We start from the raw sequence: 72,089 nt of genomic DNA, 5'->3' as shown, positions 1-72,089 counted from the left end.
TGACTAAAATACCCTTGATCAAAGTTGTATTTATTTATTTATTCTTTTTTTTTTGTAGAATATTCTTTTATGGGATTTGAGAAAATGATCGATATGGAGTCGAGGGGAAGTGCGTGTCGGATTAAGAAATGTGCGTTCGATCTGCTGTCGATTGGCGATTTGATCGACGACGAGGATTCGTGGGATTTGATGGGAAGAGATCTACGGCTGAAATCAACGTTCCTGTATTGTGATTTCAACCAAGTGATTTCTAATGCTCCTGATGAGCAAAAGAAGCCTCTCACAGACCTTGCCAACAGACTTTTTTACTACATTGAAGAGGTACTTTTTTTTTTTTTTTTAATTCATTTTCTTTTTGGGTTTTGATATCCACACCCTCCTGAGTCCTTATTGATTTTTATTCGTGTCTGGAATTGAAATAGTACATCTTTGTACTATTACAATCCCAAGAAAAAGATAAAAATTGCGTATGCAAGACAAGGTGGGTATAAATTGTAAATAATCTGTCCGCTCTCTTTTCTTTTCCTTTTCATTTTTGTTTTTTTTAAAGAGTTTGGAAATGCTCACATGGTCTCGAGATATTGTGGGGCCCACATGATATATGATCCGAATCCAACCGTCCAAAAGCGTCTTCCCACCAAATAGATCACCCATCATAAAAATGATCGCAATCCGGTCATCAAGTGGGCCATAACAACCCAAAATACAACGTGGGCCACCTGATGGTTCAATCTGCCTCCACTTTTTTATAGCGTACACGTGGCATGCCTTCGATAATCCCAGCCGTTCAGCGAACAACTTCATGGGTCATAGACCAAAAATCACAATAATCAGGGGATCATGACCATTGAAATGGTCTAAAAGATTGAAAATCTGATCATCATAGACATGCCACGTGTAGGGTGCAAAATTTGGGAGCGTCATGCTTTCGGGAACATTGGATACTATCCGTTGATCCAGGGCATGATGGGGCATCATCATTATTGAGAGAAATGCGCATGGATAATTTCAATTTTGAAAAGAGTCGCGTATTCGTTTCTCCCTGTTTTTAGAAACCAACCTAATTTAGCCATTGCACCTGCGAGAGCTTACCCGTGATAAGGTAGACCTCATAAACCGGGAAAAGGGACAGTCATTTCTCCACAATCCATGTGGGCCACACCATTAAAAAATAACGGCTAATGTAAGTGATGGCGTGGACCAATCAGTATGCAGGAAAATAGGATTTTCTTGCTTGTGTCCAGCAGAAGATCCGGATTAGTTTTGAGTCTACGGTGAGCCTTAGGATGTTTTTAACGGTGGGCGTTCAATCACTACTTTTTCCTGTGGTGTGGTCCACTTGAGATTTCAATCTTCTTTATTTTTGTGCACATGTCCTAAAATTAGCTGGAAAAACGGATGGACGGAGTGGATATAAAACACATACATCACGGTGGGCACGGATACCCTGGGCTTCCCGGATCCACCGAATGACGCACCATCCATCCATTTTCACAGGTGTTATATAATACTCAGGTCGCCAATGACGCTTGATACACAGGCGCTCAGAACTTTAGACGTGGCATGTACTAACTCAAACAAAACCGACTAAATCATGGAACTCACTATCGACAAGTCAGTCCCAAAATCAGATAGGTGGAACCATCCTTGTCGAAGTAGGACTGTTGGATCAATTTTCATTTCTAACGTTCCAATAAAAGCCCACCAAATAAGTGTAATTTGTTGTTGATGGTAAATCCGAGAAACATAATTTGGACGGTTCGATTTAAGTTAATTGCATGCCACGTACGCAATATCCAAGTGATATCACGTTTTTCTCCTGAATTTACTGGGTCCTCAACAGTAATCTATTTATTTATTGCAGTTGGATCGTGCAGTGAAGATTCGTAGCATCTCGCTCACACAAAACCGTTACAACGACACGGCTGTCGTGTTGCAAGAAGTGATGGCTTTCATGCCTTGATAGTTGTTGATATACTGGCGAAAAAAAAATAAAAATAGAGAGAGAAATAAAAAAATCGATTTCACAAAAAACCGTTTGAGGTATTATCTCGTATGAAAAAGTCATTATACCTGTAAATATAGACTCGTGGAAGTGTGAGAAAATGGGAAATGTGTAAAATGGCCCCCATTCGTATTATCATGGAGTTGTTGCTTTTAAGTTTCATTGATGGGATGAGTTTGTTTAATGATTATTTTAGATGTCGTACCACAGCATCTTCCCTCCGACATCAGCACCGTGAGGAAGGTGGGCCCCCACCATGAAGATCGACCTCTTAGGGAACTGATTATCTAGGCTGATCGTCTCGCTAAGTGGGCCACACTTGTATGTTGATTGAGACAACGAGTAGTCCATTGATTTCAATGGCGTGGCTCATCTGATGAGGTGAACGGTCTGGTTTTTGTGCCAGGTTGTCTGGATTGCGGAGGCCCACTGTTTTAATGGCAGTGATTCCTGCGCAAGTGGCATGTTGGCTGGGAAGAGGGACAGTTCTCATGTAAGAATTGCATGATGGGGAAATTCTTGAAATGATTACCATATACGACCTCGTGCCAACGTGGCACGCTAGCTTGGGGTGCGGCTTCGGTGGATCCGAGGTGGGTAGGATACCTGAGCTTAGGGCCCACCGTAATGTATGTGCGTTATATCCACGCGGTTAAGGGCATGCATGATTCTAAAAAATAAGCAAATTCAGGAAGCTGATTGCGTTCTACCCCGCCCGTCTCTAGCCACGAACGGGCAGTTTCTGTGGGCGGGCCACCGTGATGTTTCTGTTTATCTTTTTTCTCTTTTCTTGTATCATTTTTAGGTATGAGTACAAAAATGAGGCACATCCCAGGCTCCAGTCGATTGCATGTCAAAATGACTATTGCATTTAATGCTTTGTGCAATTAGTGCAACCAAGCTTATTATCTGGTGTGGCACACCGGAGCAATGGATCTGTCTCATTTTTACACTCATAACTTAACGTTACGTGAGAAAAGGGGTGGACTGGATAAACAGATACATCCTGGTGCGCCTGTCCAGAAAACTGGCCGTTAGTGGCTAGAGTAAGGCGGAGTCAACGCAATCTGCGTCCGCATATCCAAATCTCAAGTGGACTGTAATACAAGAAATAGTGGTATTCAAGCGTTGAAGACTTCCTATGGGCCACAGTTTTGGACCGGGTTGAAGCTGATATTTGTATGGCCTCTTTACCCAAGTATTTGTGACCTCAATCAACGGGTTGGATGTCAAATAAACATTCCAGTAACCCCACGAGGTTTTTAACAGTGGGGATTCAATCACAAATGTTTCCTATAGTATGGTCCACTTAAGATTTGGATTTACTTCATTTTTGGGATCATGCCGTAAAATGAGATGTGAAAATGAATGGATGGTGTGGATGTAATTCACATCCATCACAACATCAAGGGATCCACTCAAACCGGTCCACTGTGATGTATAGATTTATCAATGCTTTTCATCCATTTTGTCATATGATTTCAGGATATAAGTTAAAAAAAAAAAAAAAAAATTAAAGACTCAAGTGGACCACAGGAAGCAGCCGTGATAATGGCACTCACAATTGAAACCTTCTTCTGAGGTCACAAATACCTGGATAAAGGCAAAACACAAATATCAGCTTGATTCAAAACTTATGCGGATCTCAATAAGTTTTTTATGATAGCTATTTGATTCCAATGTATGGTCCACTTGAGACTCGGATCTGCCTTATTTTTAAGTTTATATTCTAAAATGATATGGAAAAAAAATAGATGGACGCTATTGATAAATCCAAACATAACGGTGGGCCCCTCACGGCGGAGGTTAATACCTAATCCGTATCCTCTGTCATCTGGGACATACGTCAGGTGGGGCTCACATTGTACATTCCATGACCATGACGCTGTCCAGCTGAAAAAGTTGGCAGGGTCCGACCTTTCGGTGGGCTACACATGTTAAAGGAAAAGAGATGTTTTTCTCATACGCGAGTTACGGGACCAGTGTCGTCTCAGCTATCCACCATGACGGGTTCAGCGTTTAATATAGAATATAAAATGATAAAATGCACGCATTTGGGGCATCTGATGAGTAGACAAGCTTGAGTTTTGAAGCAAAAATATGTTGACGAGGTCAAGCCACTTGCTTCTTAATTATGGTTTTACACGTTTAGAGATGGATAGGTGGATGGATGGGATGCAAATCAGGAGTGAGATGATAAATTACTGGAGCCGTTTTAGTCAAGATTCTAGTATTCCTGTAGCCTCATCCAATCTTATTCAACAAATCCCATCGGTCTAGTCCTGGTTTTAAACGGCCTAATAATTAGAATTTTATTTCAGTGTATTCTTAAGGGGTGAAATTATCAAAATGATAAAGTTGGGGCGCGTTTGTTTTTTAAAACACTTTGTCCAAAAAGCAAAGTTGGGTTGTTGAAGAACCCAATCCGGTAATGCCATGATAGTGGGGCCCACCTTAATGTATGTATTATATATATATCTACTCTATTGAACTGTTTTGCCATCTCATTTTAAGTTATTAGCCCAAAAATGAGCTAGATTCAAATCTTAAGTGGACCACAGCTTGGGAAATGATGGTCATTGACTGCTCACTATTAAAAACTTCCTAAGGAAGGCTGTAATGTTTATTTGCCATCCAACTTCTTGGTAAGGTCACATAGATGGGAATGAAGGGAAACACAAATATCAACTTGATTTAAAACTTTTGTGGCCCAAGATGTTTTTAGTGGCAAGCTTTCAATCATCATGGTTTCTATGATGTGGTCCACTTGAGATTTCGATCTCCTTTATAATGAGCTGGCAAAATGGATGGATGGTAGGAATATACAACACATGCATTAAAGTGGGTCTATCATCACCACTTGACTTACCCTAAACTTGTTGGACGTGGATTAGTGGGTGAACCCAACTCCATGATTCCTAACCCCACTGTGATATTTCTTGGAAATACATTCCGTCTATACCTTTTGCCATAGCATGTTAAGGAGGTGGGCCCAAAAATGATACAAATCCAAAACTTAGTTGGACCACGTTGAAGAAAACAATGTAGATTGAACGATCACGGTTGAAATCTTTCCTAGGCCTATTATGATGATTATGTGCCATCCAAACCGGTCATAAGGTCATTCCCACCCCATAAGATCATATGAAGAATTAGGTGAATAGGCGGATATTTCAGAAAAAATAAAATAAAATGTGAGCCTTGTAATTATTTCAATAGTGGAGGCTTAGTACTACTGCTTCAAGTAGTGGGGCAAAATTGTGCGCTGGATCTGCCTTATATTTAGGCCAAAGTATAAAATGAGCCAATAAAAATGGTGAAAAAGGATTTCTCAAAAATAATGGTGAGACACTTCAAATTTTTGAGCTCCTTCATTGCAAGGTGGGGTTTAGTAATATTTTTACAAGCAATGTGACCCACTTGAGTTTTGCATCTTCATTATATTTGGACACACTGATTAAAATGATGATTTCAAAACACCGGTGGACGTGGTTGATTTCTCATAAACATCATGGTGAGCCATACGACAATTAATGAGTGTGGTTTCAACAATAGGTGTTCAATACCACTGTTGTAAGTTGTGTGGCCCACTTAAGTGTTGGATCTACCTCATTTGTAAGCCCCGTCCTTAAAATGATATGAATAAAATGGTTGATGGTGGATTTATCCAAAAAAACATTACATCCATTCATTAGGCTCCAGCTGGTATAAGTTACTTTTTGTAAGTAGAAAAGAAAAAAAGAAAAAAAAAAAAAACAAAAAACAAAAAACAAAACAAAACAAACTTATGAAAATAATTTACTTTATGTTATAAGTTACTTATTTAAATTTAATAACCAAACTAACTTAAGTTGAAAAAGTAACTTATTAACTTAACATAATTAAAAAAGTTACTTAATAGGTGGTATTCAAATGGACCCTAAGAATTGCAGCCTCATGTAAGTATGTGCAGGACATCCAACCCATGCAACATATGTAACAAACCATGATGATCAGGCACATCTAAAGGGCTAGATATGAATTTGGATATTTTTGGTCATCTACATTGTGTTTTTTTATAGTGTGGCCCGCCTTATGATTGAATTGTCCAAATTTATCTTTTGTTAGATTATCATGGCGGGTTGCATTTGGTGGGCTCCTCAAATCTTGGTCATTTCACTCTTTGAAAAGCATCCATTTCGATTAGTGAAGTCATTATTCAGTAAAACCAGAGTTAGTGAACAATTTTCAGTAAATATTCCGAAATGGTCAAAATTAAAATCTGGCCCAGGTCATTCGAAGGAAAAGGAAATGGGTCGGGCCATAGTATCTTGGCCATTAGACAATCTGCTTTCTATCCTTGTACGTTATCTTGCCAAAGCTGAGGCCTTTAGATCTCTAATGCGACAAAAATGTAGGCATTGAAGTGTCTTTTACATACATTATGGGTCCATGGATTGCCTTGGGACCACCTCTAAATATTGCCATGGGTTGGTCTTTGAGGTTTTCATGGATGACCCCATTTGGATATTGATGGGAGCTTTTGAGACGCCCTAATGAAAGAAAACAAAAACAAAAACCAAGATTCACATGGCCTGCATGGCTCAAAAATGCAAACATCCTCAGAAAGGTCATCTTCAACCTCAGTTTTTCCAAGAAAAAAATTGGGTCTGGGTTTTTTTTTTATAATTTACCCATTAACAATGGTGGCTTTGACGTGTTTCAAAAAATGACCCCTTTATTTAACTATTTAGGACCTAGAGATTAAAAAAATCATCCTCATTACCACCAGTGATAAATCAGCAGGGCCATGAAGGCGATGAATAATGGAAATCAACCCCACAATATGCATATATCCAAAGATGGTAGTCCTTCATTAGCTTCACTCATGGTAAAAACTCAACGTGCATAGCCATTGCAAAAACAATAATAATGAATCATCGAAAGACACTACTCACCGGTCGGCCTAATTTTCTAACCCCAGTGTGTGTAAAGAGAGTCGTTTGACATCTCTACTAATAAGAGCTTGCTTGACTGTTATAAAAAAATAAGCTCTTATTTTAAAAATAGATTATTTAGTGAAGTTTTAGATTTAGAGCTTTATTTATTTAGGAATTAGTTAAGAAGTTCTTAAAAAATAAGTGGTGAAAAGATTATTTTTTCTTTAAAAACTTATTTAGCTTAAGTGGATAAATATTATTTTATTAATTTTTAACAAGCTTGTACTTAAAATAATTTTAAAGTAATTTCCATCTTACCCTTTTCTTTTTTCTTTACAATCTAAGGTAGACCGACGTGACGAACAACCTCTATTGTAAATGGGGCTCCACATGATGAATGGTCCACATTCTGGTGTGCCCACAATGCACAATCACATCAAAGGTGGATCCCGCATTATGGATGCCCCACATGAAAGTATGGCTTACATCATGGAGGACCCACATCAAAGGTGGAACCTATACAATGGATGGTGGACATTAAAGGTGGGACCACATGATGGAAGATTGACATCAAAGGCGGGCCCACATGATGAACAACCCATATTGAAGGTTGGGCCCCGCATGATGGACTATCCACATCAAATGAGCCCCACATGATGGATGGTGGACATCAAAGGTGGGCATTCATGATGAATGACCTCTATTGAAGGTGCCCTTCACATGAAGAATGGTCCACATTAAGGTGGGCCCATATAATACACGATTCACATCAAAGGAGGACCCTCCATGATGGATGGCCCACATCAAAGTTTGGCCCAACAGAATGGGCCATCCATGTTAAGTGAGCCTCACTTGATGGATGGTATACATCAAAGGTTGGAACCCACATGATGAATGATGGGCTTTAAAGGTGGGCTCACGTGGTGGACGGTTGACATCAAAGGTCAGCCCACATGATGATGAACATGTATTGAAGTTGGGGCCACACATTACAAATGGTCAACATCAAGGTGACCCACATATATAATGGACAGAGTGGGCCTCATGGAAAGTGTAGCCCCTTATGATTGACCATCCAAATCAAGTCCCTCCCACCTAATAGATGGTCCACATCTAAGGTTTTGCATGATGGACGCATATCTAAAGTGGCCCAACATGATGGATGACCCACATAGAAGGTGTGCCCCACGTGATGGATGGTAGACATCAAAAGTGGGCCCCACATGAGGGACAACCTACTTCAAAGGTGGGGCCCGCACGACGGACACATAAAATGTGGATTCCATGTGATGGGTAGTGGACATTGAGGGGCCCCACATAAAGGATAATTAGCATTGATGGTGGGCCCCATATGATGGATGACCCACATCAAGGTGGGCCCCACATGATGAACGGTCCATGTAAAAAGTCAACCCCTAATGATGAATGGTCCACATCCAAGACAAGCCTTACATGATAAACGACCCACTTTGAAGATTTGGCTCAACTACCCTTAAAATAGAGTTGTCATAATCTTTTAAAATGACCTCAACTACCCTTAAAAAATCTTTTATTTGAACATTTTATCAAACATATTTATTTCATATATATAAAAGCTTTTAAAAAAATAAAGTAAAAAATAAAAAATAAAAAACTTATTTTACCAAACAAACTTATTTAAAACAAGAGTTAGAATATAAAAAAAAAAAAAAATTTATTAAAATAACTCTTACTTAAAAATCTCTTATTAGATTAGAATAGAGATGCCAAAGGAGCCCTAAGTTAATAGTCCACTCAGCCGGTAACTTCTAACTTTTCAAGTGTGAGCCATCTAACCTGTTTAGCACATTGGCCTTATCATGAAGATCACCTGCTGAAAAAATAAATGAAAAATATCTACTTATCAAGTGCACAACATTTCTCTTTCACTAAATGGCTAGTAATTGGGTTTGAAGCCTTACTTCCTTGGTAGACTCTGAGGAGTTTCAACACAAGGTCTTGGGTTTGATACCCATAAGTGGTGAAATCCCACTACGTTGTTGTTGTTGTTGTTGTTTTTTGTTTTTTTCCGGGTTAGACGGTTAGCACCCCCTACTAGGGAATCTACCAAGGTATCTTCGCTCTGTCTACCACTTGAGCTATGGATCAGGATAAGGTACTATGAGCTTGAACTCATGCGAAGCTTTCCATGAGGTCGAGCACTGTGGGCCCTACCTTAATGTATAAGGGGCATCCATCCCATTAATTAGATGCATCCTTTCATGGTGAACTATAGGCCTAAAAATCAAGTAATTCCAGACAACGGTTGAGAGTGCACATTTTGACATCCAATTCATCCATTGTGTCCAACTTGAATGAGGGGTCACACCAGATTTTACACCATTCTAAAACTCAAGTTGGCCCCATCAAGTGCTTTTAGATGTTTTAAGCATGATTTCCCATCATTTTATATGGTATGGCCCACCTAAGTTTTGAACACTGTTGATTTTTGGCAAAACCCTCAACCTAGATGGGACCTACTAAATGCATAGTGTGGATGTCCATCACACATCACGATGGGATCCATACAGCTCAACCTCATGGGACTCATAGTACCATTTCCACACACACACACACACCCCTACACCTGCGTACCTTCTTAGGTGATTACCCATGTGCACCTTTGCACACATGCCATGGGTCCTAAATCCGAATAGTCCACGTGATATGTGGCACCCCATGAAACCCAAAGGCACAACTTTCCGCCTAATACAAAGCTCTGGTGGGCAATAGTAAGGACAGAGGCAAATCAAGGGAGGTAACTATTTTCATTTGCCATGGCCCTCTAGATTTTTGGATCAAGCTGAAAATTGGGTCCGAAGGATTTATGGGGTGCCACATCACATGAACCATTCAAATTTTGGACTCACATCATATATCAAAAAGTGCACATGAGTTCTCGTGAGCATATTATATATATATATATATATATATATATATATATATATATATATATATATATATATATATATAAAAGGCATGTTTTCGCATGGTTTTAGATGTTGTGGCCCGCCTGAGTTTTATATATAATTGATTTTCTGCACATCTCATACCTTAGGGACCTACCAAATGCACGGCATAAATGTCCCTTACACATCACAATGGGGCCCATATAGCTGGACCTCATGAGAAGCTCCCATGAGGTCGACGTGTTACTACCATTTCCCTCTGCGTGTGTGTCATAGTTGCATATCTTATAGCCTTGATGAGACTGTAATTTTCTTCAATTTGACAAAAGATGTGGGAGGCACTATTATTATTACAATAACTTAATTAAAGGGGGTTTATTAGCCACACTTGACACAAATGACTGCATGTGCCAACATCTCCCACCTTGCCATTAATAGGCCGACTTTATTAACATACCATAAGGTTTTCTCCCACTCATCTATGAATTTACCCTTTCATACTTATGGGATTTTCTCATTTTGAGAAATTGATTACTCGTGATTTTTTTTTATTTTTTTATTTTTTAAAATAAGTGTATATGCTTTGAAACATTTTCCCACCCACACCCTTTGTTAATGGAAGGTTTATTAAGTGTACATTATGTTTACTCATAATTCCTATTTCATAATTAACATCCAGTTTAGATTAAGCTACCTAGAGTGTAAGTATGGTGGACATCCAATGATCCATCTGGTGGATAATTCCTTTTAGAGATTTGTCGACCCTTTTCGTTGAGTGGATGCTGTTTAGTAGTTATCCATTTTAAACAATTAAGTTACAACATTGATGCAACTTTATAAAACACAATGTTGGAGATTTTCTTTGAATATCTTTATCCTAAAATCATAGGATGTTTCTCCCACGTCCTTCATTAAAGCTTACAACTAAGCGATAACTAAGTTTTTCAACTATTTTCAAATTATATGGTTAAAAGTATATCACCAAGCTTATAGAGACGGTAGCTAAATTACTCCTGGTAATTAGAGTATACGCATAATGATTTTGTTTGTTTGCCACATAACCTAACTTGATTGCATTAAAATGTTAAATACTACTAATGTGACAACTACCTTTCATATTAGAGCTTTTTCCAAGTATATCGTTTAAAGATGAAGCTTTTAGGTTAAGTAGATGGTTTCCTTAAGGTTCCCATTTATTAATGCAAATTTCATATTCTTTTGGTGAATTTACAAATTAAAAATAAGCAACTTTAATTAGAATGATTTTAATAGATTTAAACCTAGCTTATGAGGATCCTGTATCTACAGTCTCTCTGGTCTTTCTAGGTAAAACTCATTTATCCATTTACAATATATGAAGTGACTCTCCCATTTACTTTAATTTTTTTTAGAACCCATTTACGATTTATGGATTTTTTTTTTAAATAGTTAGGTAGATCCCTAAGTTCCTAAACACCATTATTATCTATAAGAACGATTTCATCATCTGTAACTTTTACTCATTCATTAGATTCTTGGGAATTAAGAGCTTTTGTATAATTAGTCGCTCTCACTAATGGGACACTCGTTGATATGGCTGATGAGGGCAAGATGACAAATTGCTTAATTTCTTCTTTTAGTTGTTTTACACGAGGGTCATACGACTTAGAGCTTTGGTTTGGGCTAACGTCTAGGTTTAACTTGATCTTTGTTTTGAGCCTAAGACTGGATTGTGGTCCAACTTAGAGATGAGGTTTTCTTCCTCAGTTCAGAGGAGATGTGGTACGCATCAGATGCCACAAATCTTGGCATTACCGCGCCACTCGACCAGTCGAGGGCACTACTCAACCAGTCGAGTGAGCTGCTCGACCAATCGAGCGGTGCTCGACTTAAAGTCCAGCGAGTTATTTGTTTTAGAATTCTGTGGTACCCGACCAATCGAAGGTCAGGCTCAATCGATCCAGCACCCGACTCGACTAGTCGATGGTTATGCAGATTCAGTCCGGATTTGTTACGGACTACGTAAATTTGAGGCGGTTTCGCAAGAGGTGCGAAAGGGAGTTGCCTAAACTATAAATAGGGGTCTTAGAGTTATTTTAGGGGAATGCAAGAGAGTTTCCTAAAGCTTTACATGAGTTTGCTAAAGGGTTTGGGGCTATCAAAGGGTTAGAGAGAGAGAGAGAGAGAGAGGAAGCTTGTGGAAGGGAGGTTCTACTCGTAGAGGTGATATACTGTGCAGTCGACGTCTCAGTGCTCCTACGTCCTCCTAATCGGTGAGATTTCTTCGTTTTTCATTATTCTCTTATTGTTTATCCACTCCTACATGAGTGAAGAGGTTTAATCCAAGCGACGTGTGCTTGTGATCGGTTGTAACGTTCCACTTCATAGTGAATTGTTGCTCTGGATGAGGTCCAGTGGTTTTTACCTCTTTAAGGGTTTTCCAGTAAAATCCCTTGTATCATGTGGTTTGTGCTTTGATTTATTTCATTGCTTTATTATCCCATAATTCTAGTGTTTTTGGGAGCCTAGATCTTAAGGTTTTTGTGTAACGGCTCCCAATAAAGTGGTATCAGAGCGTTTAGGTTGGTTGAACGGAGTGGGATCAGTTCTGAATTATGGAAGGTGACTCATCAGGAATGATCAGTCTCAATGGTTCTAACTGGACCATATGAAAAGCTAAGATGGTGGACTTGCTTTATTGCAAGGACTTGTATTCTCCAATTCAAGGCATATCAACAAAATCAAAGAATATGTCAGATGATGCTTGGAAGAAGTTGGACTGGAAGGTAGTGGGTTTTATTAGACAATGCTTGGACGATTCCGTATTCCACCATGTGTCTATGGAAACCTCAACCGCTAGCCTATGGCTAAAACTACAAAGGTTGTATAAGAGGAAGACAGCTGGCAATAAAAATTTTCTGATAAGACAACTTGTGAATCTTAAATTCAAAGATGGTGGCTCTGTGGCTGAGCACATGAATGAAGTCAGTAATATATTGAACTAGCTCTTTGCTATAAAGATGGTCCTGAACGATGAATTACAAGCTTTGTTATCGCTTAGCTCATTGCCTGATAATTGGGAAACATTGGTAGTATCTCTGAGTAACTCCATGCTAGATAAAAAGGTGTCCATGGAACAGGTAACTAGTTGTCTCTTGAATGAGGAGACAAGGAAGAAGTCTGAGGGGTCTACTCAACAAGAGGCCCTTGTGACACAAAATCGGGGGAGAGGAAAGAATAGAAAGGGTGAGAATGCCCGAGACGAGGAAGGATGTTGAATCCTGAAATTGTGGAAAGAAAGGCCACTATAAGCATAAATGTCGTAAGAAGAAGAATGACAAGAAAGGAAAAGGAAAGGAGAAGGAAGATGAATCAGGCTCCACTGTTGTCGCTTCAAATGGCGACGTTATAGTTATTCTTTCAAAAGATCATGATGTTTATCTCACAACTACGAGTCAGGACACCGATTGGGTGATAGACTCGGGAGCCTTATTTCATGCGACTCCACGCAGGAATTTCTTCACAAGCTACAAGTCAGGTGACTTTAGGATCGTGAAAATGGAAAATTCTGGCATATCGAAAATCGTATGAGTCGGTGATATTTGTGTGAAGACTGATATGGGCTGCACATTGGTTCTAAGAGATGTGAGGCACATTCCAGATCTTCACCTCAACTTGATGTCGACAGGAAGGTTAGATGATGATGGCTATGAATGTCGATTTGTTGATGGGCATTGGAAGCTCATTAAGGGTTCATTGATCGCAGTCAGAGGAAAAAAATGTTGCACCCTTTATAAGGCAAGTGTCAGTGTGTGCAATGGTGGATTGAACGTAGCGGAAGATTCAGCTATTGATATGTAACACAAGTGTCTAGGTCACATGAGTGAAAAAGGGCTTCAGCTACTAGCAAAGAAGCAGCTCTGTCCAAACGTGACAAGTATACCTCTCAAAACCTGTATTGACTATTTATCAGAGAAATAGCATAAAGTTTCATTTGTTAAATCTGCTTCTCATGTTAATAAATTGCATGCATTTGATTTAGTTTATTCTGATGTTTGTGGTCCTAAGAGGATAAAAACCTTGAGGTGGGGCATTGTATTTTGTCACTTTTATAGATGATGCATCTAGGAGAGTTTGATTTATGCTTTGAAATCCAAGGACGAGATCTTTGGTGTGTTTAAAATGTTTCATGCTATGGTCGAGAAAGAGACAGGTAAATCATTAAAATGCATCCGCACTAACAATGGTGGTGACTTTCATGAGTATTGTAAATCGTTGGGTATATGGCATGAACAGACGGTTCCAAGACCTCCCAACATAATGGTGTGGCTGAGCGAATGAATCGTACCATTGTAGAGAGAATCAGATGCATGTTATCCTATGCAAAGTTGCTCAAAACGTTCTAGAGAAACAATGCACACGGCAGTGTATTTGATAAACAGGTCTCCATCAGCCCCGTTAAATGGAGAAGTACCTGAGAAGGTGTGGACTGGACAAGATCCATCGTACAGTCATCTCAGGGTGTTTGGATGCATGGCATCTGTTCACGTACCAAAGGACGAGAGGTCCAAGCTCGATACGAAGATCAGATAATGTTTGTTTTGGGGTACAATGATGAAAAGTTCAGCTACAGATTATGAGATCCGACCGAGAAGAAGCTCGTCAGGAGCAGAGATGTGGTTTTCTTTGAAGATCAATGTATAGAAGACATTTGTAAGCTAGAGAAGACTCAGCCTAGTTCAGGTGAGCTAAAGGACATGGATTTGGTTATTCCTCCTGTGGTGTCTGATGACGGGGGAGTACAACACAGTGTAAAGGACGAGGGTGTTCTTATAGAAGATGGACCGGGGGAGCAGCCCCCACTTGATCCACCTGTTGAGCCACAGTGAGGAGGTCATCTAAGACAGACATCCATCCAAGAAGTATTCACCACATGAGTATATTATGTTCACTGATGGGGGAGAGCCAGAAGATTATTCTAAGGCCCTATCCGACGAGCATAAGGGGGAGTGATTGAAAACTATGCAAAAGGAGATGAAATCCTTGCATAAGAACCACACCTATGATATTATGAAATTTTCTAAAGGTAAAAAAGCTCTGAGTAACAAGTGAGTGTTTAAAAAGAAGATTGAGCAGAAGAATTCACAAACGAGGTTCAAAGCCAGACTTGTAGTGAAAGGGTTTTGTCAAAGGAAAGGTATAGACTTCGAGGAGATATTCTCACTGGTGGTGAAGATGACATCCATACGGGTGTTGCTTGAGTTGGTGGCTAGCATGGATCTGGAGATAGAGCAGTTAGATATTAAAAATGTCTTTCTCCATAATGACCTAGAAGAAAAGATCTACATGCACCAAACAGAAAGATTCGAAGTTAAGGGCAAAGAGCATATGGTGTGTAGGCTTAGGAAAAGTTTGTATGAGATGAAACAAGTTTCATGACAATGATACAAGAAGTTCGACTCATTCATGTTAAAACATGAATATGACAGAACAGAGTCGGACTACTGTATGTTCACGCGTAAGTTCTCAGATGGTGATTTCTTAGTTCTACTGTTATATGTTGATGACATGCTCATCATGGGTAAAAACATTAAGAAGATTGACAAGCAAAAATAGGAATTGGGTAAGTCGTTTGTGATAAAAGGCTTGGCCCCGACTAAACAAATCTTAGGAATGGAGATAACCCATGACAGAATCAACAGAAAGCTTTGGTTGCCACAAGAGCGGTATATTGAGAAAATCCTAAAGCGGTTCAACATGAATGCAGCGAAGTCGATCAGTACTCCACTGGATGGTCACTTCAAATTGAGCGACAAGCAGTATCCAAAGATGAAGGCAGAGGTGGATGAGATGAGGAAGATACCCTACGCGTCAGCAGTAGGAAATTTGATGTATGTTATGGTATGTACGCACCCAGACATATCATATACAGTTGGTGTTATTAGCCGGTATCTTTTCAATTCTGGCAAAGAACATTGGGCAGCGATGAAATGGATACTGCAGTATTTAAGAGGCTCATCCAGGTTGAGCTTATGCTATGGTGACGAAAGACCTATGTTAAAAAGCTACACAGATGCAGATATGACAGGTGACATAAATTCTAAGAAGTTTACATCGGTGTTCATGTTTACTTTTGTATGGGGAGCGGTCTCTTGGCAGAGCAAGCTATAGAAGGTCGTAGCATTGTCGACGACAGAGGCCGAGTACATTACAGTCACAGAAGCATATAAAGAGATGCTTTAGATGAAGAGGTTCCTACAAGAACTTAGCCCGAAGCAAGAGTAGTGCGTGGTGTCTTGCGATAATCAAAGTGTTATACACTTAAGCAAGAATCTAAGTCAGCACTCCAAGTCGAAGCACATAGAGATTCAGTTTTACTAGATCAGGGATACTTTGGAACAGAAGGTGTTACAGCTTTAGAAGGTCCATACGGATGATAATGAGTTAGACATGATGACCAAGGCATTGCTCAAGGAAAAGTTCGATGTTTGCAGAAACCTGGCTGGCTTGAAGAAGGCGAATTCCTCCTGAGTTGGAAAGGGAGAGATTTGATGGGATTTTCCCCCTCAATTCAGAGGAGATGTGGTACGGATCGGATGCACAAATCTTGGCATTACCGCGTTGCTCGACCAGTCAAGGCACCGCTCGACCGCTCGAGTGGGCTACTCGACTAGTCGAGCGGTGCTCCACTCAAAGTCCAGCGAGCTATTTATTTTGGAATTCCGTGGTACTCAACCAGTCGAGGGTCAAGCTCGACCGGTCGAGCACTTAGCTCAACCAGTCAAGGGTTACGTAGATTCAGTCTGGATTTGGTATGGTCTTAGGGTTATTGTAGGGGAATGTAAGAGAGTTTCCTAAAGCTTTACAAGGGTTTAAGGCTATCAAAGGGTGAGAGAAAGAAAAAGAGAGAGAAAGAAAGCTTGTGGAAGAGAGGTTCTACTTGTAGAGGCGATATACTGCGCATCGACTTCTTAGCACTTCTACGTCCTCGTAATAGGTGAGATTTCTTCGTTTTTCATTATTCTCTTATTGTTTATCCACTCCTGCGTGAGTGAAGAAAGTTTGATCCAAGCGGTATGTGCTTGTAATCAGTTGTAACGTTGTACTTCATAGTGAATTGTTGCTCTGAACGAGATCCCGTGGTTTTTACCTCTTTGAGGGTTTTCCACATAAAATCCCTTGTGTTGTGTGGTTTGTTGCTCGAAAGGTTTGGCAAACAAGCTAAGCTCCAATGGTAAACTTGAGGAAAGCACAGACGAGTCAAGCCAAGCTTGGCCCACCTCGACTCAACTCGGCTCGATGTACAGCCCTACATACACTCTCACTTCCCTATATCCAATGAAATCCGCATGGTGGTCCAGCACCCTATATCACTGCATACACCCTCACCTCCCTCTTTCCTATAAGTATTATCCATCTCCAAAAATTTCAAAACCCTACCATCCAAAACCCTTTTTCGACCCATCTCTGTATTTAGGCAGGCTTAAAGCGTCGTTAGGTCATTCTTTGTATTCGTTCTACAATAGTGGGGCTTGAAAATCTGAGCACTTCATATTGGGTTTTAAAAATCTGACCAATTTGGATCATGGGAATCGTTTCTGAGATGAACATATAAGCGTTGAAGCTTGTGTGATTGTAATGGTTGATGTGCTATTGAACTTGTCCGTAAAGATTTAAGATGGAGGAGCACTGAAGGCAACATGGTCAATCTCGTTGTGTTTATGGAACGAATCCAAACACTAGATCATTTTGACAGTATGACTTGATGGAAATCACTAAGGGCCTGTTTGCTAACTTTGAATTTTTGCACTTAAAAGGAGAGCATTAAGTGGTTTTTCACTGAATTCTTTCAGTGATAGGAGTCTGACTTAATGGTGAATGCGGAATAAGCTCCGTGAATTTTTCATTAAACAAAATTTTTTGCTTCCAAAATTACTTCTTTTCAAATTACTACGGCAATTTTTTCTCTTTAAATTGTTTGTGCAATACAAAATCAACTTTTAACATGTGAAACTTCTTTGTGCCCCTATCATGATTTATGTGTTTGATCCACGCAGTCCATCAACTTTTTCAAATCATTCTAGAGCATGAACCCAAAAAATGAAGTACATGTAAAACTCAAGTGGACTGCACCATAAAAATCAATGGAAATTGAATAAAATTACCATTGAAACTTTCTTAGAATCCAATGTAATATTTATTTCTCATATAATCTCTTCACATGGACCTTGGTGAAAAAGGAAAAATGCAAATTTCAGCATGATCATGGCCCTCTATGGCCTTGAGAAATTTTCAATGGTAGGCACCCAATTTTCACTATTTCCTGCAATGTGGCCCACTTGATCCTTTATCTACCTCATTTTTTTATTTTATGTGACCAATTGATATGAAAAAACAGATAGACCATGTGGATAAATCATATACATCACCGTAGGCCCTACCAAGCCACTAACACGGCCCACCTAGAACTCATTGGTAGAAAATACATTCGGAAGCCTTCTGTTATCTTTTGGTGTGGCTCACTTGAGATTTTTATCCCTCTCATTTTTGGTGTGAAACTCTAAAATTAACTATAAAAATGGATGATCAGAATACATAAAACACATACATCATGTGGGGCCCACGGAGCATCCGCCAGTCGGGAGCGGATTACATACTAAACGCTTCAGTAGCCAAAAGGCTACTGAAGTGACGTGGTGAAATACAATTGGTTTAATACCAATAGCATGTTCCCTTACAAGTAATGCTCTCCCTAGTGAAGTGACGTCACCACTTTCCATGGGCACCACCATGATATATATATTGTATCCACACCGTCCATCCATTTCGTGGTGATATCATTTTAGGGCATAATCCAAAGAGTGAGAAAGATCCAAATTTCAAGTGCACCCCACCGTAGAAAACAATGGAGATTGAACGCCTATCATTAGAACCTCTTTGGGTCACGGAAGCTTTCTATCAAGCTAATATTTATGATTTACCTTATTCCACGTCTTTTTTAACTTATAAAAAGGTTGGATCTCAAATAAACATAATGGTCGGCCCAGGAAGGTTTCAACGATGGCTGTCACCTCCAACTGTTATATGTGGTGGGGTCCACTTGAACTTTGGATCTGCCTAATTTTTTTGCTCCTCACTAAAATGATCTCTCCAAATGGATGGATGGATTGGATACAACACATACATCATGGTGGAGCCCAAAGAACACAATCGGAAAGATACGTCTAACTAACGGAACTCTTAAGAAAAGAACATTAATTGTAAGAGAACATGCTCTTGGTATTCAACCAATTGTATTTCACCACGTTACTTAACGTTCAGTGTCTAATCCGCTCCCCCGCCAGTTAGTTTCCATTAAGGGTGCACATCGAATTGGTAGAACCGTGGAACTGGATCGGAACCGACCAAACGATCCAATTTGGTTCTGTTCTAGAGTGCACTGGTTCCGGTTCTAAAAATCAAAGAACCGATTACATCGGTTCAGTTCTCGGTTTGGGAGTATGTAGAACCGAATCGTGGATCCGATCCGTAGAACCAAACCGTGGAACCGAACCTGGAACCGAACTTGGAACAGAACCAAGAACCCTTTGATTGTTTCCATATTTGACTCATGATTTATGGTTTATAATGCACCATTTGATTGTTTTTATAAATGTATTTTTATACACCTTATACAATATTAAAACCATTCATCAAATGGATCACAACATGAATGGACATGGGCTCAATAATAAAATAAAACATGCAATTGGGCTGAATTATAAAAAGCCCAAAACCATGGAACCGATCCGAAACCGAACCGGTTTTAACAGTTCGATTCTGGTTCAGTTCTAGAGTTCTAATGGTCTGGTTCCGGTTCCAAATACCCTAGAGCTGTTAGGAACGGTTCGGTTTCGATTTCAGCCCCGGAACCGGACCAAACCAACCCGTGTGCACCCCTAGTTTCCATCAATCCTCGGGAAGTGGATGGGCTGGTGTGCCACACACCAGCTATATATGACGCGGATTGCGTCCTACCCGCCTGGACCATCCGGGCTATGTGGGCCCACCGTGATAGAAGAGTTTTATCCACGCCGTTCATCATTTTCTTCAGTCATTTTAATATATTATCCAAAAAGCCGCTAGGTCTAAGGCTTATGTGAACCACAACGTGGGGATTGATTTTCCACCGTTAAAAACTTCTCTTGAGCCGGAAAAGTTTTGGATCACGCTGATATTTGTGTTTTAACTTCATCCACGTTCTACATGACCTTATAAATAGGTTGTATGGTAAAAAAGCATCACGGTGGCCCTGAGAAAGGTTTCAATGGTGGGTGTCATTATCACTACAGCTTCCTTTGGTGGACCTGCCTAATTTTTAAGATTAAAATTAAAATGATCCAATAAAAATAATAAATGGCATGGATAACACACTTACATCACAGTGGACCCCACAGAGCCCTGCCCGTAAGGATTACCGTCCGGGCGAGGGATCGCGTCCAGCTATATAGCTGATCCAGATACGTGTAGTGCGAAGACGCAGCAAAGGCTTTATCAGGATGTTCTTGCGCTGGGAACCCAGGTGGGGCCACAGTGATGTTTTACAGGAATCTTCTCCGTCCATCCGTTTTGTTAGCTCATTTTAGAAGAGTAGACCAAAATTGAGAAAAGCCAAAGACTCAAGTGGGCCGTACTAAAGGAAAAGGTATTTAGGGAAATTCCTACCGTTGAAACCTCCTGGTTTCGAGAGTGATGTTTACATGCAATCCATACCGTTAATAACGTCATTCCTACTGGGATGAACTGAAAACACAAATATTAGAATGATTCAAAACTTCCGTTGGCCCACGAATATTTCAATTGTGGACGTTCAATTATCCCGTTTTCGGCCCACTTGAGTATTGGATGCGGTTCATTTTTAGCCTCATAACCTAAAATGCACTCAAAAAACGGATGGATGGGTAGGATTTCTCACAAACATCACTGTGGCCCCACCTGGGTTCCCAGCGCAGTTCAAAATCAAAGTTACATTGGCCTACGATGATATATTTATTTCATCCACACCGTTAATCAAATTTTCGAGATTATTTTAGAACAATAGCCAAAAATGGAATCACATCCACTTGATCCGAAACTTCTGTGACCCCCAAAAGTGTTTCAATGGTAGACGTTCAATCCCCGGTGTGGTCCACTTTATCTTTGGATCTCCTTATTTTTCGGCTCGAAACTTAGGACGACCTCAAAAAATTTATGGATGGTTTGAATATAACAAATACCAAATTTATGGATGGTTTGAATATAACAAATACCTTGTGATGGGACCCACATAACTTGCTGACGTCAATGCATCAGCTATAGCTGCTGTGTGGCACAACAGCTACTCCGACTTCCCAATCCCGTCCAGATCCGGACGCGGATTTACTGCTAAAGGCTTCCTGCGCTGGAAATCTATCTGGGGCCGCCCTTACTTTTGTGAGAAATCCAACCTGTCCATCCATTTTGTGAACTCATTTTAGTACATTAGGCCAAAAATGAATTGTATCCAATATTCAAGTTGGCCTAAAAGGTGATGATTGAACGTCCACAGTTAAAATATTCATGGGATTACATAAGTTTTCAGTTCATCCCAACAAGAATGACGTTGTTAATGGTATGGATGGCATGTAAACATCACTGTTAATCCTAGGGAGGTTTCAACAGTAGAAATTTCTATACCCACCTTTTCCTTTAGTGGGGCCCACTTGAGTCCTGGATCCTACTCACTTTTGGTCTAAGATCCTAGAATGTGCTAATAAAACGTATGGGCGGGGTGGATTTCTCACAAACATCACGTTGAGCCTTAGCTAGAGCTGGGCATTTCATACTCGAACCGGTGGATCCGGCCCGATCTGACACGATTCGAACAGAACTGATGATCAAGATCGGTTAGGACCAGGTAGCGTAATCAAGATCCGAATTATTTTCGGGTCGAATTCGAATAGGCCCTATTCTGAATTGACCCGATCCGATTGGATCCGATTCGGACCAACCTGATCCGAACCGTATATATTAGTGTGTGTGTGTGTGTGTGTGTGTGTGTACTTTTACCGCCTAGACTTTACATCCGGCGCCCAAAAATCCCGCCAAATGTACACATGAGCCCGTCAACTCTATCTCTCTGTCTCTCTCTCTATATCTATGATTTTCTTTCTATATCTGTCTCTCTATTTCTATTGAAGAATAAGGCTAGCTAGATGTCCCATAGATCAAATCATTTTCTTTCTGTCGTTGGGTTTTGGAGCTTGGATTTTTCTGTTGGAAGAGAGAAAGAGGGAAAGAGAAAGCGGACTGTGGACAGACATGGAGGCCGTTGGGTTTTGGAGCTTAAATTTCTCTGTTGGAAGAGAGAAAGAGGGAAAGACAAAGCGGACTGCGGACAGACATGGAGACAAAAAATAAACGGCAGAAACTAGTGGGAGATGAGACAGATCACGAGGTATGTTTTATATCCAAACCGTCCATTCATTTGGCGATTTCATTTTAAGGCTTGAGACAAAAAAAAAAAAAAAAAAAAGATAGATCTAACCATCAACTAGACCACACTGCAAAAACTAGTGGGAGATTGAACGTTTACCATTGAAACCCTTTTCAAGGTCATAAAAGTTTTGGATAATATGAAATTGGTTTTTCCTCTTCATTCAGGTACGTGTGACCTTAATGAAATTTATTTTTCCTTTTCAATCAGGTACTTGTGACCTTATGAACAGATTGGATGTAAAATAAACGTTATGGTGGGCCTACAAATTTTTTAACGCTGAAAATCATTATCTCTGCCACTACTTATGGTGTGGTCCAGATAATCTTTAGATATGATTCATTTTTTGGATAATGCTCTAAAATGATCTCTAAAAATAGATGAACAGTGTAGATATAATAAATACATCACTATGGGGGCCCATGTAACTTTGATCTCCTTTGAACCGTTCTCACAACTCAGAGCTCAAGGAGCATCCGTGCTGTCTTCGCACGACATGTAATATAGTAGCTATAATACAGCTGTGCTGGCTACAGGCTAGCTACAGCCTATACTTTTATAAAGGGTAGCCGATTGCATGCTGAGTAACTCAATACGCGAGTTATATTTTTTCTCTCTGAGTAAACCATGTGGGGCCCATCTTGAACTTTTTAGTTGATCCACACCGTCCATCAGTTTTTTCATATCATTTTAGGGGTTGATGCTAAATTTTAAGTATATTCAATAATCAAGTAAATCGCACCAAAGAAGACTGACAATAATGATTTTCACACCGTTCAAAGAAATGAACGAACCGAATCTTACCAAATCTGATCCGACTCAGTTTTCCTGACCAAGTCGGACTCGGATCGATTTAGGCCAGTAGGAGTTCAGATCGATTTGGGTTAGATGGCCCGAACTCGGTCTCGGATCGGATTGGGTTCGGGTCAGGCCATACAAATTTCGAATCGAGTCGAGTTGGACCCAATCCGATCCGACTCGGTCCGATGCCCAGCTCTAGCCTCAGCTGTTTCGCAAGAACTTCACGGGAAATGCCTCGAAAGGAGATCCACGTACATCCAGGAAGCGGATTGGCTGGTGTACGACGGAAGTGGACTGCATAGCCATGATTTATGTATCCGATCCGCTCCTTTGATCAATTTTACCAGATAATTTTACAGCACGAGCACAAAAATAAAGTATATAGAATGTTCAAATGGATCACACCCACAAGAAACAATTAAATTGAACGTCTACTGTTGAAAATTTCTTGGGGACAATGGAAGTTTTGGAGCAAGCTTATATTTGTGTTTTTCCTTCATCCATGTCCGTATGATATGATGCACAAGTTGGATAACAGATAAACATCAATGTGGGGCCTAGAAAGGTTTCAACAGTGGAAATCATTATCCCCATTGTTTCGTGTGGTATGATCCACTTAATCTTTGTATATGCTTCAATTTTGGACACAACCCCTTAATTTTGATGGGAAAATAGATGGATAGTGTACATAGACCACATACATTCAAGGTGGGCCCAACTAAGTTTAATCACTATGCAATCTAATTTCCTGTACCACACACCAGCTATATAGCTGGTGTAGGTATGTATCGTGAGAAGACTAATGCTGACGCTTCTCGAGCTCTGAGTCGTACGAATGGTTCAAAGGAGATCAAAGTTGGTGGGAAATTTGCATCTTTTGTGTAGTGGCAATTTATGTTTATTTTTTCGTAAAACATAGCAGTCCTCTTCATTTCTCCATTGCATCATCAATTATTTCTTTAGCTTCTTTATAGAAAATTAGAAATATTTCTCTTCGACGGGTATTACAGTCTCTCTATTTTTTTAAGATTGATTTGATTTTCTTGATTTTTGTCTTTTCTATATATTTTGATTCAGTCATTTATTTAATTTGTTATTCAAGATTATGAGTAAATATAAATTATTTGGTTGCATCTAATATCAAATATTTTTAACCTTTGAATACTTTGTTTTTCATTTTTCTTTTAAAAATTGTTAGTAAATTTATTAAAAGATTTTTACCCAATTGTTCTTCTTTAAATAATTCTGTTTGATGCTGCTTACACTCAAATAAGAGAATTTATGGCACCATACCATAATGTTCGGTATTGATTGGGTAACTTTCGTAGTGGTGGGTGACCTACTAGTAAAGATGAAGTCTTTAATCATATGCATGCGAAGTTACGGAATGTAGTCGAAAGGTCTTTTGGTGTTTTGAAGGCGCGTTTTATAATTTTGAAGTAGATAGCACTATATTCCTTCCCGACGCAAAAAAGACATAATTATTGCATGCATGACACTACATAACTAAACTAGAAAAGAATCCATCTCCGATTCACTCCTCCAACAATACAATGATGAAAATGTTCTTTGGGATATAAATATTGAATCAGAAAATGATATACCTGAAGCGGAAGGAGTATTTGGAAACTTTGAACAAACTATTATGTCCAATATGCGAAAAGAAATTGCCACTACATTTATACATGCAAATCATTAATTTTTTTTTTTATGAATAATGATATTTTAATTTTCTATTAAGTACTTTAGTTTATTTGAATTAAATAGAATAATTTTATTTTTATTTAATAAAAAATAATTTCTTTATAATGTAAAACATTTCCAAACTGGAGAAGATAGGGGCAAATGTGTCAAATTAACATATTTCAGACATTTCAAATGTTTGTTAACCAACAAGTTGCTTCAAATTCAGTACTTAATTTTCAGACTTAAGCCATAATTACCAAACAAGTTTTTTAACTTCAGATTTCATATTTCAGTTTCAGGCTTTAAACTTCAGATTTAACAAATGGGGCCTAAATCTTCCAAACATCCAGTCCATTAGATCAACTTACCTCTTCACTACAAGTAACTTCATTTGGTAAATAATCTCGTTACAAAAAAAAATGCAGTACTTTACTGTGCTAACTTGTTAAAGAAAATAAAGCCTGGTATTTTGGTTATTTCACCCGTAAAGAAAGCACTACATCGAATTCCAATTGGTGAAGCCAGGACAAATTCTGATTAGTCAAAGCATTAGGTAAAATCCGAGTTAGTAAGAAATTCTGTGATAAAATCCCTAATTTAATTGTGAAAGGTAAAATAAAATAAAATCTGACCAAGGTCATTAGATGGCCAAGCAAATGTGGCCCACAATATCTTGGCCATTGGATAGTTTGCCTTGTATCTTGATAGATTATCTCAATTTCTGTCCACCAACGTTGGTTTGAATGGGAAAGGTCAATTATAAAGTTTTAATCACACTATTCCTAAAATTTGAAAATTAGCATCTAAATGCCATTTTTGATTCTTGAGAGATGACTATTTGAGAATCTGTAGCATCTACATAGAGGTCTTCACGAATTGCATGATGTGTGCAGAAACAGATCATTTTTTATTTTTTGGGCACATAATTTGAATAAGAATAGATTTTTAAACCTGTAGATTGCATTGGGACCACACTCAATGCCATCTTTGTACTGCATAGTTTGGAGTTTGTTGTCTATCATGGATGGTCCTGCTAGGCCAGTGGTGGCAGTTTTCAGAACACTTGAAACTTTAAAATAAAAAAAATTTTAAAAAAAAAAAAAAAAAAAACAACAACAAAAACACGCACATGGTAGTTTGAATGGGTCTTAAAAATGCCAACCATTTTAATGAGGGCTCTGGAGGAAAAAACCTAACAAAAAAAAATCAACCTGGCTCCCATCATCAGTAACAGACCGTTTACCCATTTACAAGATGCCTCATTGTGGATAGGGATACACAAAAGGGGAAAAAAAATAATTAGAGAACCAAAAAGAAAAGACGAATTTTTATATTGAAATATCTTAAACCTTTGATTATTCAAATGTCAGGGTGACCCTTCATATTACGGAAAAAGAGTCACGTGTTCTAGTCCATCCCATGAGCTAAGAACAAGCCATGAACTAAGATCTTTGTCCAGGCCCAGTAGTATATCGTTTTTTTTTATTACAAAAAAAAAAAAAAAAAGCGTCCATTCTTTTCCAAACGTCCGTGCCCCTTTTTTTTCCCCTTCTCCTGGGTGCATGGCACTTTGGCACTTGCAGCCCAAACAGTTCTACTCGATCCCCCTTACAACAGTTTACAGCCGTTGGATTAATACAATCTGGTAAATGAAGAGGAAAAAAGGATAGTAAAACTTAAATTCTGACCTAGCTTAAATTCCTCCGGTTGGATGCCTAAGGCGCATGGGAGATTTTGAGTCATTTTCCTATTTTTTCAGCAGTGGAATGGGCGTTCCCTGGATGCCCAGTTCATATGGGTGGGCGGGCAGCGGCCTTTGTTCAGTGATCCAGAAACATTATCCGATGGGCCTACCATGTACAAGCCTGAAAGTCTATGAAGCTAGGAGATCCTAACCATGCAACTAGTGGCCTTGTTTCTGCAGAGAGATAACAATCATTGGTTTTTTTTTTTCCATCAACCACTTATTTGTAGGTAACTGGTCCAAGGTCAGGATTGTCCCATCAGGTTGATGAGGCATGATCCATCCATCTATCCATGGTGGTGCCTATCTCATAAAAACTCTGGATCATCAAACCATTGGGCCCACATTGTAGGAAATGGGTTCTGGGGGATATAAAGCAGAAGGGCAGGCAGCAAAAAATCATACAGAATTGAATCTCCTCATCAAAGCCATTTACAGTGCATGTAATGACTAATCCTCTGTCATTTGTCCATTCTCATGCGGTGACGTTGCTGGAGAGAGAAAATAATATAAGTAGAAAATTAATTAGTTACAAGCACCAAAAAGATTACCGTTTCCTGTCCCACATGGTATACACTGTAAACTGAAATTGAGAGCATTAACTTACAATGCTGTCTGATCAGAAAATCTACTTTGGAGATGGACAGGCTTTTTATTACCTGAGGCTCGGTGCAGTATCATCTGGTATTCTTCAGATTCCAAAAATGGGATCTTTACAATGAATTCCTTTCCGTGGGAGGTGGTGTGTACACAAGGAAGCTCGTACTGGCTTCACGCATTTTATACAGATGAAGATCTTCTACTTACACAATAACGACTGCATCTCTATCTTCTCAGCGTGTCATTAACATCTCGGCTCTTGCTTCAATTCAATGCTGCCTGAACTACCAAACATCAATGCCTGCAGATAAGATACAATTGCAATAAACATGGCATCTCACTTGATGGACTGGAGTTTTCAGCAGATCAATTTTCTTAGGTTCCAGTTAGGGTTGCTCAACTAGCATCACATGCGTCTATCACCCCATGCTTTTCTCATTCACATGCATGACATACATGAATGCGCGCATGATGCACATATGGTGGGGATGGTGTTCAACAATCTTCTATGATTATTCTTTAAACATAAGATACTCGAGAAGCGATCATCGTCCTCACCTAAGCCTTATCCCAACTAACTGGGGTCAGCTACAGAAATCCTGTTCTGCCATTCCACTATCATATTGGAGAAGTGATGCAAGAATTTATTTGGTAAAAGGAGCAAAAAGAAAGGAAATGTCAATTCCTCCATTACCTAAGGTGACAACCATGGAATTCGACCATCTTCCAGTATGGGTGTATGAAATGTTTAGCCATGAGGAGAGGGTGAATTTCATCAAACATAAAATAGAGCCTCCGTGGCTCACCATGGTCCTTGCCTAATTAATTAAATCCCTCACCACATTGCGCCAAGACCTCCATGTCCATGCAGCGGCTAAACGTAGCATTTAAACGGGCTATATTTCACCTGGGCCATTAGCTAAGGTGACAATCATGGAATTCGACCATCTGCCAGTATGGGTGTATGAAATGTTTAGCCACAAGGAGAAAGGGTGCATTTCATCAAACATAAAATAGAGCCTCCATGGCTCACCATGGTCCTTGCCTAATTAATTAAATCTCCCGCCACATTGCACTAAGACGTCCACGTCCAACCCATGGCTAAACATAGCATTTAAACGGGCAATATTTCACCTGGGTGACTGGAGCGTCGTTGATACTGCTTAGCAGCTTTTCACCTTTCTGCTATTATTATATCATTCCAAATTGTTAGCCAGCGACAATTACGTTGACAAATGTGCTGGGCTGGCCCAAGTCTAGACTGCGTTAGGCTAGCTCGGGCCAAGTCTCAAGGCCTGTGGATTCAATCCAGGCCTGAGTTTTGGCCTGTAATTAGTTGGGATGGACCTGGACTGCATTTGCCTCAAGGCATGACAAATAGGCCCACCGCACTAAAGTTTGCGCTGGCAGGCTCAGTGTTTCTGGGTTGTATACAGTTCAATTCTTAACCCATGGGCTAGGCTGGCCTAAACTCAGGTCTTTAACTTATGGTTGAGTTGGCCATGCTTTAGCCCCGACCAGCCCAGTCTAGCCCATTTGCCACCATAGCAACAGTTAGTTTCCAGGGAAACATTTAAGCTCATCAACAAAGTAGCAGAAGTCATGATTCACTCAACATGATGTCTCCTGAACATAATGTTGATTCGATGCAGCATTAATGGGATGATACTATCAATTGAACTTAACAATATCACATGTGAACTGGGCATAAGGACCTGTGGCTCACCCCTCTGAACCCACATGTGGCATGCCACCTCAAACCAATGTGGACAGTAAATTTAGGAGCTAACCTGAGAGCTTGCTTGCACTGTACCAGGGAGAATGGTACTGGCCAGTTCCTCATTGATTGACACTTGCAATGGTGGCATATGGCTCATTATTCCAGGCATATCCCTCATACTGCACAAAATGACAAAACACCATTTTCATTACTAGATATTGAAATGAACCACAACAGCTGTTGACACTATGGTCTGAAAAACCAGGCAGGTTTACTCAAAACAAAACCAAGTCGATTGAACTACATTGGATTTCGGGTTGACTCAATGAGTAACTCATTTTTACCAGGTTTTTCAAGGACTCAAAAGACTCGTTGAAGTGAATATGGGGACCGCTGCAGTCAAGTCAATCACTGAGTTTACCATTTCCCATGTCCACATACTCAGAGCGAGTTTTTGAGTTCCCAAACAATGATTGGGACTGATATTAATTAACTCAAAATTGTGAACGGCTTCACATACTCATTTAATATGGCAATGAGGTTGTTCCTCGTGCGACAAAAGAGATCGATATTATCCTGTATCTGCATGAAAGTAAAAGAGCATGAATCATTGTCATAAACTAAACTCGCTATCTGGTAGAAAGATCCAATGAATGAGAAACACTACACTGGCAACAAGGGAGATAGACAGATACCAAGAGAAAGGGAAGCAGAATAAGAAGATAATAGCTGCCATTACTCATTATCATATCAAAATAAGGATTCTAAAAATGATTGGTGATAATTTTTACAAGGAAACATGATGTTAAGTCAAGACTCTAAGAGCCTACACATAAAACTCAGAAGCATGAGATTGAAGCAGGTATAAGTATGACAAAGTCCAAAGCAAAAGAAAAGGCAAGCTCTGTATGGTTTGAATGCCAATATGCCATGGGGCCCTTTCTTGACAAATCCCCTCTAAAAGCCCGCATCAAGGAAAATAACAAAAGGTTTGAGTAATTCACCTTAAATGCTCCAAGATTAGCTGAGATTTGGCCAAAAACTTGAGCATTTTCATCTAAGAGATGTCTCGTCATGCCACTTACTGCAGGGACTAACAAAAGAAAATGGCTTGTCAATATTAGAGGGAACAGTTAGGTAGAAAAACCGGCATATAAGATTGTACATTGACGGCCATCGATAAATCTGTTTACAAAAAGGTTACATTTTTCCATTCAATGTAGGCAACTTCTTTCACAAAATCAAAAGGAAATAGAAGAATATACCTACTAAATGACACGGTAGTCACCTACAAGATTTTAATACTATATTGTAAGAACCGAAAACATTATATGTTAATGTAAAATCAGGAATCAGTAAGACAATTTAGAGGGAAGTTTCCACATGTCAAATGATTTCGTGAGAAGCATTCAAGCCCATTTTCATATGAGATACAGAAAGCTGTGTTGCACAGTAATGAGGTTAGCACTGACGGGCTAACAGCACTACTGATACATCATGCATGTCTCCAAACAAGGAACGGATACCATTGGGAAATTCCTACCTTAGTACATAATAAGCCGCAAAGCCATTAGCATATATTGACTTTCATAGCTTGCTCACAATATTTACTTAAAAACACCCGTCATGTAATTTTATTAATTATTTTTGCTACATCACTTTCCCTTGTTGCTCTCCCTATGTCACTTGCCTCACCTCTTGTGCCTTACCGTGTGGTGATCCGGATTTGTTTACCTTTGCACGTCCCATCATAGATGGCCCATGTGGCAAAATTCCACTGAAAACAGATCTTCACCTTCTGTCAAAAGGGCAATTGGAAGCAACAGTCCACATGCTGACACTTTGTATGAACATCGGAATCTCTGATCAATGGATTTTTCCACAAGACCCATCCACGATGCAGCCAACTGGATGAATAGCCCAGATCAACATGAGGCAATGCACAAAGGGCCAGTAAGAAATAGCAAACAATACATGTTTCTTGAGTCATGAAAAACAATGGCTGCAAAATCTTTTTATTGATGGAAAACAATGGCTGCAAATTATTATTATTATTATTAATTAATTAAGCATCTGAAGAAAAAATAGGTTAAGTGCAAAATGGTGAAAAGCTATAACTTTTAGGTTTTGGGTAATTTGCATTTGAGCTGGTCCTGCCCAAGACAGAAATCATGCACATCAGCTAAAGATGAAGACCAAAAACTAATGTTAAAAAACTTTATAGGTAGACCTAGCACTAACTACATTGTCTAGGCTAGTTTACATATAATAATAATTAAAAAAGTTTTCATAAGTAGATATAACCCCAAGCATGTGGGACACCAAGTTGCATGAGCATGCTTACAGGTGTTGGCATCAACCAATGATACAGAGTCAGCCAACCCAGAAAAAGGACTTCCGGGTTCGGCTCAGGCTGCCAGAAAAATAATTTGAGTTTTCTGGGGATTTTACTCCAAGGGCCAGTTTCGGAGCTTGGAAAGAAAGTTAGAGAAAGTTTAGTTTTCATTGGTTCCTTTTTTTTATTATTATTATTGAAATTTGCTGGAAAGGAAAGTGCTTTCTACTATTTGAGATGAAGAAAATCTGTCTTGGAAAAGAGGAATTAGTTAAGATTACTGACCAAGAAGTTTCCCAAAATGATCACTCTTTCGATACCTTGGCTCAATAATTTGTGAGAGTGGATGGATGTTTCCCATAGAATTCAAGCTGGGTTGAAGAAATGGAGATGTGCCTCTGGAGCTTTATGTGATCGCCACGTACCACTCAAACTGAAAGGGAAATTTTATAGGATAAGCTATAAGACTAGCCATGCTTTAGGTTTGGCAGTTAAGGAACATGTTCATAGGATGAGTGTAACTGAAATGGATGAGCATCAAGATGATGAAGGATAGAATTAGAATGCATTCAAGGGAACTTAGGGGTAACACCCATAGGTAATAAGATGGGGGGAAGTAGACTTCGATGATTTGGTCATCTGTGCAATAGAGACCAAGAACCCTGCCAGTTAGGATAAGTACAAGTTGAAGTTTCTAAAAGGGTAATGAGAAGAGCCAAAAGAATGTGGATGGAGGTAGTAAGAAAGACATGATGACCTATTGACGCAGGAAGTGGAGCAAGCACATTCCTATCACAAATGGACCGGAAAAAGTCCAAAGGGAAATCAACAAAATTTCAGCATAGTTCGATCAATCGAAGTTGATCGAGCAGATTGATCGAGTCGATTGATTGAAATTCGGATTTAGGTGAAAAGCTTGTTAGACGTTTTTTAGCTTAATTCGATCGAATGACTGATTGGGTCAATCGATCGAAACAAATATGATTTTCTTGTTTTAGTCTCTAGATGTTTTTGTGCCATTCTAATCGATCGATCAACTATTTAACTGACAGACGACAGAAACTTGCGCTTTTTTCAGTTTTTATTTCCTTGTTTGTTTAGGTATTTTCTAATTGCATCTTAGGGTTTGTTTAAGGGTATTTAAGCATACAAACTCGTTTATTTTGAGAGCTTTTTAAAATTAAAAAATAAATTCTCTAAATTTCTTATTTCTCTCATGGATTCGAGCAAATTCTCTTGTGGATTCAAGGTGTTTATTGTTCGAGGAAGACTGATCTTCCTTGTCACGCCATTCCCTGCATCACCTATGGTCTAACTGAAGGCATCTCCCTTGATAGGGTGGAATGGCGGAATAGGATTCATGTAACCAACCCCAATTAAGTGGGGTAAGGTTTAGACAATGATTACGATGAACACAAGCACCTGCTTCCATGTATGCTTAGCATTATATCTATGCACCAACGTCCCACATGTGACAGTATGCCACATTACAATGTGCCACTTGCCACAATCCGTCTTCAAGCACCACATTTGTGCCACCTTCCATCTTCAAGTAAAATTTCCAAGGAAATTTCCATTTTAGTTTATCTAAACAACAGATTCTGAAATGATGGAAAATATTCCATGGGAATCTTGTTGAAAAACAGTTCCCAGAAAACAGTGTCCAAGGAAGTCATTTTGTCCTTTTTTTTTTTCCATGAATCCAAACAGGCCCTGACTGGGATAATATTTCCACGGAAAATCCGTTGCAGTGAAAGAAAGGAATATTGGAGAAATGGGATGGTTTGGAATGGTGGGCCATCCATCATCCTTGCTATCACTATTGTCATTACTGTCATCATTGTCATCATTGCTGTCATCATCAATGTCATGATCATGATCATCATCACCGTCGTCATCATCATCAGCATCATCATCAACATTGGTGTTGTCCACATTGTTGCCATCACCTAGAAACACTGTTTCGTCCATCTTTTCCCATGAATCCAAACAGGCCCTGGTTGGGATAATAATTTTCATGGAAAATCTACAGCAGTGAAAGAAAAATATATATATATTGGATTTAGATAATTTGGAATGGCGGGCCACCCATCAACACCGTCATCAGTGTCATCTTCATCAGTGCCATTATCATGATCACCATCATCGTCATCACCATCATCATCATCGACATCGCCATCGACATCATCATCATCGTCGTCACCTAGACGTCATCATCATTGTCATCATAGTTGCCATCATTTCCATGACATCATCATCACAGTCATTATTGGCACCATCATTGATGTCACATCATCATCTTCACCACCGTCGTCATCATAATCGTGACCATCGCTCGTTGTAGGAGGAGAGGAGTTCGAAGAAAATGAGGAAGGAAATCCTCCCTTGAATCTGGAAAAACGGGGTGTGCTGAGAAAAATAGAGGGCTTTTTCCAAGAAAATCACCTTTCTTTGAAATGTGTTAATCACAAGTTCACAACTTATACCTCCCAAACTAGGTAAAGTATTTTATTTTTTTTCATTCAAAATGGATTCTTCACAAATGTATCCATGCGGCTATGAAAGAGCTCTTTCTTTCCAATACAACAGAAAAGAGCTCATTTTGCAATTTCTAGAAATTCAACAAATTTTCTCTGCTCCTAAAATGGCCATGCCAAACAGAGGCTTAACTAGTATTAAGAAGTTAACATTTTATGGTATATTTGCACAGCCCATGCATTCATAATATATGAAACAAAACTGCCATATGAAAACCAGAGTACTAAAATACAACATGCGAAAATTTGTCTGCTGAACAAACTATACTAGATAACTTGCAACAAAGACAATTTTAGAAAGCAAGGAAAAGGCAATTAAGTTTGATTTGGATGTTAGTTGAATGTGGACATGGATGAAAGGAAGAGTTAGAAGAATAGCACTAAGAATGAGGTCATCTAATGCAGCCAAGGAGTAGTCCCAATCAAAGAAAAAAATGATAGAGAGAAGACAGATGGTTCATTCATCTGCAAAGAAGACTGGAGAAGTTCTGGTTATGATGGGATCCTTGATAAGGTTGAAGGGACTGAAATGAGAATAAGAGGAAGACCTAACAGGACTTTGACCAAGTTAGTGAGAAGGGAAATGAAAGAGTGTTCATATTCCAAGGATAGGCCCTTAGGAATGATTGCCAAAACAAAATCTGTAAAGCCAACCACAAATAACTGTGATTATACTGATAATTTGGATGTCATTAATTCCTGTTGAGCAGATGGCCATCAATCAAATGCTGCTGTACTCAGAGCTCACTTGTCAAGTTGGTTTGGTGAAAAAATCCTTCCAACCAATGCAGACACCGCTTTTTGAATTTTCAAATGCCTCTAAAAACACAAGTTGGCGACATGAATATTGAGCAGAATGCCCATTTGAGCGCCTATTCAAATGCAGTATAAAGCTTAGCCCTGGTTGTTGAATCAAAATGAGTGTCTTGTGAGTTGATTTGTTGAAAACTAGTTACATAGTGGTAAGAAGAACTCATTACAAATATGCTCAAACTGACTCGCCTATCCCAGTGAACCTTTTACATAAACCGAGAGAGGAATATAAAACCTTAATAACAGTCACTTTTTTTCATCTATGGAACAGTTTTCAGTTCTCTTCAGGCCCTGAAGAGATTAAACAAGTTCGTATCATGAAAAATGTGTAGAATTATGCATTTGACTGTAAGATTAAATAGAAGGGCTAGCACATAAACTAATCCAAGATCTATATGAAACATGAAACAGGCAAAACAGGGAAGCAACATTATAGAAACATGCAAGGAAAGAAAATGATTTACTGCAGTCACATGCTCAGTAAAAGAAAATACCAGTCAAAGCATTTAGAGGATATGACTACCAACCTCCACATGAAGTGAGATCATTGCGGTTCATATGCTGCAACATAAAAGAATATGCAGGCATGCTTGGCTGTGGAGATGGAGGCACGTTTGGCTTTGTTGAAGAATCCACCAGCTTTTCCTGAAGAATCACCATCTTTAGAATCCCGGTTCTTCAATTAACATTACTTCCTAAAGATGTTGGATGATTTAACAACTGAAAAGAGAAACCCCATTTATGAAGTTACTAGCTTACCATAAATTTGCAATTAGATGGTTTCCTTCAATCGAGTTTTTGATAATTGTTTTCAGCAATGGACTTCAAAGAATTAGAGAACATTTTAAGCAAATGAAACACAACCAGCCAAGCCCAATCAGTAAATCACTATGAATAATGAACCCTACCAGCTCACATGAATACCCTCCAGAAAATATACAATATTGCCAACAAAAAAATGTACAGATAATACACAAGGTATTACTGAACTAGATAGCATCGACCTTTTCCTTTGTCAATATATTTCATCCTAGAAGACCCACTCATGCATGTATGTATGTACATGCGTACATATAAATGCATGGATGCATGTAAAAGCATATAGCATTACGTGGCTAGATATGTATGCATACATGTTTGACTTCAAGCAAAAGGGACAGATGATTTTCAAGTTGGGCAAGGGATGAATGCAACAGGTCAGACCTCACTTTACTTCCCTAAAACCACAGTTTCAAGGCTTATCAACCATAAACTGAACCTTGCGGAGTATACATGTATTATTTTATTGGACTTATTTAACATATTTCTTTCAATACACAGGCGTCTGTTTGATTGTTTTAATGAGTTCATCAGCAGGTAAATATATAATATCAACCAAATAAATTTAAGTAGATTGCTTTAAGAAGTTACCTTCCTGTCTTTCATCTTCTTTCCCATGTAATGATCTTCCGGCTTACGCCGCTTTCCATTATCCTTCTTCTGCAAATGGTTTTTATAATCAACCAAATATTAAACACAAATAGAATTAACTTTTAAGTTTGATTAAGCCAGCAACTTTAGAGTCCTACTGAATGCATGAAGAAGCATGAGAATTCCAACAATCGGTAAAGAATGAAGTTGAATTTTATCAATTTTCATCAAATACTTACTTAGATTCTCTATCCCTACCACTAGTAGAATCAAAGGGACATGCAACAATATAAAACTGAGTTCTACATAGAAGATAAAGAGGCATGGCAGAATTTCATAAAATATGGTCGCCTAGAGTCTCACTTGTTACCACACATGATGGCAAGTTGTGCCAACTTTATTAGCATAGAGAGAGTACTATTGCTTTCACAGTGACAGGGTCTAAGATGTCCTGTGCAATAGGTTATGTCCCACGGGTATATATCAGTAGTGTTCCTTTGCCAAGATAAGTTTCTCCCCCTAAATTGCATGGCGAGAGATCTGTATTTCTAGAGTTGTAAAAAGATAGCATGGTCAACAGAAGCAAAGAATCAGAATGGAGCCAGCCTCATTGTCTTGAGAGGATGTGGGACCTGGTAAGACTCATAAAACCCACTCTTCTACGAGCCTTTTTTTGTTTAAATGAGAACAAATGCACTGGCAATATCCCAGATAAAGTTTTCTCGAAGAAGGAAAAACATTTGATCTCTCTGATTAATTTTGTAATGCATAAAGAATTAATTACCCAAAAAGTTAATATCCTGTGAGTGGAAGACATGGGTGTTCCATCCATCCAAAATGGCATATTTGGGTAATATGGTCCCTAGTTGAACTTCATTACATGTTTTTTGTATGGAAAATTATAAGCTTAATAAAAATATAATGGTTCTGAAATCTTCCAAGAGTATTTTAGCTCAGTAGTTTGCCAATTTCATTATGACATGTGAAAGATGATCAAATAGCTCAGGATAGATATCAGTCTTGAAAAGTCACAAAAACACTCACCACACCTTTGAAATGATTTGCAAATCCAAAAGTTATTTTAAAAATGGGAGTATGTGGTGAAAGGCCAAGTTTTGCTAAAAAACAAGTATTGAACTCTGTAAAGCATGACACCCATTTGATACTGAAATGAAAATTCAAAGCAGATAACTTATCTAGGAAAAGATTATAGATGAAATTTATGTAGATCGACTCACAGTCATCCACCGACACCTCAAAGCAACATCTCGTACTGTCTTGTGCTGCAGTGCAGATGCAATCTTGATGTACCTCATAATACTTGATTCATTGGCATGTCTGAATTTAATACATAAAATATCAATATAACAGAATGAGGCTTGAAAGGGAATACGTGGAATATAATCAGTAACAGACCTTAATAGGTGAGAAAAGTATAAGAAATTCAACTTCCTGTTGCTCAGCAAAGATGGACAGAAGAAGTTTTTCTTTTCTGATAACAAATGCATTTTGTTAATGGTGACATCTTTATTGAATAAGGCTGAAGCCGAAAAAAAAATACAAAGAAAACAAAAACAAATAACCAGGACCCATTGCAGCCCTGATTCCATACTGGGTATCCCGAATCGGTTACGTATCAGCCGATACATAATGGTAACAGCAGTGGCCATTACGCGGTACGGGGCCGTAATGAGGCACCCCCCAATTCTGTAGCCGTTACGGGGCATAACGGCCGTTACTGCCTCGTAATGGTCAGGGCGTAACAGTAAAAAAATGGCCTTTTCTTTTTCTTTTTCTTTTTTTTTTTAACTTTTTAAGGTCTGCTTTTTCACTTTTTTTGAAACTTCTTTCTTCTGAACTCTTCCTAAATCATTCTATTGCTATTTTCGACCACTCTTACCTTGATATAACAAATAAAAACAACTTATATTAAGGATTTTCTTGATTCAAAGTTCCGCGGGCTATTTTCCAGAAATTCCTCAAAAATAGGTATTTATATTTTTCATTCAATGTTTTGTTATTTAAATGGTAGAATATGATGTGTTAATCATAATAGAAGATATTAATGTCCATTTTACAGATTATTGTTGTCATTTTATATTTTTTCATAATTTTTTTCTATTTACGCACTATTTTCGGCCCTTTTTCTTAATTCGAAAATTCATTTTTTATTGAATGTTTTGCTGTTTTAATGGTAGAATATGATGTGTTAATCATAGTAGAACATGTTAATGTCCATTTTACAGATTGTTGTTGTCGTTTTATATTTTTTTATAATTTTTTTTCTATTTACGCACTATTTTCGACCCTTTTTTTAATTCGAAAAATCATTTTATATTCAATGTTTTATTGTTTTAATGGTACAATATGATGTGTTAATCATAGTAGAAGATATTAACGTGCATTTTATAGATTGTTGTTATCATTTTATATTTTTTTTATAATTTTTTTCTATTTACAAACTATTTTCGGCCCTTTTTTTTAAAATTCGAAAAATCATTTTTTATTGAATGTTTTGCTGATTTAATGGTAGAATATGATGTGTTAATCATAGTAGAACATGTTAATGTCCATTTTAGAGATTGTTGTTGTCGTTTTATATGTTGTTATTTTATATTTTTTATAAATTTTTTCTATTTACGCACTATTTTCGGCCTTTTTTTTTTAATTTTGAAAAATCATTTTTTATTGAATGTTTTACCGTTTTAATGGTAAAATATGATGTGTTAATCATAGTAGAAGATATTAATGTGCATTTTACAAATTGTTGTTATCATTTTATATTTTTTTTATAATTTTTTTCCTATTTACGCACTATTTTCGGCCTTTTTTTTATTCGAAAAATCATTTTTTATTCAATGTTTTATTGTTTTAATAGTAGAATATTATGTGTTAATCATAATAGAAGATATTAATGTCCATTTTACAGATTATTGTTGTCATTTTATAATTTTTTTCTATTTACGCACTATTTTTGGCCCTTTTTTTAAAATTTGAAAAATCATTTTTTATTGAATGTTTTGTTGTTTTAATGGTAGAATATGATGTGTTAATCATAGTAGAACATGTTAATGTCCACTTTACAGATTGTTGTTGTCATTTTATATTTTTTTATAATTTTTTTCTATTTACGCAATATTTTCAGCCTTTTTTTTATTCAAAAAATCATTTTTTATTGAATGCTTTACTATTTTAATAGTAGAATATGATGTGTTAATCATAGTAGAACATGTTAATGTCCATTTTACATATTGTTGTTATAATTTTATTTTTTTCCTATTTTCGAATTAGTGACTTTATGTTTATATTTTCTTATATTGGATAAGTTTTGGAGCTTCTTAGGGTTTAGAACATAAAATTATCTTTATTGATTAGATTCTGAAAAATGTATATAAATTTAGAATAACGAGTAGACTCACAATCTCACATAGACATGGGTCATATCTAATGTATATCTAGCATCTACCTAAGGAAATGTCTGGGTCTAGCCAACAAGTAAGTGAGGATATTGGATGACAACATTGTCAGAGGGTTGGTGGTACTAGGCACCAAATGAAGTGCAACTATTGTAATAGATTAGTAACTGGTGGAATTACCCGTCTCAAACAACATTTGGCACATCGAAAGGGTCAAGTTGCGGGATGTGCTAAAGTACCGAAAGAGATGATGATTTTAATGCAAGCCGATCTGGATGAGTCTAAGGGTAAACATGCTGCTGGATAAAAGAAGAAAGATGAAATTTTGGATGCAGCTCGACAGGAGGTGTTTAGTCCTAAATATATGGGCGTTCATGATGAAGATATTATTGATTTTGACGAAGATTTAGATCGGGAATTAACTATAGCTAGGAGAGAGAGCTTGCATCTAACTCGTGAAGAGGAATAACGTCGCCGCATGTTTGGCGCGAGTTGATCAATACGTGATAGAGGAGGGCAGTGGGAGTGGGAGTGCAGCTGGGAGTACAACTACTTTTGCGAGGGGAGGGTAGGTTTAGTAGGTTACGACGTGTGTTTGGGAGTCGACAACAGACATCTTCACGTGATGTTCCTATACATTTGGATAAATAAGTAAATGAGCCTAGAAGACCCTCTGTTGATCCAATCCTATTTAGGAAAGAATCAACTAAACAAAAGAAGACAAAACAAATGTGAAGTAGAACTTCCGTTGAGAAGCTAGGTAGGGCAACAATAAAGTTATTTATACGTGCCAACATATCTCTTAACGCGGCCAATTCTCTATATTGGCAGGTGGTAACTAATGCAGCAGCAGAAGCAGGTGAAGGAATTAAAGCTCCCACTGCTAAGGAGATTAGGGAGAAATAGAAAGATCCAAAGTATGCGGATGTGAAAGTATACATGACTACCTTTAAACCTGTATGGCATGCCAGAGGATACACGATCATGTGTGATGGTTGGACTAGCCCAACCAAATGCAGCATGATCAACTTCATAGTGTACTGCCACTTAGGAACTATATACCACAAGTCAATTGATGCCTCAGAGGTAACAAAAGATTCTAATTATATTACTGGACTAATGGAAAAAGTTGTAGAAGAGATTGGAGAGGAGAATATAGTGCAAATTGTGACAGATAATGAAGCATCATATAAGCTTGCAAAACATAAGTTAATGAAAAAGAGACCATATCTTTTTTGGTCACCATGTGTTGCCCATTGTATTAATCTCATATTGAAAGTTATTGGGAAGAAAAGGAATGTTAAGGAAATGGTCGAAAGGGAAAGAGAAGTGACGACGTTTATTTATAATCATAATCAAGTAGTCGCAATAATGAGTAAGTTCACAAAAGGACGAGAGTTGTTGAGGCCTACGGCAACTAGATTCGTGACAAACTTTATAGCTTTAGAGAGTTTATACCTGCATAGGGGAGAGATAAGTGAGATGTTCACTTCCCGAGATTGGCTCAATACAAAACATAGGCAAAAAACATTAGGGACACCGGTTGAAGTTGGAAACACCATACGGGACAATAAATATTGGAAGAGGGTCAAGTCGATCCTAAAAGTGATGGAGCCACTAATGAGGGTACTCCGTCTTGTTGAAACCAACAAAGCCCCTACCATAGATAAGGCAAAGTTGGCAATTCAACGTGATTGCAGAAGCTGGGAGTCTTATTGGAGGATGATCGACAAGAGATAGACTAGATAACTCTATCATGATCTTCATGCAGCAGGTTACTACCTAAATCCTAGGTACAAATATGCTCAATCATTTGATGCAGATAATGAAGTTCGTGTTGGGCTAAAGAATGTAATAAAAAGATTAAAGCCTGACTTAGATATGCAAATAAAGGCGTTAAATGAATTAGATACATTTGGAAATCGCTTGGGTAGCTTTGGAGATGCTCTTGCACAGCATGCAGTACCTAAGTTGCAACCAGACGAATGGTGGATTAATTTGGGAGAGAGTACAAAGGCTCTCTAAAAAATTGTAGTAAAAGTTTTGAGCCAGACAACATCTTCTTCTAGCTACGAAAGGAATTGGAGTTGTTTTGCACTTATTCATTCAAAGAAAAGGAATAGATTGCAAACTAGGACATTGGTTAGACTTGTCTTCATGCACTACAATATAAAGCTAAGAATGCAACAACATCATAGGAACATTACAGCCGCCGATGACACAGACTGCTATCCAATAAACTTGGACAATATTTATGAAAAGGATGACCCGCTTCTACCTTAGTTGGAAACAAGGGAAAAGCAAATTGAAGAGAATAGTGAAGAATTGAAAATTGATGACCCAATAATACACACAGCGCAACAAGAGAGTCGTGCAGATGTGTTGGACCTAGTAAGAGGGGCAGCTTTTATGCCAAGTACGGCTTAAGATCAACAAAAGAGTACGAGCAGTGGTAGTGTAACCGTGTCAGATGATAGTGATAATGACCCCCCTGGCCCTGGTGCTGACACTTCTAGTATTGCTCAGCATACCATACAGCCATCTACAGATCACGATGCCGATGAACATCGACAAAGTAGTACACGAGGTCGGACTTATGAGTGTACCGAGTCACGATACAGCCAGCAGGAGGAGGGTATGTCTAATGGTGCACCGGGTCCCGGAAGTCCGAAACATCAGCAGGCTCATGGTCCTGGTTATTATGATAGATATTCTTACAGCCAATTGGATTATAATTATAGTTATACAGTTATACTGAGCCTGTTCCATCACATTCATGTTGAAGTAGTCCTCCCGATCCATATCCATATGATTATAAATATCCAGATCTAAATCCAAGTTACTCATCACAGCAGACGCACTCTTAATCTGAAGATTCTCAACAGCCTGAGAACGGGCACTAGTATGGCTATTCGACGGGCACTGGTAGATATCCTTACTCGGGATTGGAGTCGTTGCCTTGTTAGGATCAGTCATCCTCTAATTTCATTGATCTAGTATTTCCTTCTGACACTGGATATTATGGATATGCAGCACCTCCACCTATTGGGCAGCCTCAGCCTAATGATGACAATGATGATGATGTGAAGGTCGAGCAACTACAAAAAAACATGTTTTTATTTTGGTGGTGACTTGTGATTATAAGTATATATTTGTATTAAGGTAAGTATTTGCAGCAGACAACTCACAGGTCACAGTAGTATTATTGCAAGCAGCCGAGCACACACTTGACACTACCAAACTTGTATTTAAAATAACTCCCCTGACAACCAATGAAGTAATCCTTAATCAAGTTGCAAGGGAGTATATCAAACACTACTATTTTTTTATTTTTTTTTATTATTCTTGACTTGAGGATGACAAGTCACAGGACAGGAATCACAGTCACAACCACAGGTATGTTAAATTGTTAATAACTCAATATAGAATAAATTATGAAAAATAATTGCAAACACCTACACATGTAAGATATTTTCCTATTACATTCATTCTAATATATCTATGATTGATAGTAAATACTTAGAAAATTAAATATATGAGTTTTGCAATCAAATCCAGGTTGTCTGGTTCATAAATTCATCAGACAGTCCGATACAACTTCTCACCAAATAGTGGACCGTTACACCACCATAAACATGTTCCAATTTATAAATGAATGCATATTTAGAATGCTTAGAATATTCCGGATTTAATTCATATTTTTTCACTTTTTTGGCAAAAAAAAAAAAGCACCGTTACGGGTCGTTACGCCCCCGTATCGTTACACCCCCGTATCCGTATCAGCATCGGATGGCACCGTTGCGCCAACCGCTACCGATACGGGATACCTTGATCCCATATCAGGAAAATGAACCATAGCAATTGAACTTGAAACTCTCACCCACTCCGTAACATTCAGTTTCACCATGTTGAAACCCTCCAAAATTTGTGTCGTCTAATTCCTAAGGCCTTGATTATTCCTTTCCATCCATATGCTCCAAATCCCCGCTAATAAATAAAGATGACAACTTGCTTCCCGACTTTACCCTTACCCCCGCCATGCCAAGCTAGGAAGAAATTTTCAATGAAATATATATCCACAATTATTTGAAAAATGGAGGACCAATAGGATTGCAACCCCACAAGCACCTCTATGGACACTGCCAGCCTGGCATGTGTTTAGGGCATCCTAACCGGGTTGCAGGTAGAACTTAGTGGAGATGATCTGGCCAAACAATCAGACCAGCAAACTATTAGGTGGGCCAGATGTTTGTAAAAATAATGGACTGACCTAAAAAGAACTTGAAAGCTTTTGTCACCCTACACTGTTCTCTGTACATGTGTAGCCCATCTGATAGTTTATTGGCTTAATTTTTTGGCAAGATCATCTACACTGTTGTCATGCCAGATACATGGCTCCAATGTACCAAAGATGTGACAGGCCAGTCCATATTGCTCTAGAACTTATATAACTTCTTAATTCTGCAATCATGCTACAACAAAACGTAATAGACAAAAAATGACTGAGATGGACAAACAATGGATAGGATTAGATGAATAAAGTCAAGTCGCCACAAACTACAGAGAAGCAACTCAAGGATAAACTGCCAAATTCAGTTAGTACCTGCTAGAGAAGATTTTTTTTCCTATCTTAAGTTTGATTATGTTAGCCCTTGTCCCAGGATGAGCCTCATTAGAATACCGTAGCTTGGGGGGGAGCGTTGAAAGGTTGATAGTTAAATAATAAGGCCCATTAGACCCAAACACATATAATAAGGCCCATTCCAAGGCCATGTAATAAGGGCCATTGAGGGCTAGGATTTCAATACACCCTAAGCATCTCTCATTGTAGCTTCTCATAGGCCCTCAAGATTAGCACCATGTAACCCTTTAACATGATATCAGAGCTAAGGTGCTCCTGGGGTTTCTTCTTCTTCTTCTAGGGTTTCTTTTTCTCCTCTTTTCTTTGTTTCCCTTCACTTTTTTTGAAGATTTTTTCTAAAGGACTTGCTGATTTTTGTGTTGCCATGTCTAGGGTCTGCCGATTTTTTATTTCTTTTTTTTGAAGCATATTTTTGTGTTGCCTTGGCCAGGGTTTGCTAGATATTTTCTATTGAAGGAAATTTTTGTATTGCTTTAACTAGGGTCTGCTGGATTTTTTCCATTGAAATAGATTTTTGTGTTACTTTGGATGGGATTTGTTGATTTTTTTATTATTATTATTATTAGGGTAGATTTTTTGGTGTTTTTTTTTTTTTTTTTTTGGTCTCCCTTCCTAATCCTCATTGGTTCCTTCCTTTTTCTTTCCCTTCTTCTTCCTCTTAACTCTATCAGTTTTATTCCTCTAATCTTTCTTAACAAGTGGTGTTTCCCTTCTCTCCCCTCCTAATCTTCTTTTCTTTCCTCTTTCTCTCTTTCCTTCTCTACACACCAATAGCTTTTTATTTACCCTTTTCCCTTCACCCTTCACTATTCTTTTTCTTCTTTTTTTTTCTGTTTTGAGATTCTTTTCTTGTTTTGAGAGTCGTAAGCCCTTCTCCTCACTGACTTGTCGTGATTCATGAGAAGGGGTGGCTTGCGGCTAGATTTTTTTTTTTTTTAAGGGTTTTGTTGAATGGTTGAGGATATTGTTGAACATTCAGTCTGTTTGACATGCAGTTGAAGGCCTCACTGATTTTTTTGCTGTCCGGTTGAAGATGTTGCTGGAAATTCTTATTCTATTCATTTTTTAAAGAAATTTTCTAAGGGGTTTTTTTTTTTTTTTTTTTTTTTGCTGAATGGTTGAGGGTATTGTTGGACGTTCAGATTGGAGGTATTTAACTGAATTGTCTCTTGATGTGTGACATGTGCTCACATCTTCTCCACCATCTTCTTCGACGACTTAGTAGCTTCTTCATTTCAGGCTCTCCTTGCCAAGATGTACGAGGTTACAAGTATTTATACCAAGTAGTTGGCCTGGACCCATTTATATACCAGATAGTTGGTTTGGGCTTGTTTGAATTGGGTGTTTGTCCAAGCCTTAGCTTACACTTATGATTGTAGTGGGCTTGTTTACTCCGAATAGTTGGCTCAAACCCGTTGTTTATATTAGACAATTGGTTCATTCTTTATTTGTTCTGAATAGTTATATGAACTTATGATTGTGTTCGACAGTTGGCTCAGCCTTGGTTGAGCTGGATAATTGATCCAGACTCGTTTGTTTATATTGGACAATTGATCCGTTTTTATTTCTCCTGGATAGTTGTTCAGACCTATGATGGTGTTGGACAGTTGCCACAGCCTTAGGTGAGCTGGATAGTTGATCCATACTTGTTTGTGCCAGATGGTTGTTCTGATGGCTCACATCACTGAAATTGTAGAAGTGACTATCCGCCTAAGTTGTTGTTGTTGTTGTTATTGCTGGTTGTAATAAATCTTTTACGTACCTCTTCAAACTCAAGTTTATCTTTTTGGAGATTATTGAGATTGAGGGGAGATGTTAGAGGAGAATTTCTTTCTTTCTTAAGTTTGATTATGTTAGCCCTTGTTCCAAGTTGAGCCTCATTAGGATGCTCCAGTTTGAGGGGGAGTGTTGAAAGATTGATAGTTAAATAAGATCCAATAGGCCCAAGTCCAAATAATAAGGCCCATAGAGGTTTAGGGTTTCAATACACCCTAAGCATCTCTCTCTCTCTCTCTCTCTCTCTCTCTCTCTCTCTCTCTCTCTCTCATTGTAGTTTCTCATAGGCCCTCAAGATTAGCACCATGTAGCTGTTTAACGGTACCAAAATACAGGAGGATGCAACAACAGCATCTTGGAAGTAAATGGTACTCCAAACACGACTTCATAGTTCAAACAGCAATAACTGTCAGCATCACATTTGAAATGGAAGCTAAATGTATTGGTTGCTGCAATAATGTACAAAGCCACCATGCTGCAGAAAGAGGGAGAGTTTCAAAAAAGAAAAAAAGAAAAGAAAAGAAAAAGATGCTCACGTATGATAAAAGAGGACCAAAAATCCATGTAATGGAGAATTAGGAGCCATTGGTAACTGAACTATTTTAGCCCAAAATGACAGAGAAACACAATAAGATAGCACTATTGATTGGCAGCTTTTAACTTTCTCTCTTTTGCTAATTGCTAAAGATTAGCATGTCCTACAGTTCTGCTCACTTGATCTTCTTGACAGTCAACCATTATAGAAATAATGCATTGAAAATCACCACATATTGTGGCATCATCACAAGACACTTCCCAAGTTCAAATCAGTAGTTACAAATATTGGCTTAAAAACATGGCAGCATGAAAACAGAGAAAAATCAAGGCAAAAGAACCAAAAGTTAAAATAAACTGCCAGAAAAAAAAAAAAAAAAAAAAGAAAAAGACAACAATTAGATAAACTACCTACCTGAGAAGGCCGTCCTCCAGTATCGACTGTTCTTCAGGGGACCAATCCACAGCTAGCCCTGTGTCATGCTTGAGCCCCGGCACTGTCTCAAGAAGAAAGCCACCAGCAGAACTGCCACCTGGAACCACCACACCACCCATATTGCTTGCCCCGCCAGAATTCCCATCTGGGATTGTTCCAACCATGTTGTTCATCCCGCCATAATTACCAACAGAGATCATCCCAGTCGAGCTGTTTACAGCCCCAGATTGGAACGCAATCGCATGGCGGTTAAACGCAGAAGCCGGAATCAATCCGTGGTGAAAACCCATATTAGAATTAGCCGCCATCTTCACCTTAAACCCCTCTCAAAACCTACTGCATCATCTTATTTCAACAGCCCCAAATACCAGATTAAAGCTCCAGACTCCCACCTGCCGAAAAAGAAAAAAGGCCTCCAAATACAGAACTGCACAAATCCCACCAACAGAATGCCTGCAAAACCCTAAATTTCACCTTAAGCCTCAAGAGCCGAATTAGATAAGTCGGATAACACTCCAGAGCTCAAACCCAATCGTTGAATTGCCCTTATTCAGAGCCAAAACCCAAATTTCAACTCCCGCATGCCTAAATCGCAGATCAAACCATCAAAGCAATCATCCGACAAGAATCAAAGCATTGAAGCCACTCCACAACAAAAAAACCCAAAATCTCAGCATCAACAACCCTATAAACCTAAACAAAAGCCCTAATCCACATCCAAAACCCTAAATTTCAACATCTGGAGCTCCAAAGAATCCAATTTTTGCAACAGAATGGCCTTCCAAAACGCTCAAACAACCGAAAACCACCACATCCAAACTGAAAAAACTCATCGTCTCTAAATCCTCAATCCACAGCCAAAACCCTAGATTCCAAGAGCTGCAACAAATCCAAATCGCGAGAAATGCGCTGTGAACCGAATTGATTGCACATATAAAGGAGAATAAATAATATTATTATTATTAAAAAAAAAAAACCTAGCAATCATACCTTTCTCAGAGACTTTTCTGCAGATACGGAAGCCCTAATAGGCTGTTTTGCCTGTTTTTTTTTCCCCTTCTCTCATCCAGTGGGGAAATGTAGAAAAGGGTTTCTGTTGTTTAAATAATGGAGATGAGAGAGAGTGAGCAGATCTTGAAATTCAGAAAGAGTGGGAATCCCGAGGGGCATTTGATACCAATTATTGTGGAGATTTTTTTCATTTATTTATTTATTTATTTATTGTGGTGTCTTTTTTCTCTGCTTTTATATATATATATATATATATATATAATGCTTAACTGTTCTTCCTGCAATTGCTTTGGAGGCTCGTTTGCGCGCTGTTGGAGGTCTCTGCTTTGAAAAAATATATATATATACTTATGGCATAGCTGATGATTGATACGTATAAACTAATAAATTGTACATGTTGTTCTCAATTTTAACCGGTCAAATAATGGGTCTCTATATTGATAGATCATAAACGAAAATTTAGACTTTTTCGTTTATATTTCTCGCTGATTAACTGGTACTTAATCAATGGTTAATCTGAAGTTATTCACTGGTCCGATTTCAACCAGCAATAATCGGAGAGTAGAACCATTGGATTTAACTGATTCTGGAAAATTGAATCATTGAACGATGGTGACGTTATTTATACGGCTTAATATGTGCAAAAATCTGCTACGGAAGTGCCTGTGTATCAATCTTTATTTTCAGGACAGAGTACCGAATGACTCACCGGTACTTTTTAATGCTGGACAAGAGAGAGAGCAAAATGCCCCTGGTGTTTGAAGAAACTACCGTCGGAAAGTAAATCTGTCGGGGCCAATGTGGTGAAAGAACGAAAATGCGCAGTCTGAGTTTTCTTTCCCGAAATGACCAAAATGTTCTCCATGTTGGGAGGAGGTTGAATTGCATATGTTACGTTGTAGGCATCTTTTCATAGTATACACAGATCTTCGATTCTGATAAGTGGGGCTTAGGATTGGGTGATCTAGACCATTGGTTTGTAGATCTCCACTGTGAGTGGAACAAGCTCCAAATATTTCACTGATTGGAAGATCTCAGGCACCAAAAATTCGGGGCTGTTTCAGTCTAACGACGACCGCTGTTGAATCTCATCTTCACCATGATACTGTTGAAGTATATTCTATGCAAGGGGCATTCATATCCATGCGTGATTTGCCACATTTCAATAACGGGATTTGAGCACTGTGTGTGAGATCCAGATCATTCATCTAGTGGGTCCTGCCATGGATGGAGCATGGAGCATAAACTGAAAACTACGCCCATCGGGCCATCCGAGCGAATTTGAACTGTTTCAGGCCAGACCTAGGGTAGGTCTTTATTTCGAAAATTTAGGGGCTCGGGCCCATTGACACCCCTACCGGCGCTGGGGTAAACGACACTCGGTTTTGTAGAACTTATTTTAGCCCATTATTTATACCATCGACTTAGTGTCTGTAGTTTTTTTTGTTTTTCTTAACACATGTACGCACGCCCGCACCCACGCGCCGTAGTGGGATTTCAACACCTATGGATACTCGATCCCTTGACCGGGTGTTGAAACTCCAGAGAGTCCACCATAAGGATCCATGGTAGTGTTTGTAGTTGAGTATAATTAAAACTTAATTAATTTGCTTTGGCTTAATGATTTATTCTTTGTTACTATTAGAGGTGGGTAAAATAGACTCGATCTGGTAGATCCAACCCGATCCGACCCAATTCGAACATAACAGATGCCTGGATCGGTCAGGTTCAGGTAGTATCGGTCAGATCCAAACGACAATCGAATCGGATTCAGGTACGTGGCAAACCCGACCGAACCGAACCGAAATCTGATCCATTTGGATCCGATCCGATTTGATCCGGACCGCACCGGGAGTGATAACTAGTAAATTACAAGTTTACCCCTCCCTATGTCTCATATTAGTAGGTGGATCCTACAAATTTTTTAACGGTGAAAAAATCATTATCTCCACTTCTATTTATGGTGTGGTCCAGATGATCTTTGGATATGATTCATTTTTTGGATAATGCTCTAAAATGATCTCTGAAAATAGATGAACGGTGTAGATATAATAAATACATCACTGTAAGGCTCATGTAACTTTGATCTCCTTTGAACTGTTCAACTCAGAGCTCGAGGAGCGTCAGTGCTCGTCTTTGAGCGACACGTACCCAAGAGCAGCTGTAGCTGGCAGCGGATTGCGTACTGAGTAACTCAGTAGGCTAAGCGTACTTAGTAAACTCTATGGGGTCCACTATGATTTATGTATTTTATCCACTCCTTCCATCCATTTTAACAGATAATTTTAGGGCTTAGCCTAAAAATTAAGTATATTTAAACCTCAACTGGACCACACCATAGGAAATAGTATGAATTGAACATATACCGTTGAAAATTTATTTGAGGCCACTGAAGTTTTGGATCAAGCTTATATTTGTGTTTTCCCTTCATCCATATCTGTGTGATCTTATAAATAGGTTGGATGAGAAATAAACATCACTATGGGCTCTAGAAAGGTTTCAACGGTGGAAGTCATTATGGCAACTGTTTCCAATGGTATGGTCCACTTGATCTTTGGGTATGCTTAAATTTTAGTGTCAACTCCTAAAATAAGATGAAAAAACGGATGGACAGTGTGGATAGACCAGATATGTTCACCGAGGGCCCAACAGAGTTTACTCAAAATCCGATTTGGTGTTAGCTGGAGAGTGCTTATCTCCTAGCTACACGTACGGTTAGAGCAGTTGTAGTATAGGTGTTAGCCTGTACTCGAAGCTTTTTTAGGAAGTCATTGGTATAAGCTTCTTCAAGAAGCTATGTATGCAATTGGCGTGAGCTTCACCGCTTTATCCTAATGAGTAAACTATGTGGGGCCCATCTTGAATTTTTTGGTTTATCCACACCGTCCATCAGTTTTTCCATATCAATTTAGGGGTTGATGCTAAATTTTAAGTGTATCCAATAATCAAGTAGATCATACCATAGGAAACAATGAGAATAATAATTTTCACACCGTTGAAAAAACTAATGGTCCAAATCTTGTCAAATTCGATCCGACTCGATTTTCCTGACTAAGTCGGACTCGGATCGATTCAGGCCAGCAGAAGATCAGATCAAATCGAGTAAGATGGTTTGGACTCGGTACCGGATCGGATCGAGTTTGGGTTTGACTCTGCAAATTTCGAATCGAACTGGGTTGGGCCCAATCCGATCCGACTCAGTCCTATGCCCAGCTCTAGTTACTATAATCTTTTATTATCTTGTATTGTTAAATGGGATAAAGCAAATAACGCACTTAATTATAAATAAAGTTCTTATTTTGAAGGTAAAAAAAAGCTTATTAAAATGACAAATTTCTTTAATAAATTGTTTGATTTTATGTTGTTGATATGAAAGTAATCAAACTAATCTTCACAAATTTAATTTTAAGCTGATTATTTTAATGTCTGAGGTTATAAGAAGTTTTTTCTTTATTTTTTATTTGTTAGCTTGTTAGTACACCTCACTCACTGTCAGTTGTCACTTTCAGCCACTAGAGATCATACCAAGACTTCAATGTTGATATGAGGTATCTTTCACTCAGTCTACCACTTAAGCTATGGATTAAGGTGTGGCTCTGGCATGCTATAACACGTGTGTGATCAAACCGATTTCTAAACCATCAAACAGCTACACATGTGACATGTGTGCACAAATTAAATGCTTTCTTGTGGACGTGGATTTCCTGCGGAAGCCTTCCGCATAAAGTTCATGGATAAGGATGTTGGGTAAGCCCTTGAGATGTTTGTGAGAAATTCACTCTGTCCATTTGTTTTGAGAGCTCATTTTACGATGTGAAGTTAAAATCGAGGTTAATCCAACACTCAAGTAGGCCATGCGAGAAAAAAAAGTGGGCATTCAGTGAGTAATGTTGAAACACTCTTATGACCATAAAAGTTTTGTATCAAGCAATCATTATAGTGTTTTCGCTTCTTCCCATTTGGAATGACCATATAAAGGGTTTGGCTAGCATATAAACATCAAGGTGAAGTCCAAAAAGGTTTTAACAGTAGGAATTTCCTTTTCCAAATTTCCCTCCCACACTGCCCACTTGAGTTTTTTATCCACCTCATTTTGTATAGTACCTCCTAAAATGAGCTCAAAAAACAGATAAACGGAATGAAATCTCACATGAATTTCAGTGGGCCCATCCAACATCCTTAGGCAGGAACTTCCCACCTCCCTAGCTTGTGTGCAGTTGAAGTCCAAACGTTCCGTATGTGCCCATTAAACACGGTAGGTGCAACCAGTTGCTTCACTGGCCAGGTGATATACAATGTTCGGAAAGTGGACTATCTAAGCTGGGGCCCACCTCATTACTGGTCTGGATAGCTTCACACAAAAAAGTTACAGTGGAAGTCTTCGTCCAGAGTAGTTTACACTGGTCCCCACAAAACTGCCAAACCAGAATTTTACTTGTGGGTCAGCTTCAGCTTGTTTTCATACCACATGATCCTTATAGTGTGGGACCCTCTTTTAGCATGACTGTGTTCTTTACATACATACACATCTGCCGTAAAGCAGTACCTGCATGCGTAGCTTATTGCGTTGGGCTCGGTTGGTAATTGGTTCCGGTACGTTTCGGGTTTGGGTGGGACTTTGCTATGATTGGGCAAGTACTGAAATTTCCAGGGCCAATCCAACTCGAGTCACCTGGCGTGATATAACGGGGGCATTTCCGTCATTGGGAAAAACTTTCTGAATCGGATTCCAAAGTGGAGAATCGACATGGAAGTTGGTTGCGGCATAAAGTAATATAAATCCACGTGGAAAAGGACTGGTTGGGGGTAATTTCGCCATTTTAATAGCTTAGGTTTTAAGCACCGCCACGTTTTGGATTCCCGTGAACTTTTCAAGTACAGATCACGAATTAGGAGTTCGTTTTGCATCTGTCGCGACTTAGGAACTTACGTTTGTCGCTAGCCAGAGGAGCCCACATTCTGACAAGGTCCGATGATTTGAATCGTCTATATTACCCTTAGTAATACAGATAAGATATTGGGCTGTGATCTCCGCATTGATGATCTAAACTTTGATTTTTGGATTTGAATGTGAGCCATTGAAACTTTTTTACAATTGATCTATGTTCATCTACAGATGGTGATGGTTTTAATGGTTCTTTCTTGTAATTCTCGTAGACCATATAGTATAGATCCAACAATATGGACGGTTCCGATCATCACATTACCTAGCATGTGGGCCTCAGTAGTAGCGACATACGCTGGAAGCTGTACGAGCTTCAAGACAAAAACGAACTCCACGGAGGGTAGTTTGTGTGAAATCATACGTTGTCAGTGTAATATCCAGTCCGTCCATCAATTTTGCCCCTCGGTGTTAGATCCAATGGCCAAAATCAGCCTGATCAAGACCTCCTGTTAGCAATGGAAAAAGGATTAATGGGGAGGAGACGTCAACCGTAGTTTGTTTGGGCCCCACAATGGTGTTAATATCAGGTCGCCTCACCGACATGAATAAACACTCTAAAAATTCAACCTGATCCAAAATTCAGGTGGACCACACCACGTGGTATTACAGATTCGTGATTTTACATGGTTCCCGTGGTTTGAGCCAACTGATTTCTGGATTGGATTTGGATGTCCGGTGAGCATGAGCAGGCCCCAAGATGGACGGAGTAGATGTCACATACACCATTACAAGTGGCACCATCAAGTATCAATCGGGTCCGTCCGTCAACTGCCCTTGGCATTTTATTTTTATTCTTATTTTTGTTAGCTCGTTAGAACACACAGTGTAAGTTCAGACCTCACTGTTAGCCACTCGGTTAAGGAATTGATACCAAGACCTCAAGTGTTGAACGACGTGTCTTTCACTAGGCCGACCACTTGAGCTATGCTTGCCCTTAGCATTGATGCTCTGTGTTTCAAAAAAATCACACTTGCTAGAAAATCACATCCATCTAATGTCAACGAACTTAAGTTTTCAACCGTCGGTTTTGAAGGCAACCAATCGGATGGATAAAGTTTCTAATGGTGGCGATTTCTCAAATTCGGTCCATCCATATTAGGGCCTCCACATGGATGTAGCTGATTAATATGTCGGAATGCGACGTGTGGACAGATACATCTGCCGTACATCACCGTCCGGTACTCCCGCATTCGTGAAGGACTGCTTAAAGCCGGCTTAAAAGTCGAAAGACAAATGTACCCTCCGACCATATCAAAATGACTTTTAAAAAAATAATAATAATAAATAAAAGTGATTGACATTTCCAGTTTTGCAGTCCACTAGTATTTGAACATTGCTCTTTCACAACGCAGGTATTGCACACGCCACCACATATGCCGTTGTGGTACACGTGTGAACTATCCAAGCCATCCATCATGAATATTTCATGTCCCAAAAGATCTTTCTACTTTTCAGGTAGCTCGAGCTTAACAAATGTACGGTTTTGCAAAAATCGGCCAAATATTTTGTCCTGTCCACTTATTTCTAATATAATTGCAAACTTGCTATGTGGACCACATTTATCTTCCAGCTGTAGTATCTACACGGTTAATTCTAGATGATGGATGGATGGATAGATTGGATATTTCAACAATTTGACAAACTAGCATGTCTGGTAGCGTGTGCATTTACCGACTTGTACACGCGGCTGGACCAAGCAAAGAGAGGAATATTTTACTACCTTTGGATTTTTTGTTTCCACTTGCTGTTAAAGGGAACCGATCACATCACGCACCCGGAAGTAAAGTGGGCCACACACCTCTTCATTAAGTCAAACCATCAATTTTCCAATTTTCCATTGATCCTTAATTAGTCCACCAGAAGAGGATACTAGCCTAGGTTAGTTTAGATTCAATGAAGGAGAATTGAGTTGTTTCGTTCTACTTTAAATAAGAAATTTGATTGGATGACAAGCTGTCATAGAAAATAAAGACAATGCAAAATGATTCAATGACAAGCTTCTGTAGGAAATAAAGGCCACATGAAGCATACTTAAAAGTTGTTCAATTTCTTTTAATTTATTTATTTTATTGAAAATTTTTTAAGCTGAGTTAGGCTTGAGTAAAGCTTCAACCCAACTAAACCCCACCCACCCAAGTGACATTCTTACTGCCTACTGCCATCAGCGGTGCATATCAAGGTGGTTCTCAAGTTAAGTTAGATAGGTTAATTTAAATCTTCCAAAATTATTTCATTAGAGGACTCGAGAAATTGCGTGCTCCAAATTGTATATGTCACCAATCATTCCTTCTTCTAAAAATGGTGGTTATATATCTTCCTCCATCGGACACTTGACACTTATAGAAGTATCACTCATATGCAAACTAGCCTAATTTTCATGTCACATGATTTTCATTGTGGAGCATACTATTTTCATGACATAAATATCTTAAAAAGTTGTCAGGTTTTTAAGGAAATACTTGGGTGAGAAAATGAGTCAACTTATTTTAGGCCATACCTAATAACTTTAAATGCTAAAAGGAAGGAGATCTAATGTATTTTAGTGGATGAATTTTCACTGTTGCAGTCTATAGTGTACACGTGGCATACACATACTTTAAATAATTCATTGAAACACAAACAACGATAAATGAGTCCAAGACCAAAGAATATAATGATGCACGGCACTAGCCTCTATATGCCTGTTTTCAATATGCATTTATAAATATTTATACTATGTAAAGTTGGGCATTGAGTCAAATCAGACCAGGTTAGGGTTGATCCGTTTCGAATCGATTTTGAAATACGTCTAACCCGAACTCGAACTGACTTGGTATTGGGTCCAGCATGCCTGACTCGATCTGAGTTCGAGCTTGGCTTGGACTAATCCAGACCAAGTTCAACCTAGCCACAAATATTGAGTCAAGTCGAGTTGAGTGCATGGGGTATTCTCGGGCTGAAATTACTACCCAAAGCCTAGATTCACTCACCAGAATTACAACCTCTGCTACACGGCATCTCAAATCTAAAATGTCATATTTGAATCTTATTTTATTTAATATATACATATGAGTTGAGTTTTGGATCGAGTTGAGTTAGTGCCGAGTTGGATTTCGAATCAAGTCAAGTTGAGTTATTGGGTGAGTCAAACTCGACTCAATTTGAGTTGAGATTAGATGAAGTCAACTCGATTCGAATCGTCTCACCCACTTAGTTCGGATCAAGTCAAATTTGAATGAGTTGAGTTTCCCTAGTTGAATCATCCTGTGCCCAGCTCTAATCTCATGCTTTAGTTGATAGTAGAGAACAATTTTAGCCCATTACTCTTCAATAATGCCAAAACTTCTAATATTTTAAAAATATAAAAAGGCACTTGATTTAAGGATGAGTGTTTTTTAGTAAATCAGACGACGTGGCTGCTTGGCAACCGAAGGCTAAGATCTTTATTGAAAAGATGATTGTCGGCTGAAAAGCTTAAACCCTCATTCTCTCTCTATATGTGTAGGTCTCGACATGTGATTAGTCTCCACTTTTTATATTTTAGGTGTAACGTTTTTTCCTTCGGATGCTTCTCCAAAGTCCCATCTCTCCTTGCTTTCCTCTCTTCACGTGCGTTGCATGTGCTGTCCCCGCCGGACATAATAGACCTTTGTGATTTTGTTTTTATAGAGCCTTTTCATGAGTGAATGGATTTCATTATGAAGTAATGACCTAAATATAGCTCCATTCATTTGGACGGCTTAAAATGAGTTGCATTTATGCCACTTATACATATTATAAATGAGTGCGAGTTGAAAATTGATTTAACCACTAGAGGATGGATTATATATTAATCGTGTTAATTTCACTGTTGCCTTGCGTCCAAGCGAAGGATTGTGAAAACGGCTCAAATCCACTAATTGGGGTGGTACCGTGGGCTATCAAACTCCAATTTAAACCCAGAGAAAGCAACTAAAAGAAATTTCACATCGGACAAAGACACGCTTGTCCTGCTAATTGTCGGTTAAGGACAGAACAACGTGTACTTGCATGGAAGAAAAGGGACAGCAATCCTCCACCGCACCTGTTTTAGTAAGTGCTTAAAATAACGCGCTTCTCTGGCGTCTACCATCTTCGATATGCACCATGTACTCTTTTTATCAGTTGTACTACTTAATATTAAAGACCCTAGGGCTAAAATTCAGTCAGATGGTTGATTAATGCAGTTCACACTACCGGAACGATGTGGATGGGATACCACCAACCATAATTCTGTGATGCAAGGCCGCTATGAGATGAGTACGATTATCATGTTCTCAGGGAATAACTACTACGGAGCTTTCTTAATTTCTTATAGAGTTTCCCTGAATCCATGAGAAATAAAATAGAAATAATTTCTAATAATTTGAAAATGAATTGGTTCATGATTTTAAAAAAATAAAATTACAATCTTTTAAATAGTGAGCTCAAACCTAGGACAAAGTTTTAGACTCAAATTCCTAAAAAATCTGACTTACTATAAATGATAAGCTTAGTATTTATAGATGGTCAACACTCATGGTTTTCGGGCAAAAATAGTGTCTACTTGGCCTAACAATGTTGTTCTCGAAATTTTTCTAAGCCCTATATATATTGGGCATGACTCTTACAACTCAAAGAATAAAAGGCTATTATTGAATTAAAACTTACTATTTATAATAAAAATTAAAATAAAAGGAACTTTTGATTGTTGATCTAACGGAATCTTGCAAATCCAATGTGGCCAACCCGGCGTGGCAGGTTGGTTGGCTAAAAAGTAGCTTTTCTTACCCAAAATCACATGTGACATGTCAAAGAACTCATTCCTAGTTGCAAGATGTAACTATTTTAAGGTTCTAATGGTTTAGATCATTTCCATCTCCATCCGGGCTTCTCTTGTTCATCTTTACCATGAAAGTGTTTGCAACCTGCTCTATATCATTTTGTTTGTGAGGCTACCATGGCGCTGTCTCTCCTCAAGTCCATTAAACCAGCGATGAGGGAAGATACAAAAATCAGCCTAATTCAAAACTTTGGCTAGCCACAACACATGAAAAATAAATGTTTTAGTCATAATTCTACATTGTTAGCATTGGTTCCCATATTATTATTATTATTACAATTTTTACGTGGATGATTTTTTACATGCATGGTGAAGACAAGGGTAATTAACTGATGTACAAAGTGAATTTCACGTACATAAGATGGTGGCCCACGAAGGGCACAGGTGTTGTATGTGATTTCGGTCCCCCACTTCGATGGCAGTTTTGTCCATTCAAAGACAACGAGTCTGTTACTCAATTGGCCCCAAACAAGTGTTGATATTTTAAATGGACTCAGGGCTTCCTGCACATGTGTGAAAGTAGCACACATGTGTACAAACCACCATGAATATTACCTGACAAGCAATATTGGGAAGCGGTGAAATAGCTACTTCGATACATTAAAGTTACAAAAGACTATGTCTTAATTTTTAAAAAGACAAGGACAAAGTTGGTAGGGTATGTGGATTCAGATTACGCAGGCAGTGTGAATCTCAAAAAATCTACTTTACGATACTCGTTTGTACTAGTGGATAGAGCAATTAGTTGGATATTGAAGCTTCAGTCCGCGGTGGCACTTTCCATGATTGAAGTAGAATATATGGAAGTAACGGAAGCGTTTAAGGAAGGTGTTTAGTTAAGAGGCATGATAAATCAATTAGGACTTCAGCAGGAGGCCGTGCCGGTTAAATGTGATAGCGAGAGCATTACAATTTGATTAAAAATTCTGTTTATCACTCTCGTACTAAACACATTGATGTTCATCACCATTTTATCCAACAGGTGTTTGAGGAATGAGACATAACACTAGAGAAGATTCACACCAGCGTAAATCCAGCAGACATGCTTACCAAGGTTATTCCTACAAAGAAGTTTAAGTTATGTGCAACTTCTCTGATCTTGGCGATGGCGTAAAGAAGGACGAAGTGTGCACGATAAGTATTGATTGAAACTATGATGTGATGCAGAGATAAAAGAAGTGGATAAGAAAATATATATTTGAAGATTGAAGATATGATGGAGATTATTGTTAAACAGATGTCTTAAATCTTAGAGTTCGAGATCCTCGACCAGTCGAGGTACTGGCTCGACTAGTCGAAGGTTCCTTCGACTGGTCAAAGCCCTATCTCAATTAGTCGAGGGTTATGCAGACGGTGCGCTGTTTGTGCGCAGACTGCGTAAATTTGAAGCGGTTTCTAGAGATGTGCGTAAGTGGGAGTTCCTCATATATAAATAAAAGTCCCTAGGGTCATTTTAAAATATTCTAAGGCTTTCTAAAGATATTCCAAGGGTTTCTAAAAGGGTTATAGGGACTTCAAAAGGTGTAGTAAGGGTGAGATTTGAGGTTATTTGAATCGGGTAAGTTCTCTCTCTTTGTAATTTCTATTTTCATAGTGAAGATCTTTCACTTTGTGCTGTGGTTTTTTGCCCGAAAGGGTTTTCCACGTTTAATCTTTATGTTCTCTTGTATTTGCTTGGTGCTCTTGGATTGCTATCCTAGATCCAAATCTACGTGATTCCGCAAAGCAAATCCCAACAATAACTTCTTGCACTTACCATTTGCTATTCCGTCTAACCACATACTCAAAAAGCTTTCCAACTATTCACTTGATTATCGAACTACCCATTCATCCATAATAACTTTTTTATTAATTTTGACCATTTATACATTACTTACCCAACATGTACTTCATACATTCTCTTTTACATACATTCATACACTTATCCAACAATTTATATCTCTATCACATCATTATACATCAATCTAGCCATATACCATGAATTAAAATAATTCACATGCCTTCACTTATGCCACCCTCACATCTCTTTAACTGCCAATCAATCCATGATTCTAAACCGTTCTTTAGTTAACCCACCTTGTTGGCCATCTAATCATCCATTAATTCACATCACATTTTCAAATTCTCCTTATTGTCCATCACATCGGTCCATCACATCCATCAAATGGCCCATCCAAATGCAATTCTATCAATCCATTGAAGAATATGCTTTTCCCTTTATATATACTAGTTTAGTTTCACAAGGGTAACATGTGGGACCCAGGTAAGAAGGTAGGTATTTTCAATTATGTTGCAAATGGGTTGACACCCCTTATTTTTAAAAGAGGAAGTAAAAAAGCATAAGTGGAGTTAAAACCCCTTCAATTGTTCATTCTAATCAACCGTTGAGGCCCGCTCACACACTAATCTAAACAAACCATTAGATGTGTTTTGTAGTCATTTATACATCATGTGGACCAACTAACAAATCAGTCATCTATACCCTTAATTCTATACCCTTAATGTACTCGACCCATTCATTCAAACTATCTAATTTGGAACCACCCTTTCTAAGACCTAAACGGTTCATTTGCGGGACTATTGTGGAGTGTACATCTCCCACCCAACAACCATACATGAAAAATCTATTCAAAATAATAACATTAAATGGAGTTTTCGGCTTCAAGACGCTATAAGTGTCTCTTTACAATCCTAGCAACATAAGTTGCTAATCTTATTTTAATTTTTTTAATTTTAGAATCCAACTCTTTGACCATCAAGAATCCCAACTGGCCATCCACATGAACCACTAGGCCCAACTCATGAAAAATCCAGACCTTTCATCATCAGGGCCTCTAAATCGCCCATTGTTCCATAATGTACAACCACTATCTCACCTCATCTCACACCTGTAAAGAAGGGAGGTTGGTGCACCTTTGCATCATAAATAAGTGACATGTGTTGCTTGTGAGAGGAGTGTTTAACGTTAAATGGTGTTTAAGTGCTTATGAGTGAGTGCTTGTAATGCCCCAGTCCTCTAATACGCACGTATTGGATATCCTCAAGTGTTACTTGTAATTTTTTATTAGATTAGACTAATGCACGTGCTTACATGAATATATGCTTGAAGACTTGGGAGTTGTAAGCCAAAATCTAAACCTAGAAACTTATAACCCAATCAAACTCCATGCCCTAACTAAACGGATCACATTAGACCGCTGGTGGGACCTGGACTCCCCGAATACCCCACATATAAGTTCAAATGTCTGATCCAACCAGATATCTTATAAAATAAATCAAATTGAGTATTCAGCTGAAAGTTAGCCCGTGAGATGCATTTGATTGAACCTCAGTAGTTAGTCAAACGAGATCTCACTCAATCTCTCCAGGAATTAGAACCCCGAGTCTATGATTGATGATGAGTCATCTCACTCAACCCTTAGGGCCCAAGAATTGTGACCTAAGCCATTGGATTCTCAGTCGATTAGGCCTCGATGTGCCAGTAGCAGGAGTCAGCGCCCCATTGTAGTGAACAAGTTGCTTGGTATGAGTGAATAGTTAACAATTAGCATGACACATAAGGTTGAGGACCTTGTAGGTGTGAATTAAGCTGATTCAGGGCAGCTTAGGCCCCTGTCAAATCAACCAACTTAAGTAGCATTAGAACATGTCAAAATTGGCATCTATCGGTCCTACTGCCTGTCCCTTAGTTCCAATTGGACTGACCGATACTTATCATTGGTCTGACCAACAATCCCCAAATTTCAATACACTTGCAATCCTCGATTTTTTCGAGTCAGGCTATATCATGGATTTTGCATCTTTCTTTCATTTCTCATATTTGAAAAATGGTGTATGTGAGTGAGTGGGTGAGTGAGATAGAGTGTGGGAGTGAGGGAAAGATTATGTGGGAGATCAAAGCCCGGGTGTTGATTGTTGTATCGGGCCATTCTTTGCCAAATATGGGTCATGCACATTATTCCCTCTCTTACCCGGCCAAAAAATCTATTGATTAGCCAGGTAAGGAATCCTTATGCGGTGCATGCACGTCTTTTCCCAATTTCGAACAACATTGGAGTATTAGGGTTGGAATCCACCAATTTCATTTGGATTTAGGGTTTTTATTTTTATTTTTTTATGTTAATGTTTGTTTGTGTTAGGTCTTGTGGGCCCCACAAGTGATTTGTGGCGGCCCATTCTTATTCTCGAGCCATAATCGGGTGGGCTTCACGTGGATGTCGGTTGCGCACCAATCTCAGGCTTCGCTCCCTGATTGAGTTGGAGGTTTTCCCAAATCAAGATAAGTAAATCCTTAAACCAATGTAGAAAGTTTAGTTAGGTCAGAATTTAAGTTATTAATGATGGTATTGTCGATGAATTAAGGTTTGGAGCATTTCTCCCAAATTTTCTAAGGTAAGATGCACCCTTCAAGCTTTTCGAAAACATTTTTAGTCATGCGATAGTCTCAATATTTGATAATCATATCGATTAGTCAGTAAATTACGCGATAACCATTGTAAATGATTTTACGAGCGCTAAATTTAAGATGAATTGTCGAAATCCCTAACATGCTTAGCTCTTAGTTAGAATCCTATATATGATCATGTAACATGTTTAGCTAAATGTTTAGGTTGAATTATACACATGCACTCCCTAGAAGTGTGATCATATGAATATAATCCTCATCTTGTGGAATTCATATAGATAAGTGCCTTGTTGGATCATCTAGTACCTTGAACTAATGGTCGTCCTATGAATTGAGTTAAATGAAATTTGTTTGTACACTAATTATCCATAAATTTCTTGTGCCTTATTGGCTTCAGTTGGGCAAAATCTCATTTGTACCTGTTGGCTTGCCTTGCTGGCTTTGTTTAGGAGGAACACGTTTATTGGATGTATACATTTTGGATGGTAAGGCCTACTTGTTGGACTAAATGCTGGTCACTAGTTATATATCGAGAGGCTTATTAAATGGCTATTTGCAAACCGGATTAATAAAGGTTGAATTAATCATGCATTCATGGCACACGGCGGGGTTGATTGTTTGAAAGACCTGATCTCTTTTAATTATGAGTCGAGTCGATTATTTAAAAGACCTAGTCTCTTATGACTACGGGCTGAGTCAACTGTTTGAAAGATTTAGACCCTTTATTTACTGCGAGTTGGGTTGACTATTTGAAAGATCCAGACCCTTTATTTATTGCAAGTTGGGTCAACTGTTTGAAAGACCCGATCTTTACATTTTGAGTTAGGTTGATTATTTGAAAGACCCATCTCTTGCAATTTAAGATTAAGTCAACTGTTTGAAAGACCCAATCTCTTACATTTCGAGAATGAATCAACTGTTTGAAAGACCCATTCTCTTATATTGGTCCCATTGGATATGTATCCCCAGAGCGAAGACCATGTGCATGCAACTATGCATTTAAATAAGATGCATTATAAACTATGACTATTTTATACGTTTCCCTTGAAACTATACCTGATTAATATGTTATTGTGTAATCTTGAAGGATTTTTCACTAAATTGGCCGGGCTAATCTCGAATTTGAAAAACAAACAATGGATGCAAGTAGGCGAAGTTGAGGAGCTTAGGATCATCAAGATAGAGCTTGAGGGAGGGATGAATGATTGAGTGGAGCAGCCTTAGTCAACTAAGCTTTGGGAGTTCGAGTTGTTAGACTATTTTATGGCTTTTCCTTAATGTTGATGTCTCCCGTACATTAGTTTGTTTATGGTTTGTGTTGGTCCTTATGGGCACCTTTCAATTCGTACACTTTTACTTGAATGATTGCCTTTGCATTTTATGCTTTATTTATTATATTCTCTCTTTGATATCTGCTGATTTTATTATGTACTACTCTGATTTAATTTTATATGAGATGAATTTTAATATGACTAAATATACATGTGGAGGATTTTTCCCCATGTGGCATTCCTAGGCAACACACAGGTTTACGTGGCTAGAGTATCGTACTCAAGTGGTAAAAATTGGGGCCTTGTTAGTGTCGGTGCCAATGCACTTGACCATTTTAGTGTTAACACTATAGGATTTAGGATCTAAATCTTCATACTTAGGTGTCAGGTTTCGAAATGTTACAGAGTTTATATTAGAATAGTGTATGGAGATAACTAGATCCTTGGGCAAGGGACTTACAATGTGGTTATTGAACGCTCACTATTTGAAATTCCCAGGGCCCACTGTAAGAAAATTTATAATGTTTATTTTCTATCTAAGTTGTTGATAAGGTTAAACAAAGTTGAATGAAGGGGAAATATAAATATCAACTTCTTCTAAAACTTCGAGGGCCTATTAAAACTTTTAATTTTTATTCATCACTTTTTATAGAGGTGTGGCCCAAAGGACATTTGGATATGCTTAATTCTTTGAATAACATCATTAAATGAGCCGAGAAAATGGATGGTCAACATGGATATACAATATATTCATTGAGGTTGGACCCACAAGGTAAGGGTAACACCCACCGGGTAACAACTAATCCGCTCCTTACATGCAGATCTCTTGCAATACTAGGTGTGGCACTACGTGTTGTTTTTGATAAATCCACTCCGTCCATCCAATTTGCAATCTCAATTTAGGACATGCAACAAAAAATAAAGTCGAATCAAAACTCAAGTAGGCCACATGAGAAGGAAAATTGGGCAAAGAAATGCCTAACGTTGAAAACTTTCTTGACTTCTTGTTGCGCCTCAAAGGAGACCCATCCAAGATGAAATTTCTTCAACAAGCCTGTCATGATTTGAGTAAGCTCCATACTACTTTCGAGCTGAATTGGAACAAGTAAAGCTCACATTAGACCACTTCACTCCACTTCATCCCTCCGGAGCCAAAGTTGTGTGAACTCATTTTAAGAGCCTCAAACGTTCTGCATCAAGGCCAAATTTTGTTTGGCACGTCTGTCATGGTTTGAGGTAGGTCCAAAACTATTTTGAACAAAATTTGACCAAGTTAGGGTTGCATCAAATGTCGATCCAAAGCTCTTCCCGAGCCATATTAGGGAGAGCTCAATTTCGGCGCCTCAAATGAAACTCATCTAGGATGAAAATATCTTTGACAGCCTTGTCATGTTCAAAGAAGGTCTACACCAATTTTGAGCCGATTCAGAACAAGTTAAGCTCACATTAGACCACTTCTCCCCATGGAACCAAAGTAGGGTGAACTAAGTTTTTGTACCTCAAACAGAACCTACCCAAGTCGGAATTTTACTGGCACGTCTAAGATGGTCTGAGTAATTTTCACACCAATATCGAGCCGAATTGGACAAAGATAATGTTACATCAGACCATTTCATGCCACTTCACCCCTCCTGAGCCCAATTAGGGTAGGCTCGTGTTCACAGCCTCAAATAGGACGCATACATGACGAAATTTCTTTGAAAAGCCTGCAAGTAGTAAATAAGCTCCACACCAATTTTGAGTTCAATAAGAACAAGTTAAGCTCAATTGGACCACTTCATCCCACATCACCCCTCCGGAGAAAAAGTAGGGTGAACTTACTTTTCACACCAAAACGGACCCCATCGAAGCCAAAATTTATATTGCATGCCAGTCATGGCTCAAGAGAGCTCCAAACCTTTTTGGAACCGAATCCAACTAGGTTATGGTCACATTGGACCACGTCACCCCACTTCACCCCTCTCAAGCTCAATTAGGGTCACCCCGGTTTTGGCGTCTCAGCCGGTCCCAATCCAGGACAAAATATCTCCAGCAAGCCTGTCATGTTCTGAATAATTCTCCACACTAATTTTGAGCCGAAGCAGACAAAGTTAAGCTCACATAGAATTACTTCTCCTCACTTTATCCCTCCCAAGTCAGATTAGGGTGAACTAAGTTTCAGCGCCTCAAACAAGCCCCATCGAGGTTAATCTCTGTATTTTTTCTTCATCCAAGTCTGCTTAACCTTATCAATGAGTTGGATCTACAGGAAACATTTTGGTGGGCATTACTGTAGGCCCAATAAAGTTTTTCAGGAGTTCAATTACCACTGTTTCCTATAGTGTGGTCCACCTGATATTTGGATCTGACTCAAGTTTTTGATGATCCCAAAAAATATTTGGACAGATCGATGAATGACGTGGATGACATGTAACTTGGGGCACAAAGTTCAGATTATAGTACAAAATATTCCTCGTAAATGTAAGTAGGTGGGGAGGTATGTGAGGATCCCAAACTCCAACAAACTTACACCCAGATCCATAGCTCAACTGGCAGACTGAGTGGAGATACCTTGTTTCAGCACTTGAGGTCTTGGTATCGATCCCTAGCAGGGGTGGTTAACATGGAGGGTGTGTACTGACATGGGTGTGCACTGACAAGCTAACCCCCCAAAAAAAGGAAAAAAAAAAAGAAAAAAATTTAAAAAAAGCTCCAACAAACTTAACCATAACTGTGGGTCCCACTGGGATATATGTGGGGAACATTCACGCCATCAATTAATTTTCATAAGGTCATAAAAACCTAGATGAAGAGCCCAGATGAATACCATTTTGATATAAAAAATTGGTTGCCCAAAAAAATGATTTTAATCATCCTTAACCAGAGTTTCTAGTCGTGTGGTTCACCTAATATTTGGATATGCTTAATTTTTAGGATCAAGTCCTAAAATGAGCTGTAAAATAGTCGGACGATGTCAATATAATATAAAATAATGAAGATGGGGCCACAAACGGTGAGTGTCACACCAACAAGTGTGTTACATGGGTAATACTTGATTTTCTCTCCGTCACCAAGTTGTTGAAAAAAAATGTTAGTATGACCCACAATTGTAATCATGATGACCCGTGCTGTTAATTGAAATGTACGGATGATATTATGATTTTTTTTAAAAAAATAAAAAAACCGATATAGATATAATGATGAAGTGGACCACATCAAACAAATTTCTTTTCATGGTCAAGAAATTATTCTCTTTAGACACTCCCTGTAGCCCACCTACTACTCAGGTCAGCTTTATTTTTTGGCCCACGACTAGGAAGGACAGAGAAAAGGAATTGATGAAATTGATTATTAGATTTAATTAAGGTGGGCCCATTCTCACTATTCAAGATGCCCACTAAAATCTAGTGGCATAACTATAATAAAGATTCGAAAGAGGAGTGATCGGAGTATCTAGTGAGAATTTCAAACCAGAGGGGCGAGTACTTAGAGGTGTATATGAGTCGATCCGAGTCGAGTTTTGCCCAGCTCGGCCAACAAGATACTCCAGCTTGAACTTGGCTGGGCTCGGTCCTCGAGCTTGGATTGGCAGCTCGGTTTGGCTCGGTCAGCAACTCGGGCCAGTTTGAGCCGAGTTCGAGTTTTGCCAGCCGAGCACATCTTAAAACAGTTCGTTTAGGAATGAGAGCTTAAATGAGCCGAGTCAAGCTGTTTTGACGTTTTGAATCAATCTCTAGAGTTTTTCTGCTCGGGGTCTGTTCGAAGTTTCCTTTTTCTTTTCTTTTCTGTTTTGATTCTCAGATAGATGCGTTTGGATGCTTTTTTTTTTTTTTTTTCCAAATCCTTTTAGTTTAAGTTGGATTTCTTTTTGGATGAGTTACTGCTCTCTCTCTCTCTCTCTCCCTCTCTCCGAATTTCAGAGACTTTTATGTGGATCTGGTACTTTCGTGTTGTAATTTTGTTAGAAAACTTTCTGCCTTTCTTTCGTTTCCCTGAATTATCGACTTTTTTAAAAATTCGAAATGGGATCAGGTTTTTTTTTTTTCTTTGAGTATTTATATCTCAGATCTACGTAGATTTTCATATATAGCTCATTTCGGATTTTTTTTTTTTTTTGGATCTCTTTCATTTTTGCTATTTCTGGAATTTGTTTCTATTCTGCAATCTGCATTTATTAGATTTCTCATCAGATTCTGTCATCTCTCTTTGAAGTTTCTATTTTTTTTTTCGAGATTTGATCCTAAGTTCTTGGCATTTTTTGACGTAATCAGAGTTGCTTTAGATCTTGATTTGTAAATTGTAATCGTTACGGAGGAAAAACTGTTGCCTATGAATGAGAGCTTAATAGAAGGAAAAGCTCGATCAAACTTCCAGCTGGACGGCTGGAATATGTTTAGGAATTTAAGGTTATATATATATATATATATATACACCCAGTTTTCGATTGGAGCCGAACTGAGTCAGGCTCAAGCCAATACTGAGTCGAGCTCGGGCAAGCTCGAACTTGGCTCGAAGCTTTTATGAGCTAAAAAATTCAGCTCGACTAGGCTCGAACTTAGTTTTGAGCCGAGTCGAATCAAGCTTTTTCCAGTCGAGCCGAGTTGAGTAGGCTAACCAAGCGAACTCCGTTCGTGTACAGCTCAGTACTCACTTTTATTGTGAAAATACAAATTTATCATTTTTATAAGATAAGCTTGACTTACACCTGTGAGTATTGGATCCAGCCTCTATTTCTTAAACTTATGTTTATGTCTACTTAAAAAATTATTTCCAATGTAATGGTTTCGGTGTAGAAATTTGTGAATGTTTATATCATGAGTTATGTCTTGGGATGTTAAATTGGGTTTGGCCAACCCAGGTACGGAATTTCAGGACATGACATCAAAGTACCTAACGTAATCTTCTTTTACCCTCGTCTAATATTTCTACCAAAATTACATTATGAATGATTTGGATCTTACCTCAAAGACTTATGGTCCAGATCATATGACATTGGTGTAAGCTCACGTTGAAAATGGTATGTTGAAAATGGTTAAGTTCTAGCATGACATATGTTGAACGTATCCTATGTCAGTGAGGTTCATGCTATGAACTATTCAAATCTTACTTAAATTAAGCAACGGTCCAAGTCATCTACTATTGATGGGACCCACATTAAGAGGGGTTTAGATCTAATGACATTGGTAGGCCAATGTTACTAGCGGTTTGGATCCGAGGTCACTTGAATGATCTTGATAAGTTCCTATAGCAAGGTCACTCGCATGATCTTGACAAGCTCTTATAGTGATGTAGAGTGGGTGGTGGACAATTTTATTGCCAAGATGAATAAGAAAAGGCCTAGTTGACGACAAAAGTAATTTGGACTGTTAGAACTTAAAATGGATGTATCTCGCAAACCGGAATGAACTATCGAACATAACATATATGATTTTGGGGTAGGACGAGCTTCTTTAGCCACCCAACTCATTATGTTGGGTTGCCCAAACCAAATTTGCGAAATACCATCAGATCGACTATGAAATTTCTATTTTAATTTCGTTTTTACAATTTTATAATAAGTTTTAGTTTGAGTATGACTCTTCACACGTTAGGCCTTAGGAGTTGCGCCCAACATGAAAAGTGATTAGAATAATTAGGAGAATAGCACGATGAAGCCAAATAGGACAATTACTATTTTCGGCCAAAAACCATGCGCACTAGTAGAAATCATGACCGTCTATAAAATAGTAAGTTTACTATTTATAGTAAGCGGCGAATTCTATGAGTTTTAGATGTAATTTAATTCTAAAACTTATTCCATGGCTTAGTTTTCATATTTGAAGGAGTGTAAACTTGTTTATTCAAATATCAATCAAATTATGAATTTTATAGAATTTATTTATATTTTGTTTGCTTTTTTTTTTTTTTTTTTTTTCGTCGTGAATTTGAGAAGTCTCTATGAGAGTCTAGAGAAGTTCCGTGGATTCAGAATAGTTACCCCCAGCAAGACGGTGCACAACCTCATGTCCTTCCCTGCGTCACATGGCAGGTGTGAAACGTTATCTTATACTTCTTTTACCTATAACAAATGCCTTTTTGAATAGTCAACGGTGGATCATAACAGCTCTATCATGGTTTACCAATGAATGTTAACTATCAGTTTTCACCATATCTCAGAATGCATAAATTGAAAATACCACAAAGAAATAAATTATTTGAGTTATAGCTAAAAGGGAGGGTCCTACATGGCCAAACATTTTATAATATAATAATATGCATGCGTCGTTTATAATAACATTTATGACACACACACACACAAATTTATAGAAAAATGAGGCGAAAGCACTACAAGACAGTTTTTGTGATGCCATCATCAAAATCTTGTCTATAGTGTCTGCACCCAATTTTTATGTGGTGTAAGCTGCATACTATAGTCCGCCTCTAAAATACATTGTATATATTTATTATTTTTATTATATGGAAAGTTAAAAGTAAAATAAGTGCCTTAAAATCATATGGAAAAATTTAGTGAAGTAGCATACAATCTATCTGATCTTGTATCACATATAAGAGTGACCTTCAATCCATGTAACTTTGGTCCACTGCCGATTTATGTCTATCATATGGATGGTTAAATGTAAAATAATAAGTGGTTTAAACTCGTGGAAGTTAATGTGTATCTTCTCATGTATGTCTTTCATATGCTCCATCCATAGTTGGGTCATAGATTTGGAGGGTTTAGATTGGCCGACAATTATGTCAAGTGTATATGGTTGAAGAGAAACCACTACTTTTTAAGTTTATACCTGTGGGTGGGCTCATCAAAACCATTGTTTTGATGACCCATCTTTGTTGGACCATTTCTAAAAAATCCATCAATTGGACAACTTAAACTATTTAATTGTTGGAATACAAATACATGGTCAAGGAGAAATACACCAACAAGCCACAATATTCGGTACAGAGAATACCAAAGATTAGACAGTAATGATCTTCCAATTTGGAAAATTTGATGAATGGCCCATCTGTGGAATCAATGGCTTAGACAAACCAACCATGGGCCCCACATGTACAAAACTCGATGCAGAATAGAGAAGCAACTTGTTTTGTCGCAATCATGGCCCCACGTGTACCAACTAGGTGCTTTATCATTTATTATTGATTAATTTATATTTAGAATGTCAACATTTATATTTTAATTTATGTTATATACCGCATATAAAATACAAAACTCACATTTTCACGCAGGATGTAACGACAACATTTAGCTATTTATATATAGATTAAAATATTATTTTTAATATTTAACTATATATTTAGACACATGTACATAATTATATTATGTATTCACCTTTGATTGCCACAAACATCAGCCCATGTGCAGAGAAAAGACAATTGGTTAGTGGCCATTGTTGTTCACCTTTCTACCCAAAATGAAGAGTTCATTCCTCTACAAGTATTTCTAGAATGAACTCATTTTGCAAATTATTCACCTATCTATAAATATTTATTATTTTTAAAAGTTATTGATATGCTAATTAACCTACTTATTCATCTACTTACTCCCTCCTTGCATACTATTAGGTGCGTGGGCACCTATGTTATACATCAAGTAGGCCCCATTATGATGATGAGAGATCAAAAGTCAGGCCTATCTAATAATCAAGTGGGCAAATCTATTGGAAACAATGGCCACTCCCCTTCATTTACAAATACGTTAGATTTATTTGATTTTGGTGCATCTAACTTTCATAGAGGGGTAACTCTACTCGTAGGCTAGAAATGAATATCTGTTTACCCGATTGTCCAACATATATAACTCAAAAATTATATTCAAATATGAAATAATTTATACCGTTCAAAATTTTAACCATGCTCGACTATAAATAGAGAGGTTGATATATGCTAACTGCTTATTTTGGACGGGGATTAGCTACTCACAGGACTAGCAAAACTGGTTACTGAAGTGATGTCACCAGTTCTGTGGGCCCCACCATGATGTATGTTTTGTATCCATACCATCCATCCATTTGGAGAGATCATATTAAGGCATAGCCCAAAGAATGAGTCACTGCCAAAGCTCTAGTGGATCCCACCACAGAAAATAGTGAGAAGAGTTATGCCCATCATTAAAAACTTCTAAGAGTTACAAAAGTTTCTGATCAAGCTTATTTTTGTGTCTACCCTTCTTTCATGTGCGCGTTAACACATGAACATGTTAGATCTCAAATAAACATCATCATGGAGGATCTTAGGAAGGTTTCAACGGTGGGCATCACTTTTCCCACTGTTCTCTGTGGTGGGGTCAACTGCATCTTTGGATCTGCCTCATTCTTTGGATGATGCCTTGAAATGGATGGACGGTATGTATATAAAACATACATACATGTGGGGTTCACAGAACTGGGTGACGTTACTTCAGTAGCGTGTCTTGCTACTCAACCTGTGCGTATCTAATCCACGTCGGCTTATTCAAGATTAGTTTTGTAATATATTTAATTAGTAATATTTTAACTACTATATAAAATAATAATAATGATAAATCATATGGATAGAATCAGCAAATTCTAAAAGTGTCTAGCATACACTACATCTGCACTAAGGCCCATAATATCAATAATCCAGGTCACCATAGCTTGGTAGGGGAAAAACCTAAAAGTGCAAGCCAATCCAGGCCGTCCAAGTTCTGGGTCCCATTTTAGATGGAGCCCTAAAATCACATCGATAGGATGATTCTAACCATCCAACTGGTGGCTACTATTGAATGGGCAGCTAGGGTCAAATTCTACAAGTGTAAATTAGACAGAGGAATTATATAGTGATTGGTTTGCATGGTTGTATATAAAGATTATATATAGACTGGCAATGGATATTTGTTTACTTTACAACTACTTGCATTGGAATCAA

The 72,089-nt window shown here is 38.4% G+C and overlaps 2 protein-coding genes across 3 annotated transcripts in view; one reads left to right on the top strand and one right to left on the bottom strand.

The window, feature by feature from the left end:
- Positions 1-2,138, top strand: part of LOC131236898 (photosynthetic NDH subunit of lumenal location 3, chloroplastic-like) — a 2,613-nt gene extending 475 nt beyond the window's left edge. Inside the window, exons 2-3 of the mRNA XM_058234423.1 lie at positions 59-321; positions 1,865-2,138. Of these exons, the coding sequence (XP_058090406.1) occupies positions 70-321; positions 1,865-1,963 (351 nt within the window). The 5' untranslated portion in view covers positions 59-69 and the 3' untranslated portion in view covers positions 1,964-2,138. The remainder of the gene's footprint in view (positions 1-58; positions 322-1,864) is intronic.
- Positions 2,139-26,937: 24,799 nt separating this feature from the next.
- On the bottom strand, positions 26,938-48,021 carry LOC131236897 (uncharacterized). Of its 2 annotated transcripts, none has more exons than XM_058234422.1 (9): positions 47,764-48,021; positions 46,753-47,682; positions 37,208-37,307; positions 35,970-36,038; positions 35,087-35,204; positions 29,879-29,967; positions 29,395-29,456; positions 28,945-29,053; positions 26,938-27,455 (listed from the first exon to the last, which is right to left on the bottom strand). In XM_058234422.1, exons 2-9 carry the CDS (start codon positions 47,079-47,081, stop codon positions 27,399-27,401), a joined length of 933 nt encoding a protein of 310 aa, XP_058090405.1. In that variant the 5' UTR covers positions 47,082-47,682; positions 47,764-48,021; the 3' UTR covers positions 26,938-27,398. The 2 variants fall into 2 exon arrangements, with proteins under 2 accessions (XP_058090405.1, XP_058090404.1); XM_058234421.1 differs by having other exon boundaries at positions 46,753-47,652.
- Positions 48,022-72,089: the final 24,068 nt, after the last annotated feature.

The sequence above is a fragment of the Magnolia sinica genome, chromosome 2, assembly GCF_029962835.1.
Source record: "Magnolia sinica isolate HGM2019 chromosome 2, MsV1, whole genome shotgun sequence".
Taxonomy (NCBI): domain Eukaryota; kingdom Viridiplantae; phylum Streptophyta; class Magnoliopsida; order Magnoliales; family Magnoliaceae; genus Magnolia; species Magnolia sinica.
Note: the sequence above shows the minus strand (reverse complement) of the source record. Positions and strands in the feature narration are given on the sequence as shown.

Bases quoted from the DNA above. Each gene is read 5' to 3' on its own strand.
- LOC131236897 (XM_058234422.1), bottom strand. From the start codon at position 47,081: ATGGCGGCTAATTCTAATATGGGTTTTCACCACGGATTGATTCCGGCT. The intron at 36,039-37,207 runs GTGAGTCGATCT...AACCATTTGCAG, and splicing joins TGAGGTGTCGGTGGATGACT to AAGAAGGATAATGGAAAGCG. The intron at 29,457-29,878 runs GTGAATTACTCA...ACTTTCATGCAG, and splicing joins CTAATCTTGGAGCATTTAAG to ATACAGGATAATATCGATCT.